This window comes from Canis lupus, chromosome 24 (assembly GCF_011100685.1).
Source record: "Canis lupus familiaris isolate Mischka breed German Shepherd chromosome 24, alternate assembly UU_Cfam_GSD_1.0, whole genome shotgun sequence".
Lineage (NCBI taxonomy): Eukaryota > Metazoa > Chordata > Mammalia > Carnivora > Canidae > Canis > Canis lupus.
The window spans coordinates 40,071,459-40,143,144 of NC_049245.1; the positions used below are offsets into that span (position 1 = coordinate 40,071,459).

General features: G+C 44.1%; 2 protein-coding genes and 1 long non-coding RNA gene across 6 annotated transcripts; 1 reads left to right on the forward strand and 2 right to left on the reverse strand.

Moving 5' to 3' along the window:
• Positions 1-4,154: 4,154 nt before the first annotated feature.
• ZNF217 (zinc finger protein 217) lies at positions 4,155-17,719 on the reverse strand. Its single transcript, XM_038572999.1, has 8 exons — positions 17,713-17,719; positions 16,036-17,517; positions 12,670-12,786; positions 11,246-11,710; positions 10,797-11,167; positions 10,239-10,758; positions 8,585-8,707; positions 4,155-6,348 (listed from the first exon to the last, which is right to left on the reverse strand). The coding sequence occupies exons 1-7, from the start codon at positions 17,717-17,719 to the stop codon at positions 8,598-8,600; spliced, it is 3,072 nt and encodes a 1,023-aa protein (XP_038428927.1). The 3' UTR covers positions 4,155-6,348; positions 8,585-8,597.
• Positions 17,377-29,039, reverse strand: LOC119877503 (C2 calcium-dependent domain-containing protein 4B-like). Its single transcript, XM_038573000.1, has 3 exons — positions 29,021-29,039; positions 28,289-28,602; positions 17,377-17,804 (listed from the first exon to the last, which is right to left on the reverse strand). The coding sequence occupies exons 1-3, from the start codon at positions 29,037-29,039 to the stop codon at positions 17,751-17,753; spliced, it is 387 nt and encodes a 128-aa protein (XP_038428928.1). The 3' UTR covers positions 17,377-17,750.
• Positions 29,040-39,427: 10,388 nt separating this feature from the next.
• On the forward strand, positions 39,428-48,205 carry LOC111092040. Of its 4 annotated transcripts, none has more exons than XR_005377992.1 (5): positions 39,548-39,761; positions 39,977-40,267; positions 41,451-41,750; positions 45,392-45,811; positions 45,933-48,205. It is a non-coding gene; the product is annotated as an uncharacterized LOC111092040 (long non-coding RNA). The 4 variants fall into 4 exon arrangements; XR_005377991.1 differs by having other exon boundaries at positions 45,392-46,208; positions 47,323-48,198; XR_005377990.1 differs by lacking the exons at positions 39,548-39,761; positions 39,977-40,267; positions 45,933-48,205 and adding an exon at positions 39,428-39,495 and having other exon boundaries at positions 45,392-45,465.
• Positions 48,206-71,686: the final 23,481 nt, after the last annotated feature.

A 71,686-nucleotide genomic window follows, 5' to 3' on the forward strand; every position in this document is an offset into this window, starting at 1 on the left:
GCCCCACCGACCAGAATTGGGGGCGGTGGGGGGTGGCAGTGGGGCTGGGAAATGTGATTCTGAGGGGTACAGCCTGCAACAGCCATAGAAATTCAGGCATTTGATGTGTGCGCAAAAGTGATGAGGAAACCTCACTAGGTGAATAGGGGTGAAGGGCAGTAAGGAAAAAAAAGTGATCTTTTTTTTCTTCTTTGATATGACTTTTTACAGACTCAGGGGTTGGGAATCTTGTCACCCTGCTTCTCTGGCCCATTTTATCCATCGTCGTCCTAAAACATAAATCTGATACCACCATCTGCCCAAATACGGTCAAAGTGCTCTGGCAGGTGCGCTCGGGCCAAGGCCCCGAATCCTTGAGATTTAAAACATCCAAGTCTGGCCTGAACTCCAAATTTGTCCCGGGAGCCATGGTTCTTCACTGGGGACATTTTGCATCCTAGGGACATTTTGGATTGCCTGAAAGCGGTTGGGGTTAGTACGAGGGGAGGGGTGCCCCTGGCATCCAGTGGGTGGAGGCCAGGGAAGTTGCTGAACCTCCTCTGCTGCACGGAATAGCCCCCGCAACAAGAAGGATCTGGTCCCCAAATGTTGATTTAAGACCTCAGGTCTGTAGCCACGCGGGTGTCCATTCAAGTCTGTAAACTCCAAGGGCTCTTCTGTTGTTAAAGCACTTTACTAGGCACGAGGCCGCGGGGACGCGATTGCACCATCACGCGCATTATGAAGGGCCGTGGCCTTTCTCCTGTCCTCGCCACTCAGCATCTTCTGTTCACTGCTGGTTTCCTCCCACTATTACACCCTGTCCTAACGGGGTCTGTTTACCAGTTTTCAGCCCATCTTTGGCACTAACACGGAAAACGTTGGCTCCTGGGACACAGATCCCCAGCACCCAGTATGAGCTCCTCATCCTCATCAACAAAGGCCAAAGGCGTGCTGGGGCAGCCGCGGGGGTGGGGGTGGGGGGTGGGGGGGTGGGGGCAGGCTCTGCGGTTTAGCGTCTCCTTCAACCCTGGGGACCCGGGATCGAATCCCACATTAGGCTCCCTGCATGGGGCCTGCTTTTCCCTCTGCTTGTGTCTCTGCGTCTCTGTGTGTCTCTCATGAATAAACAAAATCTTAAAAAAAAAAACAAAAGGTGTGCTGAAGGAAAAGAAACAGGCAGGGAGAGGCCACCAACTTTCACCTCTCCAGATTTGATTCTTTTTCCTTCGAATCATTTGGTTTTCAGGAGAAAAGTGGGCTCGCTTTCTTAAGAAAAAATTCAATAAAACAGCTCCCATCAGCCTGCACTAGTGTGGATTACATGCTCCTTTTTATATACGGGCATACAAACACCAGCTTGTGCACGTATCTTACAGACAGAAACAATGCAAGGATACATCAAAACCTATTTTGGGGGGATGCCTGGGTGGCTCAGCGGTTGAGTGTCTGCCTCTGGCTCAGGTCGTGATCCTGGATTCCTGGGATCGAGTCCCATTGAGTCCTGAGTCCCATTGAGTCCCGAATCATCCTCCCCGCAGGGAGCCTGCTTCTCCCTCTGCCTGTGTCTCTGCCTCTCTCTGCGCCTCTCATCAATAAATAAAATCTTAAAAAAAAAAAACTTTTACATAACACAATTATATTAAGGGAGGAAAAAAGGCAAAGCAGTATTTAAAAATGGAAAACAATGAACCTAATGGGATCTGGAGTTGTTGGCGAACGTACAGATAAGGAATTTCAGGCTTCTAACCCATGCTGTATCCTTGAGTGGAATTTATTCAGTAGAGAGTCTCCAGTAAGGACTGCTAGACACCCCCACTCCCAAAGTTTCCAATTCAGCAGGTCTAAGGTGTATTTCTGACAATGTGTAAAATTTCTAAGATGCCTTTGAAACATGCATTTCCCAGTGATGATGATTTTGCTAGTCCGGGGCCACAAGTTGAAAACCAGTTATTTAAAAAAAAAAGAAAGAAAGAAAACCAGTTATAAACAAGTGAAACTTAAAAGCACTTGAAATCTTCACTTAGAATGTTGGCATTGTGACTTACTTGCTACACGTAGTAGGATAAATCAAGTTATGTTGGTATCAGAAAGCCAAGTTTTCAGAAAATCAAATATAAGATCAAAGAAATAACCTTATTTTAAATTAGTTAGAAACTGAGTGCCCTGAGTTAGGGCACTCAGGTGGCTCAGCAGTAGAGCGTCTGCCTCTGGCTCAGGGCGTGATCCTGGGGTCCCGGGATCGAGTCCCACATCAGGCACCCCACAGGGAGCCTGCTTCTCCCTCTGCCTATGTCTCTGCCTCAGTCTCTCATGAATAAATAAAATCTTAAAAAAAAAAAAAAAAAAAAAAACAGTAATATAGAAGTGCCTGGCTGGTTCAGTCAATGGAGCATGTGACTCTTGAGGTCAGGGTTAGGTTCAAGCCCCCACGTTAGGCATGGATTACTTAAAAATGTTAAAATAAACCAGAGGCACCTGGGTGGCCCAGTCGGTTAAGAGTCTGCCTTTGGTTCAGGTCATGATCTCAGGGTCCTGGGATGGAGCCCCAAGTCAGGATCACCACTCAGGGGAGAGTCTGCTTCTCTGTCTCCTCTCTGCTCTTCCCCAGCTCATACTCTCAAATAAATAAAATCTTTAAAAACAAAACCCCATAGCAATAGAATTCATTGAAGTCCCCCCCCCCCCCTTAAAAAAGGCGTATATATCCTCATTCTCTAGGTTAAGAAGTCCTGGGGGTTGAAGCAATCCAGGAGTAATGAGCATCCTTATCGCCAAATCACCATTTCTAATTATCATTTCCCACAAAAGGAGCCCAGGATCTTCTGAGAAGTTAACTCTCCAGGTCTTGGTCAGGAAATGGTCAAGATGAGCTCAGAAGCTAATAAGCCTTCAGGCTGTTGTTCAAAACACACTAAGCCAACTTAAAGGAGCCCCTGTTGGCCAGACAGGAGACTCTGAGCATCAGAGTGATGCCTGCAATTGCTTAAAACTCATGGAATGTATACGCAGTTCCTCAGAAAAAATTCAGAAGTTCATACATTCACCAGTCACGTCTAGGACCAGACTTTATTCTCAAAGCTGATTAATCAAGGGGCAGAATCAAGTTTTATCGTTCAAGCTGTATTTCAGGGTAATCGAATCACAAGTGAGGTCTTCTGTCCAATAATAATAATGCAGAAGAAATTATGGAATTTTTAAATCACCCTTTGCAATATTCTTAATGTTTATCCAGTGGCTGCTAAAACCCAGAGGAGAAAAGTTGATGGAGAACTTTATTACGGCTGGATAGTCTGACATCTGAACCCATGATCAAATTTAACATGCATACAGTTGGAAAACCAAACTATGTGTCCAGAGGGGATGTGATTGGGAGCATATAGATTCCTCCTCTCCAAAACTGAGCTCAAATCTACTTTAAACCTCTCGATTGAATTTATCAGTTCAAAGGACATCAGAGAGACTGGAGAAAGTTAGATGAAGCCACAAATACACAATAAACCCATCGAATGTGTGAATTTCTACAGGACCAAAGACCCACCCTCTTCAATAAATAAAATGTTGTAAGGTTGTAAGGTGTGTGTGGAAAGGGTAAGTAGATTAAAATACTTAAAAAACCAATCTAGGGGCTCCTGGGTGGCCCAGTCGGTTAAGTGTCCGTGTCTTGGTTTCAGCTCAGGTCCTGATCTCAGGGTCCTCGGATTGAGCCCTGAGTCAGGTTCTGTGCTCAGTATGGAGTCTGCTTAAAATTCTCTCTCCCTCTGCTCTTTCTAAAATAAATCAATCTTAAATTTAAAAAAATTTTTAAAAAAAGGATCTTCTAAAACCAATTTAAGGGCATCTTGTTTAGGTCCTGAGGAGAAGCCACCTCTGAGACAACCAGGGAACATTGTCATGGAGGTTGGTTATAAGGAATCATTGTCCATTTAGCTGTGTGTGATCATGAAAGCTCTTATCCATTAGGGATACATACTGAAGTGTAAAATGAAACTGTATCACGTCTGAGATTTGCTTTAAAATACTCAGGGGAGAAGAGTTGAGGTGATGCAAAATACTGCTGGGGAGCACAAGGATTCATTACACTAACCTTTAAGTAGGCTTAAAATTGTACTTATAAAAAGTCAAATAAAACAAAACCAGAAACCAGGGACACAATAAAGACCAAAACCCAAGACTGCAAAACACCAAATCTATATTTACATCCACATATAATAACATAACTTTAAGCTGAAATATATCATAAATAAAACAAGTAATGTCTACTGTTTGACAAGTATCAACAATTAAAATAAATCAAACTGGAATGAAATAAATACATAAACAAAAATCCAATGGATTGTACCTCTATTATATGTACTGTTGTCTCAAAAGGAAAAAAAACATACAAAACCAGTAGTATCCCAATAGTTAATACTGATGGACCAAAAACAAAAACAAACAAAAATTTTGGAGTACAAGGGCTGTGAAAAAAAAAAATGGACATTTTTATGCATTCAGAAATTCAGAAATGTGGTTAAGAAAGGAGAAATCTGAAAGCCCCCAAAATTTCAGTATGACATGAATTGACTTGTTTTCAGATAGATTTGGTGATTTTTTTTAAATACAGGTTTAAATTTCAGCCCTCTATTATCTCGTATCCCCTTTTAAGATTTACATTTATAGTCACAGCAAGCTTTCTGCAACACTCATTGGATTAGGCAAAGATCAAGTCAATCATCTTGCAAATGTGTTAATCTTCAAAAATAGGCTATAAAAGTGCAAAACTATGAAAACAAAAATCTAGATTATGTACATATGGCTCAGCTTGTGAACAGGAAAAAAGGTAAATAGTGTACACTTTCCTGATACAAAGCACTTCATTGCAATGACAGCAGACTGATCTCTAATCAGGTCTCCCTTTAACGTGGGAGTTTAAGACTTCTCTGTCAAGTATGCTTCATGTTACATAATGAAAACAAAAACAAGAACAAAGAAATAAATCAGGATTCTTTTAGGACTTCACTCTTGCTCTAACGCAAAAGGACAGGGCAAGAAAACTTAACAGTGCAAATTTATTTTTGAAAACGGTTTTCTTAATAAAATATTTTGTGGTTGCTAAACCAATGTACTGCTGAATAAACTCAGCCGCAGACAGCGTATTAAGGGAACAAAAGTTTAAAACACCTAGCAAGCCAGCTGGTGGCTAACCTCTCTTTAAAAACCCAAACTACACATGCACTGAGAAAAACGTTGCTGCTCCAAACAACCAAAAACGGGAAGACAACGGAGGTCAAGAAACAGATCACATCTTCCCCATTACCAGAAGGCTCAGCCGGCAGTTCCTTATTCAGAATCAACGTGTCTATCATTAACTCGAATATGTCCACAGTTAACCCAAATGCCGGGCACACCAAGACTCCTAGATACAAACCTAAAATTTACCCGAAAACTTTCATGTCCTTTAAAATTGCTTCCAATATGTGTAATTCACATGTATAATTTAACGTTTATGTTTTTTTTTTACATACTAATTTAAGGAAAAGCCAAGAAAACCTGAATTTTCCAACAAAAATGATTAATGTGATAAAAAATAACTTTTAGGAACTCCACATACAATTTGGTATGTTTACTGCGTATGTGGCTGCTCTGCGGAGGACATGCTTCTCTGTAAACACACACACTTAAAAACCCCACAAATCACACCACTTTTTCAGAAAAGGATCGTGGATCTGGACTCTCCCTCTGTTGACAAAATGAAAATTACAATAAAAGGGCACCGAATTCAAAATGACTGACCACAGTATATGCAGCACATATTCATAGAGGGTCAATACTTGTGTTAACAATTTTGTTAAGACAATAGACTGGGGAAGATTTAACATAATACAAATCATTGAGAATTTTTTTTAAAAACATACATTTTCAACGAAAGAGTACAAATAGGAACTGCTCAAAGTGATGAGCTACATTAGAGAAAAGAGTATGCACAGTATTTGAACAAGCAGGTTTAGAACTTACATATGTACATATTACCTGAGGTGCAAGCGTCATATACTTTCTCCCCACCCACCCCCCAACCCAGATGGTTTCTTTCCAGCAGCGCTCAAGTATGCAAAAGACTCCTCTTCTTATTTGGTCGATTCTAAAAAAAATATTATTCAGGGACAAAATAGAGATTTCCAGTCTCCATTTGTGTACAACCCAACTGTTCCAACTATAGTTTTTATTGCTATTTGGTACAAAAGTTAACAGAACAACTTTACAAAACCGTAGTGTTCCTGGCATGTTACACGCATGGTACGGTCACAGCTTATTTCACAGGCTCCCACCATCTGCTTTTGCCAAAGGATGGACGAACTCAATTTGTGGACAGTACACATCCATCAAGACCTGTGGAAACAAAGGTTCAAGAAGCGATTAAGATAAAACTGAATACGGCCCAGAAAATCTTTAATAGCAAAGTACAATCAACAGAAATAAGGAGATCTAGAAACACAGTGAGTTCCACGTAAGCTCAAATGTTGCAACAAAGGGGCGCCTGCCCTGCTCAGTGCATGGAGCATGTGACTCGATCTCTGGCTTGTGAGTTCAAGCCCCACAGCAGGTGTAGAGATTACTTAAAAATACAATCTTTACAAAAAAGTAATGTTGCAACGAAAATATCAGGACTCTGCATAATGCTGTGCCGCTTCAGAGATACTACTACATACTGAACAGTGATTTAATGAAGAGGATTTTACCAAGAATCAGAATTCATATAAGTTACACTAAGTCTGGCAAAAGCAACTGTCACCGATGAGAAACTGAAAGCTTATATAACATTTGTTCAGCCAACATCTAACAAGTTTTACCAGTGATATTCCCCGCAGTAGACTAGGCAATGAACACGAGTCTCCTCTCCACCCGAGCTAGCAGTGAAGGTGGACACACAGGTGGGGGCCAGTGGGGAGGAATGGAAGGGAACCACTTGTAGGGGGAGCATAATGGTGCAGGGGGCCAGCCCTAGCCTACAGAAAGAGGCTAGGGCTGGACCAACAGGACAGTTAGCATTTACTATTAAGGACCTGCTGTGCCATATGGCACAAGAAATCTGTTACAAATTATCTGTTCCCATAAATTTTCGTTTTTGTTTTAATGGAGAGTGGACTTAACCCCGTTCCTGTCCAACACTTTACTCTCATTCTACTTTCACTACCTGAGGGGAAAAAAGGAGCGTAGGCCTGTGTAAGGCTAATAGGTCCGTCCCTACCTGTCCCACTGGAAACAAGACAGAGAACTCGCACCCTAGACTGGGAGTATAAACGGTGGTCACATGACAGGACAAGGATTTCCATGAGAACTCAAACTGTCCATCAGCCCCCATCTCTTCATGCAATTCATTGGTAAATTAGGCCTAGAATAACTCTTCACCTGGACATCAGGCCCGCTGGCCAAACCTGGGATTAACTAAACTAATAATCACACAACTCTGACCATACTACTTGAGTCTTCTCGATATCTACAGTTATATACACTTGCCATGTGAGGCACAAAGTCAAAATGCACCTACTTGTCCCTGTCCCATTCCCCTCCCCCAACAGATAAGGATGCACAGAGGCTTTCAACAAAGATTAAACAGGAGAGTTGGGGGGTGCGGGGGAAGGGGCACAGGCTTTGGTTCATGCAGACCTAGGACAGAACCAAAAACAGAGTATACACTGGGCAAGTTCAATACTCCAAGTCTTGGTACCCTCCTCTGTAAAGTGTGCACAGGGCCTCCTAACCCAGAGGTCAGCAAACATTTTCTCCAAGGGGCCAGAGTGTAAATATTTTCAGCTTTGCAGGCCGTGTGCTCCCTGTCACAACTACCCAGAGCTCTGCTAATGTGGCACAGAAGCAGCCATCAACAATACATAAAGGAATGGACATGGCTGACAGCCAGTTAAAACTTTATAGACAGAAACAGGTGGAGGGCAGTTTGCTAATCCCTGGCCTGATGCCCCCTGCCGTGGAAAGGATTAAGTGAGGTCATGATTATAAAATACTTCAAGACTGAGCATAAAATAAATGCTTAGTAAATTCCAGTCTCTATTACTATTATTAATATAATCATCATCACTGATACAGACCCTGAGCACTCAAAGTTTTAAAACACTTCAAACCTGGGGTGCCTGGGTGGCTCAGTGGGTTAAGTGTCTGCTTTCAGCTCAGGTCACGATCTCAGGGTCCCAGGATCGAGCCCCACATTGGGCTCCCTGGTCAGCGGGGAGTCTGCTTCTCCCTCTCCTGCTGCCCCTACTCTTGCTGTCTCTCTCTCTCCCTCTCTCAAATAAATAAAATGTTTTAAAAAATAAAAAATTTTAAATAAAACACTTTAAAATTAAAATTAGGTGCACCTGGGTGGCACCATTAAGCATTCCAACTCCTGGATTTGGCTCAGGTCATATCTCAGGGCTCTGCCGAGAGTCTTTCTCCCTCTCCCTCTGCCCCTCCCCCCACTGCGCTCTCACTCTCCAAAATAATTAAACAAATCTTGAAAATAAATAAAATTAAAAGTAATTTTACTTTATATCCTACTGGATAAGCCAGATGGTTTGTTTTCAATCAGATAAAATCAATACATCATATATGCGTTCACCTTTCTTACCCGAAATAGTAAATCAAGTTTTTTTGTCATTTGGCCGATAATGTGCATTCCCAATAAAATTCTCATAGTTTCTCTTTTGTAGCATGCTGCTAGACAAGTGTTGATACGACACAGGCCTTTTTCCTGTTGGGGAAAAAAATGTGGAAAGGTCTTTAGAATTAAGTCCAACAACTGGGAAGATGTATATGGGTTGTCAGAGGTTCAATTTTCACAATTCCTGACTGGTAATGTGATCAGAACACACCAGTTGCATTCATGTTGCAAAGTTACAAGTAAAATGTTTTTAAGTGCCCTGAGGACATGTGCTAGCACAAAATTGTAAGTCACTAAAGCTAAAACAGATCTAAGTACTATGCTGTCACTAATAAGAACTATAAAGTTAAGATCCAGGGTTTAGGCACAGAAAAAAAAAAAGCCCCAAAAAATGGTAGCATAAAATATTTTAAACTTATATACACCATAAACCAAAACTGTGGGGAAGAGGAGAAAAAATACTTTTCTCAGAAAAGGATTTTTATGGGGCACCTGGCTGGCTCATTTGGTGGAATGAGCAATTCTCAAACTCAGGGCTGTGAGTTCAAGCCCCATGTTGGGTGTAGATTACTTAAAAATAAATCTTTAAAAAGTAAAAAAGGATTTTGCTTCTAACACAGAGCCCAGACTCTTCAATTAAAGGCAAAGTTTTGACGCCTATCCGTTTTAAGAGCTGGTAGGGAGAAAAATAGGCTGCTTTAATCAAAAGGCTGCAAAAATTAATATTTCATCACAATTTTTATGAAATTCACTGGAGTGTGTGAAAGCAATTGTTTTTTAATTTGCTATCCCTACCCGATCAAATGGCATCAAGCTATCCTTGATAAGAGTATTGTCACCACACAGAACCCTTAATTTGAAATTAATACAAACTGAGAGGCTTAAAATGGATTTCTCCTTGGGGCTGCACAAACCAGCAAGACTTATATCTGACAAAGGAAGTGGTTTAATCAAGTTTGCCAAGTGGGCCAGGTCCCCAGGACACTCTGATCTACCTCTTTATGTGCACAGGTACGCACCATGCACCCCTAAGGGACCGCGGCCAGGAGGAAGCTGGGGTTTTGAAAACATTTCCATGGGGAGAACTCCAAAGTAAATCCACGACTTAAACAATCTATCCATTTAGGGGAAAGGAGTGCCTTTTACGATGCACTTGGCGTTTAACAAATGCTAAATAAGGCAGCAAGAGCCGAAAATCCTAGTTATCAAAACCATTCAGAAGCCATGCACTGGGGTTCGTAGGCTTTCTGTCCCTGGTGTGCGGAGAGCGCCTGCCCCTGGGAGCTCACTGGGTGGCGCACCTGCCCATGGGGGCTCACCGGGTGGCGCACCTGCCCCTGGTGGTTCACCGGGTGGCGCACCTGCTCCTGGGGGCTCACCGGGTGGTGCACTGGCTCGTGGGGGCTCACTGGCTTGTGCACCTGCTCCTGGGGGCTCACCGGGTGGCGCACCTGCCCCTGGTGGTTCACCGGGTGGCGCACCTGCTCCTGGGGGCTCACGGGTGATACACCTGCCCGCGAGGACCCGATCGCCCCAAACTTGGAGGAGGACCAGAAGCCGAGGTCCGGCTCGGGGAGCAGGGAACCCGCACAGCACGCCCCCGCCCCGGCCCCGGGCTCACCTTCCGCCGCGGGCCCGCAGAAGAGCGGCGCGGGTGTGGCGCGGGCCTTGGGCGGCAGTGCGGCGGGCGGCGGGCACACGCACTCGGCGGGCAGCAGCGCGGGCAGGCCGCGCACCACCTGGTACTTGGGCAGCTCCAGCGCGCGGCGGAAGGCGGGCGCGGGCGGCTCGGCGTCGGGCCGCGGCCGCTTGGCCAGGGGCTCCCCGGGCTCGGCGGGGCGGCCGCTCGGGGGGTCGCGGCCCCGCGGGGCCCAGGGGCGCTCGGCGCAGCCGTTGGCGGCGGCGCTGGCGGGGGGCGCCCGGGGCCTGGCGTCGGGCCTGCGGCCGCGCTCCACGTGCACGGGCTCTGCAGGCCGGGCGGCCCCCGGCGCCCCCCCGGGCCGCGGCGCCTTCAGGTTGCTGGGCGCTAAAGTGCTGGGGTCGAGGCCCGGCGGCGGGGGCCTGGCGGGCGCGGCGGGGCCCGGCTTCCCGCGGTCGCGGTCGCGGTCACGGTCGCGGTCGGCGGGCGCGGCCTTGGCGGGCTGCGCGGGGCGGGCGCGGGCGCGGGGGCGGGCCGGGCCCGGGGCCGGGGGCAGTGCGCCAGCGGGGCCACGTCCTTGCCCAGCAGCGCGGGCGGGCAGCCGGTGCGCCGACTGCGCAGCGCCGACTTGCTCCGGCAGTTTTTGTGGATGTCGGGGTTGTACTTATGCTCCAGTCTCTGGTGCATCATCAGAACCTCCGGATAAAAGGTCTTGAAGGTACAAAACGGGCAGGTGATCCCTGGGATTAAACTCTTGCTCAGAGAGATGGCCGGGCAGCCGTGAAGAGCCCCGAGGGACAGGTTCAGGGGCTTCTCCTGACAGTCCGCGCCGGGCAGGTGCCTGCCGTCGGCCGCCGTCCCCGCCGGCTGCTCCCGGGCGCCCGGATCCGCGCCGAGGACCGCGCCGTGGGCTGCACCGAGGGCCGCGCCGTGGGCCGCACCGAGGGCCGCGCCGTGGGCCGCACCGAGGGCCGCGCCGCCGTCCGCACGCGCAGGGACCCCCGCCTCTGTTCTACCCGCGGGCTCCGCGGCCTGGGGGTCGCCCGGCGGTCTCTTCTGTAACGCGTCCAAATACGCAGGGGCAGGAGTTTTGCCTATTTTATCAGTACTGTCATCAGTTGCATGTTTGTTGAAATCCTGAGTATCTTTGTGTACTGGCGAGAGGACAGTGCTGCCCAGAACATTCGGAAACGTAGAGGCCATCCCCTTAAACTGCTTCGAAGGTGGGCTGCCTTTAACATCTTTGGCACCATCAAAAAATCTTTTCAAATTTTTGGTTTGCGCACTGTCGGCGGCTAGTAGTGCATCTTCCATCTCCTGGTTTTTCCCATCGTTCTTGACTTCCGAGGCAAGATCGATCTGTTTGTCCTTATGATGTCTCTCCAAGTGATACCGCAGAGAGGTCTTCTGGGCTGCAGCATAGTCACAGAATTCACATTTGTACGGTTTTTCACCTAAAACGAGAAACGTCACCGTGTCACACAAGTTCTTGAGCAACATCGAAATAGACCTTTGGAAACCAGAATCATCTGCCAAGAGAGAATATAGGGTCTTTCCTTTTCCTGTCTCTCTCTGTAATCTTCATATTCAGGATCTTTCACCAGTTGCTGCTCGCTTTTTATCAAGAAATGTGACAAGTCTTTAATTAAAAAAAAAAAAAAAAAATAGGACAGCCCAGATGGCTCAGCAGTTTAGCATCATCACCTTCAGCCCAGGGGGTGATCCTGGAGACTCGGGATTGAGTCCTGGGTCAGGCTCTCTGCATGGAGCTTGCTTCGCCCTCTGCCTGTGTCTCTGCCTCTCTCTGTGTATCTCTCATAAATAAATAAAATATTTTTAAAAAATAAAAAATAAGATAAATTTTAAAAATGAAAAATAAAAAAATAGCACATTTTAAACTTATTTGACCTTCATAATAGCTCTATGAAACAGAATATCATTATCCTACTTTTACAGCTAGGAACACAGAGGCACAGAAAGGTGAAGTAACTTCCCTGAAGGTACACAGCTGGGAAGTGGATGAGATGCAGTTCAAGCCCACCCAGCTTCCTGAACCACTACATTACAGCCACTTCGGCCATCTAAATACTAAATATATGCTTGTTGCATTCTAGATCGTAACAATAAAACAATAACACACACACACACACACACACACAAGCTGTGGCATTAAAAAAATATTGAAGAGGTTTTAATAAGATGAGACAGTAGTCAGAAACCAAACAAGAAACTATCTTTCAAACAGAAGAGTTCAAGTACAAGGACACTAACAGACTTAAAAGGACAGCTGCCCTCAACATACTACACACTTTTAAAACTATTCCAAGGGTCTAACAAGATAAAAAGTCAAGGCACAAAACTCCACATCAGAATTCTTTGAATACGAATTAAGAAAATCTAGGAAGTTCCTTACCTGTATGCGTTCTGAGATGAATATTGAGGTAATAATTTGAACGGAAAAACTTCCCACAATAACTACATTCTCTTGAGGATGTAAGATGCTTTATTTTTCCTCCATCATCATTTTTATCTTAAAGTAGAAACAAAAATATTTACGTAAGAAGACAGCTCAAGGACACCAGGAAGACAAGCTTACTTGGGGGACCCTGGATGGGAAGATTTTTAGGAAGGCATAAAACTTTTTGTATTAGTGTTGGGGTACATCAGAAAGGACAGGAACACACCAAATGCTGTTTTGGGGGTTGCTTGATGTTTTCTGAAGCTTTTTATGACACATGCGCCCTGTTTTTTGGGTTTTGTTTTTGTTTTCTGAGTACAGAAGAATTTGGTGTCACCAATTCGGTTCCTCCTTTGTTGCCTCCATCACAGGGAAGATCATTTCACAGCCTGACATGCTTGGGCAACTTTCTGATCTCCCGACATGTCTGCAGCAGGCAGGATCTGGCACAGTGAGGCTGGACCTACAGACACTGGCTGGAATAACCAGCTTCTTCTGAGTAAGTGATTTAGAAAACAGAGCCAGTATAAATTGCCAGTTTTCCCAACCACTAGGGAAAAGAAGTGCATCTTGAGATCAGGCCAGCTACCACTAGAGGGTAGCAAGCACAACTTAATCTTTAAAAGAAAAAAAAGGTTTGGCGTTGGGTCAAAAAAAAAAAAAAAAGTAAGTTTGTGGAAATTTAGCACATTTCAGAAAACAAATTTCATCATTCGTGAGCATTCACGTGGGCAAAACTGTATCTGCGATCAGTCAAGATCTGTCCCCAAATGACAATGGGCTACACTTTATACTTCAATCTCTGCAATGGCCAGGACGCCGTATCTCTGCTGCAACAGCGTCAAGGTCTACTGGGAACACTCATTAAAAGATGATTATACCTCAATACCAGCCCTCCAAAAGACAGTTATGTTCACTGCAGGTAAGCTACTCGCTCCCATAAAAAAGAACGTTAAAGCTCTAGAGAAACCTCCTCTTACTCAGGATTGAATTACGTGCACTACCATGAGGGCAAGAGAAGTGAGATCATCTCTCAGAAACTGGCCCTAACTAAACTGGCTTTTTTGTCTTGAAAACTAACTCCACTAAAAAAGCCTCTTTTCCCTGCTCCTTGCTCATTCTGCATTTCAAGATTACATATACCTGGTTTACAGATTCTAAAAAACAGCCTATAAGCCACCCATGGGCAGCCTCCTGTTCAACAGACAGAGGACTGTATGATCCCCTCACCCTCAACTCCCCTGAGGAAAACCTCTAGATACCTCCAAACATACTAAAACAGCAGAGACAACCAGTGATTACCAAGACTTAAAAGATAATCACATGCAACAACCACTATTAAACTTACCATAAAGTTGAACAAACATAAATACAAAATAAAATATACCTAGTTTGCCTTTTGTCTTCTTTAAAGTAAATCTAATAGAAAGCCCGGTTGATAGAAAGTAACAGCAAGATAAATCTAGACCTCCACACCATAAAATAAATTTGGGAAAACCAATTCTCTAAACACAGAAGGCCCAGCTTTGTCTTACAATCACACCCAACTAGCTGAGTTTGAACCTTACTGCAATTTCCTACTCCCAAGTATGTGTCAGGATTTATGGTAGGTTACATCACATCCAAAAAAGTTAGGAAATCCATCTATTTTAACAGAAAGGACACAAAATGACCACATACACCTGGTTCCTCCTCCTTTAGCATCACCTCTGATTTTTACAGTGCTAGTTCTTCAAGGACTGCAAACTTTTTACCAGTAGGCTGTTGAAATTCACCTTGCAAGGTAGAAATCAGGGGTCGATGAACCAACTTTGCAAACAGGGAAATCAGGGCGAAGAAAGGTGAAGCAACATGTAATGGGGCCACAAAACAACACAGTGGTAGAACCAGACTGCAGGCAAGTCGTGGCGCTCCCAGCTATTACCAGGCGTTCTAGCCGCCTGCGACCGAGATTTCCACCAGAAGCTTCTGCCCACACCACCTACTGGCAGAACAAGACCCATCATTTCACTTCTTTCAGGGCGCCGGGGCAGCGCCGGGACCAGTCATCCCCCCGTTACCACATGCCCCCGAACAGGACGCACACTACCAGGACCCCCTGTGAAGACGAAGCCTGTGCTCAAGGCCTTTCTATGACGTCATGAAGACATCATAATGTCATTTTCTAGATCTCTGAAGACTGTAATATTCTAAGTGCTAGGTTCCCTGTGTCCCCTGAAACTCAAACCATTCTAAATACTCAATGTGCACATCGTGTGCTTGGAAAAAGAACCGGGCGCGGGCTTGGAGGATGAAGAGGCCAGCGTATCATCTGGTCCGATTCATCCTGGGGCTCGCTCACAGGTTCTCACAAGCCAGCCGCACACCAGCAGGTTACAGGGAAAGAAGACAGCAGCGTGTGCTTAAACCAAAGACCACGTTTGTGAATGGCAACGTCCCTGCAAGACTAACTCATGTTCCCATCATTCGGTTGTTGAAGATGCAGGGGCTCTTTTAACAGTCTTCGAGTAGCAGAGTCCTTTACTTAAACAAATTATAATTAAATGGATTGAAGCAGCACCAGGTTAAGTGCTGCTGGGCGAGGCGTGAAGCACAGGTGAGCTCCTCCGCCTTGGATAAGAAGAGGTCAGTGAGCCTCCAGCAATGGCTTCTGTTTCCTCCAAGAGCCATTAGTACCTGAGAAATCTGAGCAAGTGACATTTCTTTTAAACCATCTTTGGGGTGTTCACATTCCCTTTACACACAAATGGTCTTAGTTCCTGAACTGCTAACAATCACTAGCACACCAGACAGAGGAGGACAGGGTACCTAGGTAGCACCGCACAGTTTCTCTAAAGGTGCTGGTAATTATTCCAGCACCTTCTGCGGCCACTAGAACATCGTCTGGAATAAGTGTATGAGAGCTGGGTCTTGGAGGACAGGGAATTTGGTTGCACGAAAGGAGAACCTGTTTTTATAGATAAGATCTGGTGTGCCACGAAACTTCAGCGAAGCCCAGGGTCTCCCAACCTTGAGGCCATGGACGCCAGTGTGGGGTCGCCCCGTGCACAGTAGGATGTTGAGCAGCACCCTGGCCTCCACCCCCTGGCCTCCAGCAGCCTGCGTACTAACACAGCTATGACAACCAAAGATCTCTCTAGATGCTACCAGATTCCACAGGGGGCCACACTGCCCCAGGTCGGAAGCCCTGTGTAAGGGAAGACGCCTGTCCTCTGTTGGCAAAACATAAAACACCACGGGTTTTCAGAGGCAGAAGAAACCCTGAGGACAGTCGAGGCCCTGAGAGGTGAAGGGACCTGTTACACAACAGAGCACACTTACCCAAATGGAGCCCTTCCGGAAGTCCATCCTCAGATCCATCTTCAGAACCACCTTCTCGGTCGACGGCTCCATGCTCATCCAGCGTGGTGGGGAGGTCCGGAGAACACGTCCGAGGCTGCCTCCCATCGACGGACATGGTGGGCGACCCGGCGTCGGCCCTCCGGTCCTTCTTGTGCACTCGCGAGTGCAGCACCAGCTGGTGGTAGGTGCGGAAGGCTTTGCCGCATTCCGAGCAGTGGGTCGGCTTCTCTTTGTGACCCGACAGCTTCGGGTCCGCTTCCGCAGAAGGCACTTCACCATTGGAGGGTCTGGGCTTCTCTTTATCTTGGGAGAAGCCCGCACAACCGCTCTTACTGGTCTTGGACTTGCCAGAACCTTCGGAATGGTTTTTACTCGCGTTCCAAATTTCTACGAGCTCCTCTTTTTCCGAACACGAGTCATCGTTGTCAGTACTTCCTTCTTGCCCTGGCTGCTCCTTCACTTCCCGGCACACGGCCACTTTTCCTTTGGTGGCCAACTGCCAGGCCTGGTAGGTGGTGAACGGATCGAGCTGAGGTATCCATTTTGTGGGCTTCTTGACGGTTTCGGGGTGAGATGTGGGTCTCAAGTTTAAAAACTGCAGGAGCTCTTGCCCCGGGGCTGGCATGCCCCCCTGCTGACAGTCTGTTTGTGTACTGCTGGCACCGGAAGCCGTCTCTTTGCTGTGCATCTTCCTGTGATCGATTAGACTTTCCTTATTTGGAAAGAGGAAGCCACAAACCATGCAGATTTTGTAAGGAGAGGAGATGCTCTCGGCCGCGTGCTCCTGCACCACCTCGTTGATGGTTACCGGGCTCTCCGAGCCTTGCTGCAGTTTGCTCTTGGCTCCAGATTTGCCAGTGTGTGTCCGCATATGATTTTTAAGAAACCACGGCTCCTTGAATCTTCTTCCGCACACATTACACCCGTAGGTGAAGGAGTCCTTATGCTTCTTCATGTGGATCTCGACGTCGAAAGCAACTCTGAATGTCTGCCCACATACTTCACAGCTGAATTCTTCATTTTCTTTGCAATTCTTGTCCTTGGGAGGTTCTGTTCTTACTTGACTTTTATCAAGAGGACTAAGATACTCTGCTTCAACGCGCAGAACTGCTGGCTCACAGAGGATAGGCCGATGTTGCATTAAGACGTGTTTATTAAGGTCTTCTGAATGTGTGAAGGTCTGATTGCAAAACATACAGTCCAAGGGCATATATCCTTCTATCTGGATGATACTTTTCTCCTGCGTAGCTCTGAAAGGAACAGCGGTGGTCCCTTTTATTGACACGGCATCATCTAGCTCCATCTGGTTGCCCAGGGAATTGCCAATAACTTCTGGTCCATCCATATACACTAACAGGGATTGAGTGGGCATGTTTCCTGGCACTTTAGGATTGTATATAAAATAAGAATCCGGTGGAGGAATTTCTGGAATTGGAATAAGGCCACTTGTAAGACTTGTCACTCACACCCCCAGCAGCCCTGGGACTTAAAACTAGAACAAATATTTGTTATAAAAGTTCAAAAGAAAGTATATATTCCTGTAGCTTCTTATCTTCAGAAGTCTTAGGAAGCTCGGTGACAGAGCCTCTCACTGGTTCTTTCCACAAACAAGGCAGACAGACTCCCCAATGCTTTGATTCAAATATGAGTCAGCACAAAGCATTAATTCTCTTTGTCTCCACTGAGTGAGTGATTCAATTGAGCAAGAAGTCAATCCCAGCAACCTGGAGACAAGGGATTTCCAAAACCTAGAGGGGGAAAGAAAAACAGAAATAGTTAGCTGCAGCCAGAGAAAAGAGAAGCCTGGTGTGGACAAATCACAGCTGGCCTGCTCGTAGCAGAGGAGGCGCCTAGGTCATCTGCTCCACTGTTAACTAACACAGTGCATCCTGTTAAACATGCTCGTTAATTAAATCATTAGCATTTTATCCAATCAGTATACTTATCAAATCGCTAGATTTTCATCCAGTTAAGAAACTTAGCCCGTGGTCCTTTAATGATTTAAATCTAAAATGTAAAGATTCAGGACAGAAACTGTTAAATTCAGCCAAATACATTCTGAATGCCACTACAATGCACACGTGTAGCCTTATAAACAGGCTCCACTAATCTAGAGAGTATGCCAACTGTGAAAAATGACAATTACAGCACTTTAAGTAAAAATATAAAAGCCAGAACTTCACACTGTCTTATATACAGTCGAGAAACACAAATGCCTAAATGCACCCTCGAAGCTTACACAGGCACTGGGGCCAACAACATACACACACATGAAGCTTTCCTAAAATCCACATACAAAAACTACAGAACACCTTAGAATGATGCTCATCTTGGTCAAGAGAAACCCCCATCATTGTGGTTCACAGAATATTCTATTCCTCAACCCACTGCCCAAAGCCCGAGTTGCTTTTAACAACTTTTCTGCCTTCTGCAGGCGTTAGGGTAGGGCTTCCTTGTCTACACAATAAATAAGGAAATACATACACAAAGCTACTTTGTGAATATACACTTGAAAATAAAACCCTCCACACGGCCAGTTCAACGTGGTCCTCCCATTTTTAACCCACCTTTCACATTCTGCACTGGCCAGGTGAAAAAAAAAAAAAAAAATGGATTCGTTGAATAAATTCAGCTCTGCAGGCTCAGGTTTAGAAGCTAATTGTCATTCTTGAAGAAGAATTAATCTCCAAAACCCCATACCACCCACCCCCCACCTTTCTGGCAGGCACAGAATTGGTTTTAAATAGTCTCAACTACTTTAGCTGAGGTCTGTTAATTCTACCCAACAAAAAGAGTTGCAAACTACTCCCACCACCTTCAACTTTACTTTCTTCTCTCCACTTCCTCAAAGAGCAAGGGCCTGCAGGCTCACAGAAGACAAGGAAACATTTCTTCCCCCTTCTTTACATTCGTAATAAAAGAAAACTCTCAGGCCCCTTGCTATCTTTAGTTTTGAATAAACCAGATCTTTAAGATGAAGCTTTTCTAAATAAGACTGCAGAACAAAGATTAGAGTCAAGAAAGAACATACAGAAGTGTTTTATCTTAATTTCTTAGTTATAATCACAATGGAGGATAAAACACAGGGGGTGGCTACCAGAGTGTTATTAACAGAACACTCCAGAGACCTGAGTTCTAGTTCTGGCTAAGTCCCAGCGTTCAGGCTATCACCACCACATACCCCATTTTTATCTACTTGATGTAGACGGTTAAATGACAGGATCATCCTCAAGAGTTCTAAATTTCTATGGTTAGGGGGATAGATCTTCATTTATGGATAGACCTACTCAAAAGAATACTTAATGCTATCCTAAATCAAGATATTAAATGATATTTGAAAATGTAACTGATAATTTAGGGTCCTATGCAGTCATTTATTCATTCAGCAAATATTTACTGATTGCGAGCATACCGGGTAATATTTTTAATTGAAGAAATTATCAGTACATATTCTAGAAAAGCAGCTCTCAAACTCAGACAACATTGTTTTCACCAGCCAACAGATATATGAAAAACCAACAACTCAATGAATTCTACACCAACTAGAATAGATTAATTTCAATTTGAATAAAGGCTGTCCTCTATGAGGTCCTATTTTTTTGGTTGCAAAACAGCTTTTTAAAAAATGAAAAGAGTGGCAACAGCAAGCAGTAAAGTCTTTTTAATCCCCTAATTTACCAAAACCAAAGTCAGTCCTCCATGTCAGACCTCAACATGAACTGGCTGGTTTTTTAAAGAAATGTTACTACTCTGTGATATTTTAAACTGGGAGGAACTCCAGTTTTCTACAGGTAATCTTTCCCAAAAAGACACCAATCCTAAACTCACTCCTTGAATGAGGAACATGATGTGGGTACATCCTTATTATTTCTCACCCAGGGTAATGGCAAATAACTGGAAATGCCTGTCTTCGAAAAATAGTTTAGCTTCAATTTTTATCTGAGATGTTCAAATGTCTGGGTTAAGGAAGTCATCATCAGCTTCTAATACAAGACCTGAAGGATTAGTAAGGAGGCACAGTGCAAAATAAATAAATAAATAAAATCTTAGCAGAAAGAAGAGCTTCAGTTTTGCTGGGGGTGGGGGGAAGGACAGAGGTCCAGAGAGGAGGGGAAGGATGTCCTCACCCCGAGTCTCCTAGTATGGTCAGATGGAGAAGACCACTCTCCCAGGCAAAAAACCCAAGTACTTCTTCCTCCAGGGAAGCTTCTGGCACAGATTCTGATAATCATTAACTGTACCCAACTGTCCTAAGCACTGGACTATCTTGGGTCATAGCCATCCTTACTACTCACCCAGGATATGAAAACCCTGGGCCATTTCTTTGAAGATCCTAGGAAGAGAGAGACCCTGTCCAGCTTGTTCCCTGCTGTCCCCCCATGCCTAAAAGGAGTCTCTGGCCCAGGGTCAGGCCCTCAACCAACACCTAGTGAATAAATGAACAAACACTACATCGTCAGTCCAGGTGTGGAATCAGTACTGCACATCTCTAGCCATGGTCACCAACCATAACTGATCTGGTATTAAAATTAACTCGAAGGCTCGTCAGAACATCGACAAGGCTGGCTCTCTGTGGCTGCCATCTAATATATACCATTCTCTGCCATTTCCAGTGTGTAATTAAAAAAAAAAAAAAAAAGAATCTATTTAATCATACCATGAAGGTGACCAGCACAGAGCAAAACTGTGTCATCTGGTCTGAAAACTACTCTCCCTTTACTGACCCACCAGAACAGAAATGCAGGACAAGCTGGGGAAATCTCTGATAGCAAATGCCTTCAACTCTTGACTTAGAAACTGAATGCAGACTAAGCACTTCCTTAACCTATAAACCAATTATCTACAGCACTTAAAACCAATCTGCTAACAAAATCTAAAATCTTTAGTGACTGCAATAATAAAGACTTTCATACTAACAAAACTCACCAAAAAATAGACATTCTAATCTAATTACTGTTCATAACAGCCATTCCGGTGGAGTGAAGTGAGCACCCCCAAGGCCTTCCCTGAACCGGCGGCGCTCCAGGTGGGGCACACAGAAGCCAAGGACACACCAAGGCCCTGCTGGCAGAGGAAGTTGTCTGTCTTCACAAAGAACTGGAGGAAGGAGGAGGAGATCATAATGCAACCCTACAATCTGAATGCTTTTAGTCGGCAGAAAGTGAGCATTCAGGACATACTAGGCTAACTGCAAGCAGTTGGCAAAAATGTTTTTCAACGTTGAAAAAAATGCTCTTAAACAAAATGCTCTTAAACCTTTAGTCGGGTAAATGACAGCCCTTAACCTTCAACCATTCGCCCCAAGGCACCTGAGGCAAGAGGTTATCGGGTATCACCTCATTTTCTGAGACAATACTAGGGCTCACTTTCGTATTATGATTACTTAAAGACTTCAAAAAAATTTACAACAACATAATCTTTGGGGGAAAAAGTAGGAACCATATTGCTGTAACCACCTGGAATAGAAGTCTAATGCTCTTTAGGCCAGGTCTCCTGTCGGTTTTTTTTTGTTTGTTTTCCTTTTCAAAGCAGATCCGCATTTGAGAGTAAAGCTCCCATGAATTCGGCCACTACCTCTAGATTTTGAAATTCGCAAATATTACACAGTATACGACGCTTCATGAAAAACACAGCAATTTGTGCTTCAGCACAACACATTAGAAGTAAACGCCACCTTGGTGACAACTGTTGCAACTCAGGAGTAGTTCCTTATAGCCAAGTGTGCTCACACTGTTAACCTTTAGTGACCGCACAGCCTCTACTTCAGTGGAACAGGTTATCTTACATTTTTTTATATGGAATATTTATTACCCTATTATGGAGCAACAGGAACTCAAAGTCCTCAAAAACTGTCAAAACATATAAATATTCTATTTATAGCCAAGTAATTTGCAGTATTCCTGCAAACCTACTTTTTCCCTCCGAGTCACTTAAGTGTCCAAATAAATGATCATTAAAATATTTAGCCCAAACAAACTGCTGGTCTCCGGCCAATTCATTTGTACCCTTTAAACAGCAAAATTATCTCCAAGATCTGGTCAGGAAACTTACAGTTTTTTCTATAAATGTTCCTTCTGTAGGTCACACATACTGTTTCTTGTCTTAATCCGACCAGTGAAGAGAACTGCACATAGGAAGCCACAGTGGCAATCCAAACCTGTAACTTTAAATCCTTTAACACTATTTCAAGGAAATCACCAAGGTCACACCCATGAGCTAAATGGTCAACCCAACTTTCCTAACATAGCCGTGGAAAGATGTTGAAAAGTGAAAGAAAAAGATTAAAATATTCAGAAGTTTACGTTCAACATCACAATCTAAACTATTCAAAAGCAAATGACTCTTCAAAGGCAAAGCCCGGGGACAGATCCAGATCCTGAACACTGTTAAGTGTTCAGTCCCAAATACGATTAGAGACCAAAGTACCATAGAAAAATATAACCGTATTAGTATATTTGAGCCTCAACACTAACAACTCTGATTCATTCCAAAGCAATTAAGGTCAGTTAAAGGATCCTAATGTGAACACGAAGCACCACATATTAGTTTTAGTTTCAGTATTATCGATATTCACAGATACTGTGGTCTGTGAACCGGCTCTTAAAAATTCCAGCCTGACCGGAAAAAGAGAACTCTAAGGGAAATGAATAAAAAAATAATTTTCTTTAAAAGCAAGATTAAGCACTGTTATGGGTCAGGTTCCACTATTGCTACTTAACCAGTACTACCTTCAATACTTTGAAAAGATTTTAGACAGGACTGACACCAGAAAGAAGATTTCGACAAACTAAAACAGTAAACTCTTCTATCTTTACCTGTATTCTTTCGCTCCCCACAAGGAAAACACCCTGTGTATGCACACACACGCAGCTAACTGGAGATACAGATAAAATAACTATAGCCATCATACTACACCAATACCCTACACACCTACACTTCTTTTTCAACAAGGCCAAATGGTGAGTGTTCTTAATTATACCCAATTTAACTAACCAGATTAAATATAAACATGGGCACTGCCTTTTAAGGCATGAGCTCTTTCTTTAGCAACATTTAAATAATCCCCTCCCTATCTCTGTTGAGTAAATACTAAAGTTGTATGTCTGGCTCTTCTAAGTCACCTGTTTGCTTTCAAAATTAAGGGGGGGAAAAAAAACTCCTCTTTCAATTAATACATATAATCACTGTTGAGTCGATTTATATATTTATATACTGAACTAAAAACAAAGCTTATCCGCAGAGTTAAAAAAAAAAAAAAAAACGCAAACACACTTCTTCTGGCATAACTGAACTGTTCTGAAAAGTTACCTTGATTTTGACACAGGTAGGAAAAATAACAACACGTAGTTCTCCTAATGCTGATGCAAGAACAAGATGGATCTGGACTCTCAATCACCAGTCCATAGAACTGTATTTTAAAATTCAAGAGGTTTCCTGACACACTAGAAACTAATGAACAGCAATACACAAACCACTGCGGAACCCATTACAAAACGGGCATCTGGCTCCAGGGTGGGTAGAGGCTCTTCTGTACCAAGTGAAGGAATGTGGAGGTCAAAGAGAACTTAGGTGAAGCCTTCAAGAACAAAAGCTAAGGAATTTGAGCGAATTCTTCTCATTTAACTTACCCAGCTGTCTTCTCAGGTTTAGTAATTTTATTTCTCAACTTTATCATAAAATTACCAAACTGGCCCCTAATTTCCAGTAACTCAGTTATGTAGTTACCCGGGGCAGGAAGTAATGGGGATGTTAAGAACAGTCAGTCAACAAATGTTCAAATGTAAAGTCGTTAATGAGCATTCCAATGTTCAGCATAAAAGGGTAGCTTGTGGTGGCAGCTGGATGACAGGGGCTGCCCCACTGTTTATTTGGAAGATAGCTTTATACAGGAATTGAGCTTGCTCATCACAAACGGCAGATTTTAGGAAAGGATGGTCCCTGTCCCACTTCCTCAAAATCAGATTTCTATCTGCTCTCATGGTCTCAATTCAAAATCCTGTGCCCCACACACCACTGGCAAATTTGCCTAACTAGATGATCGGCTAGAGAAAAATAATCCAGATCACCGTCTTCCTTAAAAAGCCAACAAACTTAGTAAGTTTTTTTACACTGCCCTCCAAGGGAGGCCATTTGGTTATAACGATCAAGCTTCCCTCTCCCAAATTTCAGAAATTTCCTGCTGTCTTTGTGTCAATCCTTCTTTCTTCCACGTGCATCTACACCGGTTAACACCCCTCCCCCTACAAAATCTGGAAATGAGGTGTACAGATCGACATCCCACCACAGACTCAGGCGTAGTCTACATGCTGTAACTAAACCTTTCACTATTTAAAGCGTTTCATGTGATTGGGACGAGATTTCTTTAGTTTCTGCTGGGTAGCTGTCCTGTAAACAAACACCTTCCAGGTTTTTCTTTCTAACACCTCAGTTAACGTGGAAACTGTTCTGTATGTTCCAGAGGTAGTCGTTTAAATTAAAATCTCATTACACTTTTTTTTATTCTAGTGGAATAGTCCTCAGCTTATACAATGCTCTCAGATTTCTCGTTCCTACTGTACAACTCTAAAGCCTGAAAATATATAGCCATTGTTCAGGACTTTGGCTTCAACTTTCCAATTCATTTACTAAACATACTGCTACGGGGTTAAACTCAAATAGGAAATTAGCAATGAACCATTTAAAATAAGTCATCCCCAACAACCTCAAAAACCCTTACACACAGGCCACACTGGCATATGTGAGATGGAACACTCTCAACTGAAATTGTCTTTGAGCAAATGGAAACAAAGCTTCACGTGAAACATAAAAAAGGTCCAATCATTTACAATCCTACAAGCGTCAGAAAGAAGTATCTTTTTTTTTTTCCCTTCAAGTAGAGATAGTAGACAGTCAAGAGTCATTAAAACTACTCCAAAGTTCTTATCCACCAAGATCATGTTTGTGACAACTGTGAGAAAAGAATGTGATTTTATAAAGTGGGAAAACAGCACATCTTTTGGGACCCCTGAGGCTCTAATCAAGCGTCTCAGAATTAAGAGTGCTCCAGGGTTGGGAAAAGGCAGCCCTGCTGTGGCAAAAACATGCCATTTCATCATAAATGTTGTTAAAAGAGAGAAAAGTGATTATCTGAGATGAGGAGAGAGGGACTCCGTCGTTGCCAGGCCATTATATTCTTTAATGATTTCATCAGTTTGTAAGTGACTTGATGATGAAGTCTTATTTTCTGATTTCCTCTTTAAAGGTCCACTGGAAGGGAACCAGGGGCTGCTATTCCTCCCAGAAGTTCCTCTGCCAAAAATGGAGGCTTACAAAGAGAATGCAAATCTACCTCCACCTTAAAAGTAAAGGCAAAGTCAAACCCTCCTCCTTCCTCCCTCCTCTTCCCCTCAACTACCTGGGAAAAAAAAAAAAAACAAAAAACGGCAAGCTTTATCTAAATAGATTCTTCAAGGTGAGGGGGAGCAGTATTTTCTACAAATTTTATCAAAGTGGTGTATTAGTTCCTTTTTTTGATTAGGAAGTGAAAGGGAATAATATGAACCCAAGACAACTGCTAAACTTCGATCTTACAAGTTATTAAAAACAGCAAAGGTCAAACTGCAAAGTGTTAGACGGTGCTGTGAAGATAAAAGGACTGAATGAAGTTGGACACTAAAGAAAAGTATGTGTCCTTCACCTGGAAAAGTCATAATCCTCCCCCACTTCCTCCTCCAGCGTGCAAACCTGTGTGGAGTCTAAAGGAGCAGCTTTCCTCTTCATACCAAATAATTAAGATTCCAAACAATCAGATTATTAGCCCTATTCCAACAAACAAGCCAAATAAATTGTAAACTTGTGCTGTAGCTACTGACAACAGGGTTTTTAAATAAGTCTCTCTGCCTCTTGAATTTAATACTTATATAACTGATGAAAAAAAATGGCAGCAATTTGGGGTGGGAGGGGTTTGACTTCACTAAAACACCAGGATTAAACACACACACACACACACACACACACACAACACACACTCTACTATAGTCTTTGGGATACTGAACAAAAAACAGTATCTAAAATAAACATGACTTCTCAGAAAAAGTCATCTACCATTAAGGACACACCTTAAAAGTTCTTAGCACACATTAACTAAGCAAGCACAAGCTAGTGGTCGGACTGCTGTATTTTTCAGACAAAAAGCAATTAGATTATTACTCTGCACTTGTCACTGCAGACACCACAGGCTTTTTAGGAAACTCTACGGATTATTCATTCCCAAAGTATTATAAAACTTAGTATTTTAAGTCTTATTTGATATCAATCAAGGCATCCATCCATGGGGGAGGGGGCGGGGAAGAGTACAGTAAAAAGAACATTTTTAAATGTACTCCTTAACACATACAAAAGAGAAGGTGCAAGGCCTCCCAAGACCCCTACCTAGTCGCCAGGCCTGGCCGGCAGCTGTTGTTACCCTGCCTTTTCTTTTGTTGAGCTTAATCTCATGTCAACTCATTCAACCAACTCAAAAGCGATGAAGACATAATTGAATCAACCTGAACTAAATCAGACCTAGGCTTCTTAAAACATACAGCTTAATGGTTCCAAACGATCCAGAAAGCTGGGAAACCAGCTAGCATGTAGCATGTAGTGGTCACTACTACGGGACCCCCAAACTGGCCAGAGGACCACTGCAACAGCCCTTTGCGTGTGATACACATTTAGGAATGTTTGTGCCAATGCTTCGAGCCCTATAGGCTGATTCAGAAAGATAAATTGAGGCTCAAGGAATTTCAAAGAGGAACACACCAAAGGCCTTAAACTCTAAAGTGACTATTCTCTTCCTGGGAGGTGGGTGTGGGGGGGGGGGGGTGGAGGAGAGAGACAAAAATAAAATAAAACTTTCTACTAGTCCCAAGTGTGAGCAGACTACTGGGGTCCCAGAAGTGGCCACTGGTGGCTCTTTCCTGTTCCTGTAACTAAACCTTTAGGAGAAGTCCCCGCCTGCCCACCCCTCCCCACCCCCATCCCACCCGCCCAAGAATGCGGCTTCCCGTCCTCGGTGGCCCTTCCCTGAATCCCAAAAATGTGGGTTCTAGCCCGGGAGCTGGACGTGTGGGTCCCGATCCCCGCGCGCAGGTACGGGCCGGAGCCACCCCCCGGGCCAGGCCAGGCCCCCACCGGGCAGCACCGCCCAGGCCGCCCCCAGCCCGGCCTCGGGGGGCCCCCGGCAGCGCCCTCCTCCCCCCTCCCCGGCCCGTGCCGCTCGCATTTTGGGGCCAAAGCAAGAGAAGAGGGCTCTACATCTGAAACTGCGCGGTTTCGCCACTCAGCGCCTCCTGGCAGAAACTTCCCTTTTAAAAAAAAAAAAAAGAGAGAGAGAGAGAAAAAAAGAAAAGAAAGAAAGAAACACTTATAGGGAACAGTTCAATCCTGCCTGCCCTTTAGAGTTACGAGTTCTGCCTCCAGCTGGCTCTGGGACTCCGACTGGAAGCGAGGTGTAAAGATATTCTTCTAAGCGTTTAAGGGCCATTTAAAAAGTTTCAAAAAATCTTTAAAATTAAAGGGGGGGGGGTAGGGAGGGAGGAGAAAAAAAAAAAAAGGGAAGAAAAGAAAGCACCTTGTCCACACACACACACACACACACACACACACACACACCTCCAGGGAACGCAGCCCGTGCGCCGCCGGCTCGGGGATGGGCAGGACCCGGGGAGCCGGGCCGGGCGCGGGGGCGCGGGGGGCGCGGGGGGCGCGGGGGCGCGGGGGGGGCCGCGGCGGCGCCAGGCCCCTCCCCCGGCCCCGTAGACGCGCCCTCCGCCCGGCCCGTGGGGACGGTCCCGGCCATTGTTTGCGGGGGACGCCTGTTAGGGCGCATTGTTTTGGCTGCTCCCAAGTTGCCCCGGCCCCTCCCGGGCGCTCGCGGGGGGCCCGGCCGGCACACCCCGGGAGCCGCCCAACTTTCCCGGGGCAGCGCCCGCCCGCCCGCGCCCCGCAGCCCCGCGCCCCGCAGCCCGCGCAGAGCGGCCGCCCCCGCCCCCGCCCCCGCCCCCGGGCCCGGGATGCGAGCGCCGCTCGGACGCCCGCCCGGGGCTCGGCCGGCGGCGGAGGGGGCGCCCGAGAGGAGCCGCGCCGGCGGGCGGCGGGCGGCGGGCGGCGGGCGGCGGGCGGCGGGCGGGGGTCCCCGGGGCGGGGGCGGGGGCGGGGGGGGGCGGGCTCCCGGGGCCCCGGGGGGCGAGGCGCGGCGCGGCGCCCCCTTTACCTGCGGCTCCGGCTCCTCGGCCATTTCCTCGCTCGGCGGCGGCCGGGACTGAACTGACACCACACGAGCGAGCCGAGGTTTGAATGAGGAGGGGAGGGGGCGGGGAAGGCAGGAGGGAGGGGAGGCGACGGGGAGTTTCTCTCGGCCTTTTGTGCGGACACCTCCCGGCTTCCGCGCCCGCACCGGCCCCCCGAAAGCGGCGGGGGTCGCCGGGCGCGGGGCGAGGCCATCCCCCGGGCCCCGCGCCGCCGAGACCGCCCCCCGCACGGCGCCCCCCGCCCCCACCCGCCCCGCCCGGGGATTTGGGGGCCGGGCTCACCTCGGGCGCGGGGCTAAGGTGAGCGGGGCGGGGGTGCGCACGGGGCAGAGGCGCGGGCGCCCCCTACGCGTCCGCGCGCGGACAGTGCAGGCGCGGGGGGTCCCTAGGGCCGCCGGGGCGCGGCGCGTCCGGCGCAGGGGGACTGTTGGGTCAGAAAGTGCTCAGGGAGCAGCTGTTGCGCCCTCCCCCGGCCCCGCCGCTCCGCGACGCCCCGCCTCCTGCCTCCGCCGGCCGCGCGGCCCCGCCCCTCGGCCCCGCCCCCGGGCCACGTGGTCCGCGCAGGCGCGCCCCTGCCCCGCCCACCGCCGCGGACTCCGCCTCCGGGACGCCAGCGCGCGCCCCCGCGTTCCGGCCCGCGATGCCCGCGCACGCGCACGCGCGCGCCTCCCCCCCCCTCCCCCGCCCCGCCCCGCCCCGCCCCGCCCCCCCCATCCGGCTAAACGTGGCCCGCGCGCGCTCCGGCCGTTCCACGGACAGGTACGCGGGGAGGGGGCCCGGGGGCGGCGCGCAGGCGCAGGCGCAGACGCACGCCCCGGCCCCGGCCCCGCCGCCTCCCGCCTCCCGCGCAAGGTGTGCCCGGGCGAGGGAGGGGGTCCCCCCGCGTGCCCGCCCCGCGCCTCTGCACCCGGTTGGGGGCAGGTGAGAGGGCGGCCGGGCGCAGACGGTTTTTCGGATTTTCGCCGAGGGCGGGGGTGAGCGAGGTCGAGGAGCTGGACGCGATTAAAATGGCTCAATTACTACCTTCCTAAAGCTGTCCCGTAATTGTCGTGGTTTTTTTTTTTGTTTTGTTTTTTTTTGTTTTTTCCCTAAAAGCGCCCGACTTGCGCCGCTATTATAACTTGAGATTTCTGAACTTGGCCCGGGTTCCGAGCATCCACTTTGGCTTTGCTAGAAACCCACGTGGATGAAACCAGGCTTCCCAAATCCCCGGGGGAGGGGGGGGCCTGTGTCCCCCCATCTCGGCCCCCCCCCCAGGAGGAACCCTGGAAGCAACAATCACAACCACCAAGTTTTTGGCCCCAAAATGCAAACGAATGCAAATGTAAACAGAGCTCTGCAACTCAACACACAAAAACAGCCAAGTGGTGGAGGGTTTTTTTTGTTTTTTTGGGTTGGTTTTTTTTTTTTTTTTTTTTTTTATGGGATATGGGTGTATCCCAAATGGAAAAACTTAAAAACCTATCAAGAAAGGCCCTTAAAGTATATATTTAATAAATGGGGTGGGGGGTGGGTAGGGCGATATACATGCTCTGCCGGTGAGCAATCGAAAATGGAATTTGAGAGACAGCTTCTTAGCAGAGGGGAAGAATTTGCCAAGTGTGATGCTTTGCTGTCATTTTATATATAACTACTAACCCCACATATGGTCTGGTTAGTCTTTTTTTTTTAAAGGAAGTGAACCAATTACTTACAATTAATTAGCAGTGCCAGAAGTAAATTCTTTGGCCAGAACTCTCTTTTTTTTTTTTTCCCCCCCAACCACTCAAAATACACCGATGTTGATCATTTCTATTTCCAGCACCAGGGTTCCTTTTCTCAGGGAAGATAAATATCTTTCTTTAAAATATTTTTTAAGCCCCTATAGTCACATCCTAAAACGCAATCCCAGAGACGCTCTTCAACAAACAAGAAACTTCATTTAACTTAACCAAAACAAATGACTTGGAGCATTGCTACAAAACAAACTATGAGCAAGTGGAACCAGGTTGAGCCTCCACATTCGGTGTAGCCTCGCTCTACATGTTAATGGATAACCTTTGAACTCTGAAACCTTGAATGCTGTAAACACAATGGCACTGATAGCTAAAAATTCTAGTGTCAAAATTGGGCAAAAAGAAAAAAAAAATCCAAACTTTGCAGGAGGGGGATAGGCAAACAATCAAATGTTTTGACAAATAATCGCTCACTAAGAACAATGAGGCTTCTGGCTCTCAGACCTTGTTGCTACTGAATTATTTTCTGAGCAAAAACGGTTGTGCTTTCTCTCTCTCTCTCTCTGCTCTTACAAAGCTACCACTTTGTTAGCATAATAGCATCCTATGGTTTGTTAGTTACTGTTTCTCTCTCCTCACCCTAACCCCACCCCACCCCCAAAAGAAGAACCTTATTATGTTGTAGCTCTTAAAATTGAAAGATAATTGTATGAGCTGATCTATCTGCTAAGAGTTTTATATGTGATCCTTATGTTTGAGCAAAGAATTACAAAGAACCTTATTCCTGGAGACGTGCCAATAAAACTGGGAAATCGTTGCAAAAAATTCTGCCCGTGACTGAGTGCTGGGTTACAAACACATACTGTGTTTTTAAATGGACACACAGTGATATGAATTTGCTAAGGGCGTCCGTGGGACACACACTCTCCCCTTAGAATGTGACGACTCATACTTTTAAGATTTACTTGGGAAGCATGCCCAGTTAAAACCCTGAAAAATGGAAACTCCAAAAGTAAAGAACACTAGGAACGTTTAGTTTTGTAGTAAAAAGCTCAGAACTCCTTATTATTCCATGAAATGAAAATTGAAAGCCCAGCGTTAGTCAGTCTACGGATACTTAGCTCCACCCACGAGTAATCCTGTTTTGCCATCACCCCCAGCTAGACTATCTCTAAAGGAGTCAGGTGCTGCAGAGACGCTGGCAACAAACAAAGGATAGAACCAGAAATGTCCCTTCGAATGGAAGCTGATGCTCTGCACATGTTAACCAGAGAAAGGGCGGAAAGAAGCCCCACTTCGCCTCCCCTTAATGCGACAAACATCAGCTACACCTCGTTTTTCACAATTATCCAAACAGACCAGCCCTCCTTAAGATATATTTCCCAGGGTACGCTTAGAAAATCGCACTATTATCTCTGATTTAATCCTCGTGATAGGAGACCTCTTCCTCTGCTAACTTCTGATTTTCTCTCCAGATGCTGCCTGCCACACACAGCCTTCTCAGATCTCATAACAAAACAAAACAAAACAAAAAGCCCTCCTAATTTGCTACATTTAACATTTATTGGGATCATCTTTGGAGACTTAGCCTTCATTAGAAGAACAATGCGATATGATCCTCCTATTTCACAAGTTATTTTATGTTACTGTGGAACTCTTACAAGAAAGACAGTTTGGAAACTGCACGTAAATCCCTGGAGCTGAAATGGAGCCAACATAGATACTCGACTTAAAAAGAATTCAGTGTTCAGGGCAGGAAAACCCGAAAACTGCAAGTGAGGAGTCAGCAGGAAAAGAAAATGAAAAAGTTAGGCAAACCTGCCAGCTCTTGCTAACTACAAAGGACATTTGAGAAGGAAACGGGGACAGCCCTTTTAACACGACTGAATGCATTAAATTAAGTGGGGATCACCAACAAGTCCAGGGAATGCTACACTCCTCTCTTCTCTATCAGGTTTCTTGATCCCACTCCGAGTCATCTCGAAATTTGAAGCCCTCCATAAAACATCATCGTGTAATATATGATAAAAATAAATTGCAGAAGTCACCTTTCAGAAGTGGAGGCAGTGCCCAGGGGCCTGGAGACTCTCTCCCTCGGAGTTGCCAGTCCACTTGGCTCAGAACAATACTGTAAGAGATGAGACTGCTGGTTTTTACAAGCAAACTGGAAAGGGAGGGGCCAAGCATAAGGCTCAATTTAAATCGAGGATTAGACACAATTGCGACTTGATTAAGTTAATCAATTAACCTTGATAAGGTGCAAAGAGCGTAGTTTGTTTTTAACTGTATTTGTCCCGTCGGCAAGTTCGACAAGGTCCTTCCCCCATCGGGGAGCACGACTTTTTGTGTTCTGCCAATCTTGGGGCTGGTTTTCCAAGGTTGACTTCACTCAACGTTGCAAATGTAAACTTTTCTTTAAAAAGTACACGTGTCACGTAACTTTCGGGGCACCTCTTGAAAACTTTCTGCACTCCTCCGATATTCCAGACGGAAGGGGAGGTGGCCAAAGGGGAAGGTAGCTAATGTCTGTTGAAACCTGATGCCCCGTCTCATCTCAATAAATGGATCCATCTACCATCCGCCCACTTCCTCAAGCCAAAACCCAGAAGTCAAACCATATTTCAGCTCCATCCCCCCACATACACCTTTAATCCATCAAGTCCTTTCATTTCTATCTCAGTATATCTCAACTCTGTCTACTTACCTCCATCTCTAATACAGCACCATGACCTCTCTCACTGTCTCCTCCAATTAAAAGGAGTATGTAAGGGTTCTTCAAGCTTCTTCCTTCCTAGCCCTGCCTTAATACAAGCTCCACCCGGAGTCCAGGAGATCTTTCACTGTATAAATCAGGTTCTGTCCCCACCCAGCTTAATGGCTTCCTATGGCCTCGGGGGGGAAAAAAATAACAAACTCCAGAGCTTGCCTCCCCAGCTCTGTAGATCTGGCCCCTGCCTAACTCGGCGGCCTCAAGTTTTGGCAAGCCCTTTCCTGGGATTCTAAGCTTCAGCCACTAGGCCTTCCCTCTGACCTAGAGCCTTTAGACCTGTGGCTCCCTTTGCCTGGCTCCCCCTTCCCATTCTTTCAAGAAGTCAACTTTTGTTCCTCCTGAAAGTGATTTAAACTCTGTGCCTTTGAGGGGGAAAGAGGGTGGGTTCCCTCTGACATCGTCCTGGAAGTCTTCTCTCCAACTGAGGTTGCTCAACTACTCCAGTTCCACTATCTGAAAGCTGCATTGGCCTTAGAATATTTATTTAATCTCTCTGGATTTCAGTTTTCTCATCCACAAAATGGGGTGATGATGATGAGATGAGAAGGAAGACTTTGAAAGTGCTCATCAGGGATCCCTGGGTGGCGCAGCGGTTCGGCGCCTGCCTTTGGCCCAGGGCACGATCCTGGAGCCCCGGGATCGAATCCCATGTCGGGCTCCCGGTGCATGGAGCCTGCTTCTCCCTCTGCCTGTGTCTCTGCCTCTCTCTCTCTCTCTCTCTCTCTCTGTGTGTGTGACTATCATAAATAAATAAAAATTAAAAAAAAAAAAAGAAAGTGCTCATCAAAAAAAACAAAAAAGAAAAAAGAAAGTTCTCATCACAGGGAAAAAAATTCTAACTATACAGGGTGATGGATGTCAACTAAACCTGTCAATCATTTGGCAACATACACATATATCAAATCATTATGTTATATGCCTTATGCTTGTATGGTATCATGTCAATTATATCTCAATAAAACTGGAAAAAGTATAATTAAGATTTTTTTTTTTTTAAAAAAAAAAAAAAAAAGATTTTTTTTAAGATTTCATTTATTCGACAGAGAGAGAAAGCAAGCACAAGCAAGGGGGTAGTGGCAGACAGAGGGAGAGGCAGAAACAGGCTCCTGGTGATGTGTGGCTCCATCCCAGGACCCTGGGATCATGACCTGAGCCAAAGGCAGATGCTTAACTGACTGAGCCACCCAAGGACCCCAGGAAGTGTCTATAATTATTATTTATATAAATAATAAATATTTTTTCTGTAAGACTCTGGACAATTAAATGAGACACACTGAGGAGCTGTAAACGCAGTTGTTTACGAGGGGAGCCTACTGGGGGAGCCGTGAGGCCTGGCACCGTCCTAGGCACAGGAGACAGAACTTGCAGTAAGCAAAACAAACGAGGCCTTTGCTCCTTTAGAGGGAGACAGACCACACAGAGAGTATATCTGCAACATAAGGGTCCCTGGAGAGGGCAAGAGGCGTGCTGTTGTAGATCGGGTCCCCCTGAGGAGCAGAGAGGCCCGGGACATTGGGCGGCAAAGCATTAGTGACACAGAGAGCAGGAGGTGAGAGGCTCAGAGCAGAAGAAAGGCAAGCTTGGGGAAGAACTGCAAGGAGGCCCGTGCGCCTGGGGTCCAGTGAGTGCACACGGGGAAGGAAGATGGAGCCTGGTAAAGACACTGGCAGGGGCTGGCGTTGGCTCCAGTTGTGCCATGTCAAACAGTCAGTTCTATGTCCCCATGCTCTTCACCGCATCTGCAGCGCTTCATAGAGCTGGCCACTGCCTCGTCCGTGAAACACTATTTCCCTTGCTCCGGACTCCACTTTCTACTGATTTCCACCATCAGCACCATCCCGCACCCCATCAACCCCACCCCTCCCCTGTCCTCACTGGACACTCCTTCTCAGTCCCCTCGTGGTTCTTTCTATGCTCCCTGATTTCCAGATGTTGAAGCCCAAGGCCCAGTGCTGGTACTCTACCTTCTTTTTCCCATTCATTCCCTAGATGAGTTCATCCAGCCCAATGGCTCAAAGTGCCATCTAGAGGTTTAGGCCTCCTAAATATCTATTTTCCACCCAGGCCTCTCAACTCTTTTTTTTTTTTTTTAAGATTTTATTTATTCATGAGAGACACAGGCAGAGGGAGAAGCAAGCTCCCTATGGGGAGCCCAAGGCGAGACTCAATCTCAGGTCCCCAGGATCACAACCTGAGCCAAAGGCAGATAGATACTCAACCACTGGGCCACCCAGGTGCCCCTCGCCTCAACTCTTAAAACATATTTCCCACTGCCTCCTCCATCTCTTAGATGGCTGCCCACAGCAGAGCTCACAACAGATGCATACAGAGGGAGAATAGTCAAACACGGAGCCCAGCGGCAGACAGGTCCAGTGGGAAGAGAACTGAGATTTGAGTCTTGAGGCCAGCCAGTGGGATCTTGGCTGTTTCCTCCTCTGTAAAATAGAGATTATAACCCCTACTAGGCCTGCCCCATTGGATGGCTGGGTTGCCCTTGTCAAACCACAGGGGAGCTCTGTGTTGTTTAACAGCAAAGGGTGGTTTCCCTGATGACTCTTCTCATGGATCCTGAGTAATCAACTCCACCAAGGGCTCTCCTTTTGCGTAGGACTGTCTTTGAGGAGACCAGGTACTCTAGCCTCAGCCTCAGCTCCCCTAATGACATTTACGTGAGTCCTAAAACCCAAGGTTCTGCATTTTGCTGGGAAGAGTGCACAGAGTCCTTGTCCTCACTTCCTTCCATCTCTCCTTTCTGGATGAGACAAATGTTCCAGTGAATTGTCTGTGTAGTTAGTTGAAAATTTATTTTTCTTTTTCTTTTTTGGTCTGAATCAGACTGTTCGATCCATTAAGAGCAGGGACCTGTCCAAATACACACTCAGGGATGCCTCCCACATTTCTCTGCCTCGGGATGGGTCATGTGGACTCGAGCACCAATATTTCAGAAAGATCTCATGGCAAAAGCAGGACCAGTGTGCCGAGAGGCTAGCTGATGCACGCTAACATTTATTGAGTTCCCAATGTGTGCTTTTCACTTTGTAGCTCGTTTAATCCCCTTAATGACCCTGTGAGGTAGGGTTTATATTTTGCTATTTGTTAGAGGAAGAGCCTGGGCAGAGATTAAGTAGCTCTCCCCAGGCCCACAGGCAATGAGCAGCAGCTACCTTTACTGTGTAGACCTGGCCATGCCTCACCCTCATACCTCACCGGTGTACCCCCAGGACCTTGAACCATGCCTGGCATATAGTAGATGCTCATTAAATACTGGATGAGAAATGAGTAAATAGATACTATGGGCCAGGCACTTTACATCCATTATCTCATTATATCTTCCTAGTAACACAATGGCTATTTTTAGACTTGCTGTAAATGCAGAGAGGTCACATATGCATCCCAACCAATAGCATGTGTCTGGCATTGTTTGCCACAGGCCGGGGACACCACTGGAAGGAAAGCAGACTCTATTTACAGAGCTACCATTGCAGCAGAAATGCAGACAATCACATCTCTGTCACATCGATCTTTTCAAAAGTCACATTGATCTTTTCAAAAGTCAAACCTGATTACATCAGGGCCCTGCCTAAAACTCCCCATGTCTCTTAGAATAAAAACCAAAATCCCTGATAATGTGGCAGGCAGCATTTGGGCAGGGGGTGCTCAACGACTTTGGGTTTTATCCCACGAACACTGGGATGCCACTGGAAAGAAATGCAAGTGAAACCAACCCACCGAACTTCAAGTGAGTGTTTCTTCCTTGAGAAACTATCTCCTGCGAGATCGCATCCTGGTTAAACAAAGAAGATCTGGCAAATGGGAGGACACGACCATTCCTCTACTTCCTCTCCTGCGTGGAGGGCATGATCGAATCCAAGATACAGAGTGTCCCTGAGAAGCAGGACTGGCATGGGACTACCCATAATCTTCCCAGTCTTCACCCCTGTAGTTATTACTGCCTTTTCTTTAAAAAGAGTCAACTAAAAAAATAAAAAATAAAAATAAAAAGAGTCAACTGAGGCTCAGGATGGTGAAGCAGCCTGCCTGAGATCACACAGCTAACAGTTGGTTTCCCCACCTTCCACACTACACCTGAAGCCTATGTCAAAGCCCAGCTCTGTCAGCGATCTAAATTTCCTTACTTCTAAAAAAAATCTATACCGGTGCACATTTCTCGCACATCCTATTTCCTGAATGTTCACCAGTCAGCCCTGTGTGACTCTGGGGCAGGGTTGAAACATCCTCACCCAGCATTCTCCTCCCCGCCCCCTCCCCATTCTGGAACAACAATATTTCACTTGCCTGCCCTGGGGCTAGCCCCTCCCACCCTAGTCACTCCCTGGCATTCTTGGTGTACCTGCTTAGTCGCCCTCCATCATCCCCAGTGGACTCCAAATCTTCTTTGAAGGTAGGGAAGAAAGATCCTGCAAATTTACATCCCAACAGCAATCAGCAGAGTGCTTTTTGCACAGAGCTGGGAGGTAATAAACGTTTGTGAAATGAATATGTCCTAGACTCAGTCTCCAATTTCCATATGCTTTTCTTTACACAGCCCCTCAGAGCTAATCAGTTAATCAATCTCGCAGATCCTATCATCCAGTAGCTCCCAAACGCACCTTCCCCTTTCTATTCCTACCATCCTGTTTTGGGTTTCCTTCTGATCTGTGTCATAATCTCATAACCGGGCCCCAGTATCTGTCTTCTTCCTAGCCTAAAATACTTTTTCCCCAACCCCAACAAATAATCATCGCCCTGCAACTACCGCCCTGTATGAAAACCTCCAATGGGGATCCCTGGGTGGCGCAGCGGTTTGGCGCCTGCCTTTGGCCCGGGGCACGATCCTGGAGACCCAGGATCGAATCCCACGTCGGGCTCCCAGTGCATGGAGCCTGCTTCTCCCTCTGCCTGTGTCTCTGCCTCTCTCTCTCTCTCTGTGACTATCATAAATAAATAAAAGTTAAAAAAAAAATTAAAAAAAAAAAAAAAGAAAACCTCCAATGTACCAAAATAAATCATAGTTTCCTCTCTTAGGATGCAAAACGACACCAAGGGCCCCAGCCAACCTTTCAGCCAGATTCATTCCGTAAATATTTATTGACCACTCCCTTGTCTCAGGCACTGGCTAGGTAGTAATTAAAGAGTGAGGTACAAAACAAATGGGATTCCTGCCCTCATAGAGTTTATATTTTCAATGGAGAAATAGACATTAAACAAATTAAAACATGAGAAAAAATAGATAGGCCTATAATTATCGTAACTACCCTAAAGAAATAATCACTTAGGGACTCAAAGAAGCGTACACAAGGATATTCATTGCAGCATTGTGTATAATAGTGAAAAGTAAAAAAAAAAAAAAAAAATAGTGAAAAGTAAGCCATGAGCTACCTGTTCATCAAGAGGAAACTGGCCACATAAACCATGATATTGAAATAGAAGAATATAGAAAGCGGGTGGAAAGAATGAAGTGGTGTCACATGTGCTCACATGGCTAGATCATCAAGACAAGACATTGTGGAGTAAATAAATACATAAAGCCACACAAGGTATGCCATTTTTGCTGAAACACACTTACGCAATAATATACTTTATAAAGAAAATATACGTATAGGTACATAATACATATATGTATATAATATATAATACACACATACACGTTTATACTACACACAGACCATAAGGCATATATAGGCCGATCATTTAACAATATATACAAATATTGAATGATTATATTGTACAACTGAAACTAATACGTTACATGTCAATCGTATCTCAATAAATAAATAAGAAAAACATATGCAAAGGCATGAATAAAAGTTGGTTAATTCTCAAATATGGGCAAGGATGCAGGACCCTTTACTGGTAGCTAAATTTTTTTTAAGATTGTATGTATGTATGTGTTTATTTATTTATTTATTTTTAAAGATTTTATTTATTTAATTTAGAGAGAGAGCACACAGAGGGAGAGGGAGAAGCAGGCTCCCCGCTGAACAGAGAGCCCCAGCTCGGGGCTCGATCCCAGGACCCTGAGACCATGACCTGAGCGGCAGGCAGAGGCTTAACCAGCTGAGCCACCCAAATGTCCCGGCAGCTAAATATTTTATTTTTTAACATGAAAACATATGCAAATTTGACCTGTATAACTAAAAATTAGCTGCCTATTCACATAGAATTCCAAACTATATTAAAGATCCTGCGAGGGATCCCTGGGTGGCTCAGTGGTTGAGCGCCTGCCTTAGGCCCAAGGCGTTTAATCGGGGGTCCTGGGATCGAGTCCTCATCGGGCTCCCTGCATGGAGCCTGCTTCTCTCTCTGCCTGTGTCTCTGCCACTCTCTCATGAATAAATAAATAAAATCTTTAATAAATAAATAAATAAATACCCTGAGATACAAAAAAAAAATGTAATAAAATACTTAGTATTTTTATATACTGCTTTTTAACGAACTATTCTCTACTTACCCATCTCCTTGCTCTGTGCCCACTGCCTGTCCCACCTTCATTTTGAACCTCCCCAAACCCACATGCCACATATGTCCGAAAATCAATCTGTAGCCATCCTACCCATCCCCCATGGTCCACTCCAAATGCCACCAAGCTCTTTATTCAGTCACTCTCTTTGTTCAACATCTCCTTTATGACATTTGCTGGGCTATGCCTAGCCCTGGCTGTGCGTGTTTGTCTGAAACCTCAGAGGTAAGGTCCGTTTCCTCCATATCACGGCACATTGGCTGGCACCCAGGAAAGTATCCCAATATTCAGCTGTTTTATTGAATTAAGTAAATATGCTCCCTGGATTCTTCCATTCACTCATTCATTTACTTTCTCACTCAACAAATATTTATTAAGCACTTACTGTGTACCAGGCACTGTTCTGGGTGCTAGGAATGCAGCAGGAAACCAAACCCATCCAGATGCCTATCCTGGTGGAGTTAACACTTACTATTGTACTATATTAAATGGTAAGTGCTCTGGGGCACCTGGCTGGCTCAGCAAGTGGAGCATGCAACTCTTGATCTAAGGGTTGTAGGTTCGAACCCCACCTTGGGTGTAGAGATTACTTAAATAAAATATTTGGGGGAAAAAAAATTAAATGTTAAATGCTATGGAGAAGAAAAGAGGGGTGGAGCAAAGGGGCCGGGGATTAGAGGGAGTTGCCAGAGGTAATGTTCAACAGGCTAGTCCGGGAAGACTTCCCAGGTCGAGTCTCCCAAGTAAAGATCTGAAGGCGTGAGAGTGGGAGCCATGTGAAGTTCTGGGGAGAGAGCATTCCTGGCTGAGGGACTGCCATGCTAAGACCTCGAAGCCATGTGCCCCATGGTTCAAGGAACAGCAAGGAAGCCAGCCCAGTGCTGTGGCTGGTGGGGATGAATAAGAGGACACAAGTCAGAAAATTAGGATGGAGGAGGTACACATCATTTTGAGCACTATAAAGACCAGATGTTACTCTGAATGAACCTGAGACTTGGTGAGTAGTACAAGCAGACTAATAATGACCTGACTGAGATATTCAAGAGTCTTGATAACAAACTGATAAACCGATAAAACCAAGAGTCCCCCTAAAATGACAACCCAGATAGTCTCCCTTGCTGAAATCACTCAGATCTTTAAGAGTGTTCATATTTTCAGCACAACAACAACACAACCACAGCCACAATGGTAACAGTGAGAAGATGAGACAAAGAGTAACAAAAAGGGAAAAAGAAAACAATTTGTTGAGCCCCTGCTACTTGCCTGAGTCCTAACTCCACACCTGATCTATCCAATCATTGTGTTACCGTGTCCTGGTAACCCGTATAGTTAAATTCCTGTGGCAGGTTGAGGACACTGTAGCCGCTGTAGCCACCAGAAGTTAATTCACTCCCTGACTTACTAACTTCTTTAACTTACTCAGGATTCTACAACAAGAATGAAGTGGAATTCTAGCCCAAACAAATTCCAAAGCCCATGCTGACTCATGCCATTCTTTTTTTTTTTTTTTTTGGTACATTTTCTTTTTTTGTACTATGTGGTTGACTTTGGCCTCAGGAGAATAGAGAATAATAATAGCGATCATTGATTAAGAACTTATCATGGGCCGAGCACATTATTCGCACCCTTTCTGGATGCCAGGCAGAATGGATACCCCAGCCCCCACCCCGATTGCCCAGATTAGAAGCTGTACCTCCCAGTGTTGACACGGTAGTGAGTGAAGGCCCGAGCTCTTAAAAAAAGGTTTCCAGGTTAAAAACAAGATCCTAGGCTGCTCAGCTGTTGCCCTTGCCACCTCACTGGAGCTCTCTCCACCCCCACCCTCACCCCCATAGATGGAGGTAAGAGCACTCACTGACAGGTATATTTGGAGGAATAAATAAATCCTCACTAGTAAAATGCTTTGGGGAGAATTTGGCACATAGTGAGCATTCAATCAGGACACACTAGTATCATTGGGGCACCTGAGTGGCTCGCTGGTTGAGCGTCTGCCTTTGGCTCAGGTCGTGATCCTGAAGTCCCAAGATCGAGTCCCACATTGGGCTCCCCGCAGGTAGCCTGCTTCTCCCTCTGCCTGTGTCTCTGCCTCTCTCTGTGCCTCTCTCTCATGAATAAATAAATAAAATAAAATCTTAAAAGCAAAAAACACTATTGCCACGGTCTCTTCTCCACCACTGCAGGACTCTTATTCTGGGTTGCCAGGGTCCTAATCTGGGTTGGAGAAAAGAAGCTTACATGAAGTGAGAGACTGTGAGAGCTGGGCCCAAGTCTGTCCACTCCAGAACCTGAGCAGCTCTCGATCATCAATGCGAGACCACCCAACGTAGACAAAGCAAATGGAACTCTTTGAAGAAAGATACCTCGATCCAAGCGATCCTCACGGAAGCTGGGAGATACCTGCCTTGCGGGGCTCCTTGGGCATCTTCCCCAAACAGGAGGTCAAGCGAGACTGGAGAGGTGCCTGCAGGAGAAAGTCAGAGGTGAGTGGCCACAGGGAAGGATGTGGGCAGATGAGCCCCTGTCTCCCTGACCATAGGTGTGCCCCCTCCAGCCACACCCTCAAACAGGATGCTGGGATTTGAGGGAAATACTGGAGAGGAGATCTAAGGTCACACTCCTGATAGGTGTGTAGAGTGATCAAGAACTCCTGGGTCTAGCACTGAGGGGGGCACTTGATGGGATGAGCACTGGGTGTTATTCTGTATGTTGGCAAATTGAACACCAATGAAAAATAAATTTATTATTAAAAAAAAGAAAAGAACTCCTGGATCTAGACTGAAGATCGGAAACGGCTGCCCCGGGGCTCGGTGGCATAGAGGATCCAAAGCCAGCTCCCTCACCACTTCACCTTCAGCTGATGGGCTGGGGCTCAGCAGCTCCCAAAACGAACCTGCAGGCTTTCTCAGAAACCAGACCTGAGTCAAACATGGTCTTTAGAGCCTGCCTGGACCCAAACCCCTGCCTCCCCCGCTCAGCTGCTGGCAAACTCAGCCTCCCGACTTGACCTGTCTGCCTCACCTGTCCAATGACAGTAACACTGCCACCCTCTCCATGGGGACTCTGGAGGGCTGCAGGAGCTAATCACAACCAAACCTCAAAACAGGGCCTGGCACCCTGCGATCACTCAGTAAACATCAGCCCAAATGACCTGAGTCATTATTCTCTCCAAACGTCCCCTTGTTCTAAAACAGCCCTCTGCAGCTTAACTTAATCACTTTGGCTTCTTTGACAACTTTAAAAAACAACAACAACAACAACAAAAAAATGTGGTTAGCACATTTTGTTGACATATTTTTACAAACACCAAGCCTGCATGTCCTCTTAAAAATGTTTTAAGAGATTATAGTTTGTTCCCACTTGCTCAGAGGAAGTATTTCAGCGTCATTGTGTGGGATGAAGACAGTGAGGAGTACACGAGGATCAGTAAAACCTCTTTCCTGAACTTTTTTCCAAAAAAAAAAAAAAAAAAGAGAGAGAGAGAGAGTTAAAGATTCAGATTCTGGGCTTTTTTAAGGACCCTCTTGCTAAGTATTTTCTGATCAAGTTACCTTCTTGGTTTCTTCTCTCCCCCATAAACACAACACGAGAGGAATGAGATAGTTTTTCTTTCTCCCTGCCTCAAAAAAAAAAAAAAAAAAAAAAAAACACCCAAAACTGTCACATAAATTTCTCCAAACCAATACAATCGAATTTTCTACAAGGATTTGTCACTGACATGCTCTATTATTCTTTAAAGAAAATGAGAAGGCTAGGCACAGGCATGAGCCCTTTCTGAGGCGCTTTTTATTGGAAGTCAACAAATCAGAACAACGTGTCCCCAAGGAAACAAAGTAGAATTTGGACCAAGCTAAAATGGCTCTGCCCCTAATCCCCGGTCCCCCAGTGCTGTGGGGCTGCACTGACAGGAAGCGCCTGCCACCAGAAGTTTCTGCTAGTTTTCACCAGTATTTCAGCCTCATCTACCCAGCCGTAGAGACACAGATAAGATACTCAGCTTTAAAAAAAAAAAAAAAAAAAAATTTAAATGAAGAAGAAGGAGGAGGAGGAGGAAGAGGAGGAGGGGGAGGAGGGGGAGGAGGAGGGGGGAGGAGGGAAAGTAAAGGCCGAGCTGCTGACCTGATCCTACCTTCCTGGTGGGCAGAGGGAGCAGAAGAAATGCAGGCGCCCCTCCCCCGCCAGAACTGGGCTTCCCGTCTGGGTGGAAACTATCTCATTACCACATTTTCAACAAGTAGACCGGTTTCCTCGTTTAATCAAAGTTAGTCTGTGGTTGTTTGGCAGTGTGCGCAGGCCGTGTTTTTACAGCTATAGAAAATGGGTATTTATTTATTTTGTGACGGCTGTGACCATATGACAAACATAAGCCAGCCTCAGCCAGTGATTTATAAGAGCTCGCAGAAGCACTGCCTTTAAGCATTTTAATAGAGGCTCTCTCATCCTTTGTAAGTGGAAGTGTAAATTGGTACAGTCCTTTTGTAAACAGCTCAGCGAGGCGAGTCAAGGGCCTTACAAATGTTCATACATTTGGGTGCAGCCGGACCCCTCCTGGAACCTGTCCTAAGGAAATAGCCCTAATAAAGGAAAAGGTCTTGAGAGCAAAGATCTTCGTGGCAGCGGGCTTTACACTAACACTCGCTCCGTGTGTGCAGGGGAGCGCACAAATAAAGACGTGGTTCATCTTCCAAAGTGATCTCCTGCTCTTGCGCACAAGGCCGTTTCGAAATTTCCAAGTTTTGAAAATATGCCATTGGGAAATAGCTTTAATGGGCAAATGGAAAAATCAAGACACAAAAATCACGTTGTTAAGAAGCCAGAAATCTTCGTATTCGTAAGCAAAAAGGGGAGATATAGGTATACGTAGAATTGTTTACCTTGGTTTTCTTATCAAGGGACATTTTAGTAGGGACTGGGTGTTGTGTGATAGCAGGAACTTACTCTTAATTCAACTGCTGTGATAAAGGCACTGAGGGATGTTTGGGGGGGTAAAGGATATATATATATATTTGATATATATATTATATATTATATTTAATATATTTAATTTTTAATTAAATTTTATTTCATTAAAATTTAATGTATTATATTTAATATATTAAATCTATATAAATATACTTATAAGAGCTATAAAGATATATATCTTATATATATAAATATATATATTTATAAGAGCTATATCCTGAAACATATAGGAGGAGAATGACATGTTAGAGTTTATAATACTTGAGCAGATTTTAAAAACGGGAGAATTGAAGCAATGTGGTTAACTTGAAATTGCAAAACTGGGTGTTGGGTATGGGGGTGGTTCGTTTTACTATCCTCTCCACCTTTACATCATTGCAAAATGCTTATTAAAAAGTTTTAAGTCGTAGTTTTCTGATAATGGGATACGTATGACCTTTGTTTACCTCCCGTGTTTCTCGGATTATTTTCTACGATATGCCTTCTTTTAGGAAAAAGGCATTAAAAATCCGAAGAGCTGACAGTCCGCAGAGATGTTTTTATTGCTGTGTAATAGTAGTGAATCCCCAGAATGCTGTGATAAGCCTGTGTACCTTAACGTGAGCTCATAAATGGTCCAAATCCTCTCTCTGGGATAGCACCCTGCCATCTGAGACTATGCTGTAAATATGATCGGCTGATAAAAAGCCCAGCTGCCACGGACCATTTTAAAGATTAGGAACCATTTAAACACACACACACACACACACACACACCCCACCTCTAGCCTCTTAAATGTTAAGTGGCAAGATACTCTGGTTTTACTTCCAAAGTTTCATGCAATAATCATGTAAGCAGCAAGCAGCACAGAGCTCCACATACCACCAAGCTGACTCAGAAGGAAGGGTTCCACATTCCTTAATTAGCAGCATCAGAAAAGCAGCTCTTCCTGCAGTGGAGTTTCCCATTTCAGCCAGCTACTCATTGGCTCAACACACCCCACAGGTTCTCACAGGGGAGTTCCAGAAAGTCTGGAACCCGAGACAATGTTATTGAATTTACATTAACCATTTCCTTTGTTCTGCTTTCATTCTAGTTTATTTTATCATACCCTATTGTATTCTGATTTTTGCAGATTGAAGATGTCCACAATAGCATTATGCATATTCTTTTTTGTCTCCAGGCTTCCCAGACACCCTGTCTATACAGAGATCACAGCCGGGAGCAGAATAAATGAGCACTTCACCAACTTGAAAATACAATTCTCTTGGTTATTAATAGTCAAAAGACTCCCAGTACTGGGCCAGAAGTTTCTTTTTTAGTAGCAATTACTTAAATTAAGTTTCTGATTTGTATTAAAGTTTTCTGGCAGAACTCAACACAGGATGCAAGAGCATGAGGAAGATTTCCAAACAAGATTACACGGTTTTCCGATGTGATACATTTGATCATCTCTGAAAAGGCAGGGGCGACATTGCAATCTTAATTGAAATGTCAAATTCTTGGGAAACGTTCTCCTTGTTAACATTGGACTTAAGGATTGTAATGATTATTTACTTTGAGCTCCAGAGGTTTTGAAGAAATGTAAAAGAATCCTAAGCAGGTGAATGAGAGATTTGACAGATACTTAAAAAACACCATTTGGGGAAAACCTGGTTTTTGTCCCTTGAGGGATCCTCAAAATCTGTTCAATGAGGCATTGTTCCATTTTTTTTCTCTTTCAGTCTTCTCTTCCTTGAACTAGGCCTTTTCAAAGAATGCTTCTGCTCATTGACCAGCAGGTTGAGAGATTTATATTTGGTTTCTAATTAAGTACCCTAACTGTAAGTGAGAGAATGGAGAAGAAAAGCCCATAGTCTTATATCCCAAGAAGAAAGCAAGTGTTTGCTTCAGTGGCAAACCTGCCTTCTCAGGAGTCTAAGGGGGAGCAAAGAAGGCCCATTTTATTTCTTCTGAAGACATCCTCTGGCGCTTGAGAACGTCTGATGTTGTTTAGCAGGGTAAGCCAACCGCTGATGGGTTCTGTTAAGAACAAAAGCCTTGGCTTCTGGTCCCAGAGAGTAATGAATTTCTAGTAACACTTAACATGGTAATTACGATGAAAAATGTATTTTAAAATTAATGTACTTTAACAGATATGTCAAGTTGAATCCAGAGCCAAGGACACTGGCTTAAACTAAATTGACTTATGGCCTTTTGGGATTCTTGGGTCATGTAAGAGCTCAGTTTGACTTTATCCCTAACTCAGTTTCTCTATTCCCTCTTCATATCACAACTATTAGAGACATAAAAAGTGCCCTGTGACTATGATATAGTCTTTTGGGAGACCTGGAAGATGTCATATCTTTTTTTTCTTGAAAATAAAGTTTATAGGGGTCCCTGGGTAGCTCAGTCAATTGAGCCTCCTACTCTTGATTTCAGCTGAGGTTGTGATATCTGGGTCATGGGGTCAGGCCTGGCCTCAGGCTTCATGCTCAGCGTGGAGTCTGCTTGTCTCTCTCCTTCCCCCTGATTGTATACTCTCTCTCTCTAAAATAATAAAATCCTTTTTAAAAAATTAAAAATTAAAAAAAAAGGAAAGTTTATCGGGGCACCTGACTGACTCAGCCAAGGGGGCACATGAATCTTGACCTTGGAGTTGTGAGTTCAAGCCCCATATTGGATATAGAGATTACTTAAAAATAAAATCTTTTTTATTTTTAAAGAAAGTGTATAAAAACAACACATTGTAAAAATATTATCCCAAACCCAAAAAGCTGATTCTTCTGTCCGTTTCAAAGAAATCAAGATAGAAATAAAATTGTTTTTATTAATATTTGGAGGACGGCATTCATATCTAAGTAAGAATTATGCTTGTGAAAAAAAGAGATCTGAACTCACTCTAAAAAATTTTGCCCCCTTCCATTTCTGTACATTAGAAAACCGTTCCTGCCTTCCTCTTTACTTTTCCAAGTTATTAAAGATTTTGTGTCTTTCTTAGTTTCCCGGTATGAAGCAAAACACTGTAAATACATCAGAGAAATGCTAGAATTTTAGCCAGTAATAATTCAAAGCTTTGACTCTGAATACAGGCACCCACTATTCACAGTATTTCCCATTGTATCCTGTTTACAGAGAACCCAGATGAATGGTGCCCACCTGGAGGTGTCCCATGGACCGAAATAATCTTAGCAAATGTGCGATGGTCTGGGTACAGCCGCTGCTACCTCCTCATCTAGCTGAGCCCACTGCTTGGTGCCACCAGTCTGTTAGATAGTAACCTTCAAGCCCTCCTGGCCTTGTTGATATTTCGTTGCCTATCAGTGGATCATTAGTTGGAGTATTTCCTTAGTCATAGAGACTAGCCGTTTGTTGGGACGTTCTCAGTAGGAACTACAGTTGAAGATAACAGAAGGGTTATTTAAACATGAATGTGAAAACACAAAACAAAACACTTCTTTCTTCTTGGGGCCTAAGACTGTTTTGTTATTTTCTGATTCTTAAACTTGTTCAGGCTTCTTAAGTGCAGAGATCTGATTGTCTTTTTAATCTTTCCTGTGACATTTGAATGTTTAAGTCTTTTGAGAATATATATATTTACATTTTCCAACCAGCCAACGGCACTTAATATCTTCTATAGTTCCAAAGATTAGGAAAAGAAGAGAAAGCTAGAGAGTTGGCAAGCAAGTGTGTAATAATCTGGCAAGGAAATTCTTGAGCAAGAATATATGGGTTTGAGTTTATTGGAACATTTGAAAGCAATTAAATTGTTTTTTTCCCCTCAAACTTATTTTTGTCCTTTTTACTTTAAGCACACAGAGGCATACAGCTGAAAAATAACATTGCAAGTATAAATGAATCATTAAGCTGATCAAGCCAAGAAGCTACTACCAGGAGTCTTTATAGAATACTAGGTAAGGGGGATCCCTGGGTGGCGCAGCAGGTTTGGCGCCTGCCTTTGGCCCAGGGCGCGATCCTGGAGACCCGGGATCGAATCCCACATCAGGCTCCCGGTGCATGGAGCCTGCTTCTCCCTCTGCCTGTGTCTCTGTCTCTCTCTCTCTCTCTCTGTGTGACTATCATAAATAAATAAAAATTAAAAATAAATAAAAAATAGAATACTAGGTAAAATGTCTGTCATCTATGCTCAGGCTTATTGGAGGGGTCGGGACCAGCCCTTTAAAAAAAAAAACTGATCAGCTCCTGAATATTCAAATTTATATTTATTGACCTGATACAGAGTGTCCTGCATAGTGTTAAAAACAGCGTCTTCCAAACTGTGGGGATAGACACGAAAATGAGATCTATGATTAATCTATATGTAAATGTGTGTTGAACACATGTAAATAGAATATAGTAGAAGCCCCAGTAGATGAATCAGAGTTATTCAGGATAACTCCACAATGAGCTAAGAGAATATCATTAGGTCTGTGTACCTGCCTTATTTTAAATACAAGCGCTCCGAAACTTTGCAGTAGCACTTAGGAAAGACTACAGGGTACACTCTAGTATGCAGTGGACAATCCTTTAAAAATACTTCTTTATTTTTATGATTAGAAGCCTTACTGTTCATTGTAGAATTTTTTTTTTTTTTTTAAGAGAGAGAGCACAAGCTGAGGGGGGAGGGGCAGAAGGAGAGAGAGAGAAAGAGAATCTTCAGCATCTCTGTGCTGAGTGTGGAATCTGACTTGGGGCTCAATCTCACGACCTTGAGATCATGACCTGAGCCGAGATCATGACCTGAGCCAAGATCAAGAGTTGGAAGCCCAACCGACTGAGCCACCCAGGCGCCCCTGTTCTTTGTAGAAAATTTTAAAAACGTCAGAAAAGCACCCTTCAAGTTAACACCTAAACATTCAGCAACAGCCCCGGTTCCTACGTTGGTGTGTTTCCTTGCAGTTTTTATTTTTATTTATATTTATTTATTTGGGATCCCTGGGTGGCGCAGCGGTTTGGCGCCTGCCTTTGGCCCAGGGCGCGATCCTGGAGACCCGGGATCGAATCCCACGTCAGGCTCCCGGTGCATGGAGTCTGCCTGTGACTCTGCCTCTCTCTCTCTCTCTCTCTCTCTCTCTGTGATTATCATAAATAAATAAAAATTAAAAAAAAATAAAATAAAATAGTTATTTTTCCTTGCAGTTTTTAAAAAATGGCCGAGTACTTGGCTGTATCCTGCTTTTCTTCATTTGATTGTTCAACGTGCTGATGTTTCTCAGGTGTTAAAAATAATGTCAGATTGTTAAATCATCTCTTGTTTCCTTTCTCTTTTAAAATTTGCAAAATACCAACGGTATAGGCTATACAGACCCCCTTCCTGCTCACCCACTCACCGCCCCATCCTCCTCCCCACACAGCTCCTTCTGGTTCAGCAGAATGGTAAAGAATATCTCTGAAAACTGAGAAAAAAAAAAAGTTTCACTGACAGTTGAATTAAAACCCTAACAGGTAAAGACTCATACCAGGAAACTTTTTATTTTAAGATTTTATTTATATACTTGAAAGAGAGAGAGAGAGCACAGAGGGGAAGGGAGAAGTAGACCCCCACTGAGCAGGGAGCCTGACCTGGGACTTGATCCCAGGACTCTGGGATCATGACCTAGGCCAAAGGTAGATGCTTAACCTACTGAGGGGCCCCAAGAAACTCTTTTTCCCCTCTGTATCTTAAGATATTTTAGGACATATTATCCAGGAATAAAGACCACAAAAGGGATATTCACATTGTAAAGGAAAACCAAATTGAGAGGGTCCTTATCTCCTTAAAAAAAAAAAATCTTAGCTCTGGGCCTCATGGTGACTTGGAGGGAGGGCCCTGGGAGGCTGGATAACCACAGCGGGAGGGAAACTGGTATTTCTCTGTGTGCTTTTTGTGCTTCCTGAATTCGATATCAGAAGAGGATATTCACTTCTTTAAAAAACACACATGGACATGTTTTAAGTACAGAAGTACATATGTCTGAATCCCAGTCTTAAGGGATCAAGCTCTCATTAAATAAGACACCTACCCCCTCTGTCTCCAGTACCTGAGTTTCCTGACCTCCTCCTCTTGCTTTCCACTTCAGAATCAAACTTCACTAAGAATAGGACACCTGCTCCATTCTGACCATGAGTACATTGTTGGAGAAGCCTTGACAGTGCTCCGCCCCAAAAGTTGATTATCAAACTTTATAAAATAGAGACACCCAAAGCTATGAGATGGATCTTCACAGCACTTGTACTTTGTCTATTCTCAGCCCAATTCAGCTTTCTCTCAACACATCCGACCTCAAAGTCGGCAAATGGGCCACTAGAAGTGGACCTCATGTCACATTTGCTATGATCCAGAGTGAGATGCTCTGGTGAACACCTGCTTGAGGCTTCTTCGGGGGCACCTGCCTGCTAATGTGCTTCCTCCACCCCTTCCTACTCTCCCTCATGGGATTAATTTAGACATTTTCTGAAGTATTTATTTAAAACCATTCTCCTCCTGAGTCAGGATGGACTTTGCTCATCCTATTTCCTTGAAATAAATATTTCCACCTTGCATGGGTGAGCAATTGCACGAGAGCGTGATTTCTTTCAGAGCACACCATGGATGATAGTATGTGTTTATAGAGATGTAAAAAAAAAAAAAAAAAAAAGTGTGCAATTTGAACTTCCCTTCCAAAATGACGACAGGTGCCTCTGGCTTGTAGAAAACGTTGCAAGGTTTGTAATTTGATATATAGGGAGAGAATCCACTGTGGGGCGACTCTCTCTCTCTCTCTCTCTCTCTCTTTTTTTTTTTTTTTCTTTTGTCTTTCTGTCTTCTAATGGGACTGGCTGGCTGGGGACCTCGCCTCGCCTGGGACCCAGGTAGGGATGAGCCCAACCACCCAGGCAGGGCCAACTCCTGAAACCCGAGTTGTAACAGAATCAGTCCTGACCCAACACAGCCGACTGGAGCGACAAAAAGTTTGATTGTGCAATTTTCTCAGTAAGATGACCTGAGGCTAGTCCCCTGTTTGCTTTCTACATTCTAGAAAACGTTTTTAATGGGTTGGGGAGTCTTTCACACTAAGCACTCTCTGCTCGTTAACGTGGCTCAGAGTGTTGTGCCTTGTTATGAAGTTGTATTTTCAGAGCATGTGGTGAAAGTCAGGATTTTTCCCTTCCTCCTCCTCTTCTTTTTTTTTTTTCCCCTCTTGCTTTAAAAACAAGATAAGCCTGTATGCAAATAGAGTCCACAGTGACCAGTCCCCTTCTCAGCGTTATTTATCATATCACAGAGCCTTCCTTCACCCATTATGCTCTATTTGCATACCTTTAACATTAGAAACATTTATTCCAGTAATGAGTCATCTGAAACATCTTCTGGGTTTAGAGCTAGGAAGCTGGAGTCAAGAGCACCAATGCCGGAAGAATGGATGTCTTCTGTGTTAAAAAACCTCAGGATTGTTTATGTGGAGAGAGAGACAGAAAGGAAGAGAGTTTTGGTTTTGTTTGGGGTTTTGTTGCTGTTGGGTTGTTGTGTTTTTTTTTGTTTTTCTTTTTCTTTTTTTTTTTTTTTGGTTCCTCCGTTTGTTTAATTCCAAGATTGAAATGTGCTGGAATGGATTAAAGATAATATCTGAAATATATTTAGCTGCCTACTTCGTACGTTGAGAAATATTCTGTGCGAATGAGAATCTCATTTTAGGAAGAGAAAGGGCCGACTGCTTGAGCTGAATGTAGCTAGTCTGTCAAAGGAGAGGAAGAGCTTTATACATTAAATTTTTTTTTTTTCCCAGCTCTAAGGAGACATAATTGACACACAACATTGTGTCAGTTTCAGGTGTACAACCTGTTGATTTGATACATTATGTTTTGAAATATTTCTCAAATGGAAAAAAAAAAAAAAGGAAAGAAAGAGAGTGAGAGAGACAACCCCAATGCTTTTCTCAGAAAGAACAGGAAGCCTGAAGGAGGAAGTATGTGACAGTTTATTTTTCAACGAGCCCACATTATCAAGTGAATGAAATCCCTCTGGAAGCTATAAAAATGAAAATCCGGAAGGTGGCTGTGTTCAGGTAGCACAAAAGGCTCCTCAATATTTAGAACTTTTTCTCAAAGCTAAGTTATTAATGAAAGCCAATTATTGCACTTTTCCAAAAGGAAACACTGAGTCATTCATGAAATGATCTAAGATTTCGAAACTTGCTTACACCATTTTTTTTTTCCTCCTCCTTTCCTACCTGTGCCAAAAGCCGGCTCAGAAAAAGCCAACCAGTAACCGTGGCCTAAATCCAGGGAGCCGGCCAAATTAGCCGAAGAATGGAGTAATTTAACAAAGACTCCTGATGCCCCAAAGGGTGACTTGTCTCACCAGACAGGCAGGCGAGAGAAAGTGCCTGCACGCCTGCCTGGAGCTCAGAGCCCGGGAGGGGCCCCTGTCCCTGACCCCCACCCCCACTGCCCACCCCCCTGCCCCTGGGGGTGCGATCTGGGGGTGGGGAGTGGGGGTGGAGGTGGGGGGCTGTGATTAACCAGTTCTGGCATCGCAGTTATTTGGCCAGAGCCCTGGCCTGGCTCCAAGTTTCCTGTGGAACAACAAGTGGGCGTGGGCCCTCGGATAGGCCTGAACCCTGTTCCAAGGAGGCATCACGTATTCGTGGCCAGAGACCTACGGAATGGGGTCAGGGCTGGGGTACTAGATGAGGATGTGTTCAACTTCTTGATCCGTTTATCAAGCGTGTTTAGTGTAGGCCATTAAATTGCACCCAGGGAACAGGCAACACGTGGGTGGGTCAGGGGTAAACTGTGAGTGAGGTGGTTCAAACCCCAGGGCAGCTCCGGCCCCCCTCTTTCTGGCTGTGGAAGAGGGTTCCAGGTGCTCATTTTTAAAAACACGACTTTAGATGAGAGAGCCCTTTAACAAAGTGTTAAGCCACCGAACTTTCTGGGTAGGCACCATGGAAGCAGCCTATTTCATCTTCGCAAACAACTATAAGGCCATGTAGATAAATAATGTAGACAAGGAAACAATGTTTTGGTCCAAACAGTACAGGAAAGGCTTGGAATTGTGCCTCCTGAGCACAACACCTTATGTTTGCCTTGTTCAAACTGTTCAAAGGATTTTATGGATACATTGTCTTAGAAGGCTCTGCGAGTCGGAGAGGGGAAGCACACTAGCCCATTTTACAGATTAGGAAACCAGGGCTCAGGGAGACCGTGACCTTTCTAAGGTCACAAAGGTAGTTTGCAGAGGCCAAACTTCAGGCCAAGGACTCCTGGCAAAGGGTACCAAACCTCCCTGGGTGTGGCCTGTCCCTTATGACCAGGGTCTGAATGTCCCTTATAAGCAGGGTCTGAATGTCCCCTTCTGTATGTCCAGACCCAGTGAGCTGCTGTGTCTGTTGCCTTTACAGTCAACCTGAACTTTCCAATTCTTGAGGAATATTCACTTCTTGCTTCTACTCCCTACCTTAAAAATTCTGGTCCTTTTTCACAATGTGGGATGCACCTGTCTGAAAAGGAAGCGGTCTAGATTCTGGTATTGGCATAGAACAACTTCCTCTTTTTCTCCTTGTATTTCTTGTGGTACCAGTTTTATCCCAACGCCTAAAAAAAAAATCTCAGATTCCACACCACGCAGGAGGGGCTTAAAACAAAAAAACAAAAAAACAAAACAAAACAAAAAAAACACTTTCTCATCCACTAAGATGTTACTAATAGTCACCAGTGATTCTAAAATTTCCTCTGTGTGTGTGTGTGCGCGTGTGTGTGTGTTTCTTTTTTCACATTTTTTTTCACCATGATTTTTCTTTTTCTGGTCATTTAGGAGGAAAGATATTTTTAAAAACGATCATCACTTTTTGTGTAACTCGCATGGTGTAATCCACACACTGGGGGGTTATTACTAACACCAGGAGAAAAAATACTGCAGTTTCAGGACTAACCCCTTAGACACTTCTTCCATAGGCCTCGTTTATTTAGAATATGCCCAGTAAGCACTGGTTAAAAATTGATGATTCCAGAGCAGTCTTCCTCAAGTGATTTTTGTAAAATCCCTAGGAGACCTTGAACATTCTGTTACAGTTTTACAATCACAGAGAGGAGGACGGAAGGTAGTGTTCACGAGGAATATTGCTTTATTACTCAGCTAAAAGTCCCTTTGGCTCTAAAAGCCCCTCCTCCCAGGCGCTGCCGGCTGGGAGAAGTCAGCATTTTCTCTCCCTTCCTGTGAACGATTCCATTTTCAAAATATGTAAAAGAAACCTCTGTTCTTGCAGTAAATGATTTTCCCCCCCAGTGGCCAGAGACCACCCCCTTCTTATTTGCAGAGCAGTAGCCATGGGGTGAGAGGCAGTTGTCATCAACTCACCTTGCAATGATGGCAAGCCTCTTGACACGCTGTTAACCACGTCTCCGACGCTGTTGCGTGCTTTTTCTGTGTATTAGCTCACAGTCTCCTCACTACAGCTCTACAGGGCAGATGCTGTTTTGCAGAGGAGTAATCCAGAGCACAGAAAGGTTGACCAACCTATCCAGGATCACACAGCTCAGCACCGTGCTCCAACCCATTATTCTTTGCTGCCTCCAGGCATCCATGCAGCCCGCAAAGCTTCAACCAAGTGGGTTAGCTCACTGACCTCTGTCCCAGAGGCAGAACTTTTTTCTGATGTCACCAGAGTGTGGGTGAAAATCGGGGAGTCTCTTGTGCAGAATGGTGACTTGGAGCTCACTGAGAATGAGGAGGTGGGTGACCTTGATTGTAGGACAACGCTTTAGGTCTAACCCCGAATATTTCCTTTAAATCTCTGAGCCAAGTCAGTGTATGTGTGTGTGTAACACAAACACATAGTGCTTCCCCAGTTAGGCAAACATGGCTTATGTAAAAAACTAAAGTCCTTGATGGTTTAGCTTTGGACAAGCAGATTCATTTCAATTCATTTTAAATACTTGTAAAACTTGAATCGTAAAATGTTAACACTTGGTGGATTTTATCCGCTAGCTGAAGTTACTATCTTGGAAAACAGCAATCAATAAGCAAACTACAAACGAACAAAATAAATGCACAAGCAAGCAAGCAAACAACGAATTAGATCTAGCCATAACGCTTAAGAGAATATATATTTCGCTTAATTATATTTTCTAGTTACTCAGGTGTTCACAAGTAAAAGTTCTGTTTCATCTTTTATATATTTTAATTATATATTTTAAAATATATTTATATGGGGGCGGCCTGGGTGGCTCAGTGGTTGAGCATCTGCCTTTGGCTGAGGTCGTGATCCCGGGGTCCTGGGATCGAGTCCCACATTGAGGTCCCCGCAGGGAGCCTGCTTCTCCCTCTGCCTATGTCTCTGTGTCTCATATGAATACACAAATAAAAAATCTTTTTAAAAAGATAAAATAAGGGATCCCTGGGTGGCTCAGTGGTTTAGAACCTGCCTTTGGCCCAGGGCGCGGTCCTGGAGTCCCGGGATCAGGTCCTGCTTGGGGTCCCAGCATGGAGCCTGCTTCTCCCTCTGTCTGTGTCTCTCTCTCTATGTCTATCACGAATAAATAAATAAATAAAATCTTTTAAAATTTTTTTTAAAAAGATAAAATAAAATCTATTTATACGTATACGTGAATCTTTCTTGTACATTTTTAAATATACAAAAATACTCTTTTTTAATTTTTTTTATTTATTTATGATAGTCACACAGAGAGAGAGAGAGAGGCAGAGACACAGGCAGAGGGAGAAGCAGGCTCCATGCACCGGGAGCCTAATGTGGGATTCGATCCCGGGTTTCCAGGATCGCGCTCTGGGCCAAAGGCAGGCGCCAAACCGCTGCGCCACCCAGGGATCCCCAAAAATACTTTTTATATATTTATTTTTAAGATGTTATTGTTAGGTAACCTCTCGGCCCAATATGGGGCTCGAACCCACAACCTTGAGATGAAGAGTCGCATGCTCCACCGACTGAGCCAGCCAGGTGCCCCAGAAATACTCTTTAATCTTTAAATGTGTAATGTATTAAATACATCATCTTTTATAAAACCGGTTTGGGGGATCCCTGGGTGGCGCAGCGGTTTAGTGCCTGCCTTTGGCCCAGGGCGCGATCCTGGGAACCCAGGATCGAATCCCACGTCGGGCTCCCGGTGCATGAAGCCTGCTTCTCCCTCTGCCTGTGTCTCTGCCTCTCTCTCTCTCTGTGTGACTATCATAAATAAATAAAAATTAAAAAAAAAAAAACGGTTTGGATGTCAATAAACTAAACCACAAGTAGAAAAAAATACCATTTTTCTTGAATAATTCAGTCTTTCAGTGCCCTCATGCTGTACTAAATAACCATCCATGATGAAATAGAAAGAACATGAAGTCAAACTCTACCTACATGGACATCATGACTGTCCCTGGAAACTTCTTTTCTTGGACCAAATTCCGAATATCAAGTTCTGTTCTCATGATCTATCTGTCTTCCTCCTAAAGAGAAAGTGAGAAAAGGAGTCAATTCTCAAATATGTACCCATACATTTTTATTTATTTATTTATTTATTTATTTATTTATTTATTTTTAAGATATTATTTGTTTGAGAGAGGTGAGAGCATAAGCTGTGGGATGTATCCATACATTTTTAGTTATTTATTTATTTTTAAGATATTTGTTTGAGAGAGAGAGGTGAGAGCATAAGCTGTGGGAGGGGCAGAGGGAGAGAGAGGAACAGGCTCCCCGTGAGCAGGGAGCCCAACTCGGGACTCGATCCCAGGACCCCAGGGTCATGGCTTGAGTCAAAGGCAGATGTTTAACCAACTGAGCCACCCAGGTGCCCCCCTCCCACAAACACATTTTTAAATGCAGCACATACTCTATGAATATTGCAGTGCAGCTTTAATAAGAGAAAGAAAAGCTATCTCTGGAACACAAGTGAAATATGCAGAACCTACATGGGTCATTAAAACTTATCTTTATCATCAAGTTGCTAAACACTAAGGAACACATACATATGCTATGACAAGTGCAATTTAATTAAGCTTTGCATTCTGTTTGATGAAAAGACCTGAAGGCTCTCATCTTAGAATAAATTCAGTGTAAATCCCGCAAGAAAAAGTGGAAATGATTTCATTGAATGAAAGAGCTCAGTGAACTTTTTAATTCTTATTGAGCAGAATGGATTTATGCCCATAAGCCATGAATGCAAAATGCTGTGCCAGTCCCTTCACAGAGAAATAGCGTCCTCCTCACCACATACAGGATGTTTTCTTATCACCCAGACCTTAACTAAAGGAAAATATAGTAAGCAAATGCCACCAAAGAAATCATCTATGTAAAATCCCACAGATTTCTTATGTCCTTGACATTATAGATCTTGAATTCAAATAAATCTAAAAATATTTATGAACCAATGAATCTGTAATCTGAGTAAAATCATGATAGTGTACAATGTATGAAAATCTTACACCCATGGACAGCCATTCAACAACATTTCTGTTGCAGACCTACTCTGGGCAATATTTTAGGGGGCAGAGCTACATTGACTCCTTTAAGACTCTCAGGTCCTAAGTGCATCTGGGGGGCTCAGTGGTTGAGTGTCTGCCTTTGGCTCAGGTCATGATCCTGAGGTCCTGGGATTGAGTCACCCATCGGGCTCCCCGCAGAGAGTTTGCTTCTCCCTCTACCTCTCTCTGTGTGCCTCTCATGAATGAAAACATAAAATCTTAAAAAAAAAAAAAAAAAAAAAAAAAAGACTCACAGATCCTTGAAAATATAGTTACTTTTCTATAGCCATGACACCATGGGAGTCTTGCAAAATATGGCCTGGGGCTTTCCTTTTATTTTCCTTATTTATTGAAAATTTATTGAGTACCTACTATGTACCAGAATCTGTGTTGGTGCAGAAATGCAGAATTACACACAAAAATATAGTCCTAGCCAGAGGCAAAGTTTTAGCCAGGTAAACAGACATTATAAAACAGCTAATTCTAATGGAACTCAACCATTCGTAATCATTAGAATTGCTAACAGCTTGATTAAAAATGCAGATTGGGGCAGCCCGGGTAGCTCAGCGGTTAAGTGCCGCCTTAGACCCAGGGCCTGATCCCGGAGACCCCGGATCGAGTCCCATGTCGGGCTCCCTTCATGGAGCCTGCTTCTCCCTCTGCCCGTGTCTCTGCTTCTCTCTCTGTGTCTCTCATAAATAAACAAAATCTTTTAAAAAAATAAAATAAAATAAAAATACAGATTGGTCAGGCCTTCCCTTGGAGACCAGTGGTCACTCACACTCTGTCACCCCAGGGGAGTTAGATTCAAGTGTTCTTAGCCTCACCATGCAGGAAGTATTTAGCCGCAGTTGGAATAAATGCTCAGTAGAAAAATTACACAGGATTGTGAGGGCCGGCTTCTCCAATGATGACTAAGGGTTGGTACTTGGGCCCCATGATACTTTTCAGGGCCCACAAAAATGTTTTTTTGTCTTAATTTCTCCCAAGCAAGAAGAGAATTAAATGTAACAATAATGGATATATAATAATCATCATCATCATCATCATCATCATCCAGCTGGGATTATATTCATCTTTATGCCAATGTAGTAGCAAAACATAATTTTTAATACCCTTTTTGGAGGAAGGGACTCACAGAGGCTAAAATACTTTGAGTCCCAGCTCTTTCTCTCCTTCTGAAACCTTCCTGATCGATAACATCCGTCTGTCCTACATTCACAGTTTTAAGCTGTGTGATCTTGGACAAGTTACTTAACCTCTCTGTGCTTCTGTTTACTCACTGGTAAATAACCCTCAATCTTTTTTTTTTTTTTTTAAGATTTTACTTATTTATTTATTTGAGAGACAGAGAGATAGAGAGAGCACAAACTCAGGCCCCCGCCTGAGCAGGGAGCCCAATGCAGGGCTGGATCCCAGGCCCCCCGAGATCATGACCTAGGCTGAAGGCAGATGCTTAACCAACTTAGCCACCCAGGTGCCCCAATAACCCTCAATCTTGCTGTGAGGGTGAAATAGGTTACTATGTATAAAGTACTTAGAAAAATGTCTGGCACATAATAGGTACTTAATACATACTAGCTAGGTTTATTATTTAATCACATCTTAATTATATTTTATGTATCTTTCAGTGAAACTGAAAATTTCTTTGTGTTGATTCTACAACTTTTTTTTTAAGACTTTATTTATTTATTCATGACAGAGACAGAGAGAGAGAGAGTCAGAGACACAGGCAGGGGAGAAGCAGGCTCCATGCAGGGAGCCCGACATGGGACTTGACCCCGGGACTCCAGGATCACACCCTGGGCCGAAGGCAGGCGCTAAACCACGGAGCCATCCAGGGATCCCTGATTCTACAACTTTTATTTTGCTTCTCTCCAAGCAGTTATCATGATACAACCTAAGAGTAAATATTCAATAAATATTAGGGAATTGATAAAAATAAAATTTAGGAACTATATTAATTAGGATCAGAACCAATTATAAATAATAGAAAACCATAAAGTAAAAGTTTACTTCTCCTTCATGAAAAATAGACTTGGGTCTGTTTAGGGCTGTGTGGCCCTCCACCATGTCAGCAACTTTCTATTTCACTGCTTAGCCCGCCTTTCATGTGGCTTTGGCCTCAGGATCCAGCCTTGCTGCTCAAGCTCCAGCCATCAGACCACATTCCAGGAAGCAGAAAGAATGTGGGAAGGTCAGAAAAGGAAACATCCTCCTTAAGGACAATTCCAGGAAGTCATCTATATCACTCCTCCTTACAGACCCTTAGTTAGAATACAGTCATATGGCTACCCTTTCAAGAGCAAAGGAAGCTCTTTTATCTGGGTGGCCATGTGCCAGCTAAAAGCTGGGATTTTATTGCTGATAGAGAAGGGAAGACATATATTAAGGCAACTAGTAGCCTCTATCCTGGCAGTTGAGTTTGATACGTGAATCCCACAGAGAAAGGGAATGATCTCAGCCCTCTTATAGGAAGCTGGCAACATGAGGCCTGCTTGTGATTTTTTTTTTTTTTTTGTAAAAGCACTGTTTTATCTTGTTTAAAACTAATAATACTTTTAGAATGGATGGCTTTCCATCTATAAATGTCAGTGTTCACTTTCGATGGAACTCCCTAAGGAAGAAAGACAAATACACCAAGCCGGATGATTATAGAATTTTTCTTATAGATGGACAATCTCAAGCAAAATAGAGAGAAGGGAGTAATGAACCTCCATCTGCTCATACAGCTTCAACAGCTATCAACTCATGGACCTCTTCCGTCATCCCTACTTCACTTCTTCCACTATGTTATTTTGATGCAAATTATAGATACTGTATAATTTCATCTGTTGATACTTTAGGATCTCTTAAAGATATGGACTTTTAAAAATGTGCCTTTATTTTAATTTATTTTTATTATTTTTATTTTTTATTTTTTTTAGATCCGCACATCTTAAACACTGCTGATGGCAACCCTCCCATGTCAGCTCCTACGTTTCTCTGTTCTCTGGATTCCCCATAAACCGGCAGTTAGACGGGCTACCTTGATCCAGTTCAGGGTCGATTCCTTGGGGTGGTTTAAGATGACAAGCAACCCCGTACTGGTAGTGTGTTAAAAAGCACCCAGAGATGGGATGCCTGGGTGGCTCAGTGGTTTGGTGTCTGCCTTTGGCCCAGGGCATGATCTCAGAGTCCTGAGATCGAGTCCCACATCAAGCTCCCTGCATGGAGGTGCTTCTCCCTCTGCCTGTATCTCTGCCTCTCTCTCTCTCTCTCTCTGTGTGTGTCTCTCATAAATAAATAAATAAAATCTTAAAAAAAAAAAAGGCACCCAGAGAGATCACAACCTGGAAAGATGCTCATCAGAACTTTATCAGTTATTGGGGAACCAGAATGACCTTGGGGCTTTTTTTGCCTGCCTTTTGTGGATCTATACTTCACGATTTATTCCACAGTGAGCATGCCTTTCTCAGGAAAAGTAAGCAAAAGCTATTATTTATTGCACGCGATGTGCCAAGCACTGTGCTGAGCGATTCGCTTACATCAGCTCATGGAATCCTCGTGACAATTCTATGAGGTAATGACTCTCTCCATTTTGCAGTAAACAGTCAGGAAGGTTAAGTAACTTGTCCAAGGTCAGCTGGTCAGTATTTGGTGGAGTCTGGATGTGATCTCTGCCTCTCAAGGGGTTCTGATGGTGGGAAGTGTGGTGTGCAGCCCCAGAGGTTAAACTTCTGGAAGGTTCTTCTGAGGCAGGCCCAGGTCTGGGAACCCAAGCGCATCCCTGCCAACCATGCTGCATCATCATCCACAAGCCTGTTGTTTCCCCATGTTAACCCCTGCTCTCAGCTGAAAGCTATTCTGCATCTGGCACGTACAGAGCAGGCCTGATGCCTGCACAGAGCGTGTGCTCAACAAATGTACCTCCTCTCTTTCCCAGCTCCGCTGGGACAATGCCTGAGAGCTGACACCACCCCACGTCCTGGGGTCCTGAGATCGAGTCCCACCTCCGGCTCCCTACATGGAGCCTGCTTCTCCCTCTCCCTGTGTCTCTGCCTCTCTCTGTGTCTTTCATGAATAAATACATAAAATCTTTAAAAAAAAAGTTCCTGCCCTCATGGAGCTTACAGTTGGAGGTTTGGGAGGAGAGATAAAAGTGAAGATAGTAAGTTAAATATAGAGAAAGGGGAGCCTGGGTGGCTCAGTTAGGTAAACGATTCTTGGTCTCAGCTCAGGTCTCCAACTCAGGGTCTTGAGTTCAAGGTCCATGTTGGGCTCCATGCTGGGTGTGGAGCCTACTTAAAGAAGAAGAAAAAGAAAAAAAAAAGGGAAGAAGAAAAAGAATAAATATAGAGAAAGCCAGATCATGAGACACTATTAAGAAAGGATGTGAAAAATGGGGAGTGTGTGTGTATGTGTGTGTGTCCACGTATAATTTGGGGGCAGATGGCCAGGCAAGCACTCTATAAAGCAAAGGTCGACAGACAAGGGACTGAGGGCAGCCAAATCCAGCCTACTGCCTAGGAGTGGTTTCTCCATTTACAACTTGTAGGAATAAAAATTTTTTTAAACAAAGAACAACATTCTGTAACACACGAAAATTACAGGAAATTCCATTTCTGTGTCCATAAATAAAGTTTTATTAGATCACAGTCCCGCTTGTTTATTGCCTATGGTTGCTTTTGCATGATGGTGGCAGGGTTCAGGTATTGGCAAAGACATCAAGTGGCCCACAATGCCTAAAATGTTTACTCTGAATGTCTGAGCAGATGTCACAGCACATTTAGAGGCCTAAGAAAGGACCATGCCTGGTGTATTCTTGGCAAGACGAAGAAGTCATGGTGTTTGGAGCAGAGTGGATGAGGTCAGAAAGCACGGCAGACCAGATCATATGCTGTCCATCATAAAAACTTGGGATCCTGGGGTCCTTAGTGGCTCAGTGGTTGAGCATCTGCCTTTGGCTCAGGTCGTGATCCTGGGGTCCTGGGATCGAGTCCCACATTTGGCTCCCTACAGGGAGCCTGCTTCTCCCTCTGCCTGTGTCTCTGCCAATCTCTCTGTGTCTCTCATGAATAAATGAAATCTTAAAAAAAAAGAACTTGGGGTCCTAGCCTGAGCAAGATGGGGGCCATGGCCATTGTGCATGAGGCGTGATGTGGTCTGGCTTATTTTCACAGATTTCTGTACTTTAAGGACAGACCAAAAGGGGTAGGGGAGAATGGAAACAATGAAACCAGCTCTGAGGGCACCCTAATAATCTATGTAAGAGATGATGAGGGCTTGAACCAGGAAAATGATAGAATTGTTGGGATTTATCTTGTGGAATTCTTTTTTTTGTTTTTATTTTATTTTAAGATTTTATCTATTCATGAGAGCCAGAGAGAGAGAGAGAGAGAGAGAGAGAGAGAGAGTAAGAGAGAGGGAAGACAGTTGGGAAACAGTCCCTGAGTGAAAGCAGCAGTCAAGGATTACCCGAAGGGTTTTGGCCTGATCCAACCTAAAACTAGAATTTTCTTTAGCAGAGCTGGAGAGGATTGTGGAAAAAGCCAGTTGGGCGGGGGAAGATGAGGTACTCAGTCTGAGTTATACTAAGCTGAGATGGTTTTAGGCCACCAAGGGGTGAGTAAAGACAGAGAAGATGAGATAGCTCATTGGATGCTCCCCATCCCTGTCCACCCCACAGACAACCTCCCCAGGGGACTCTTGTTCATAGTAAAACCCAAGCTTCCTATCATGTCAAGGCTCTCTGACCTCTACGGTCACCACTGTCCGCTCCTCCTATCAGCTCTCAGGGCCCCACGTTCACCTTTCCTCCAACAGGTCCAGCTCACCCAGTCCTAGGCCCCTGTCCGCTCCCCGCTCTGCCTGGAACCCTCCATCAATGGACGCTTGTAGGGCTGCAGGCCCGGGTCATTCACGGCTCCATTCAAATACCTGCCCTGCAGGAACCCTTCCAGATCACCTAACCAGATAGCCCCCGGCCCATCTTGATCCCACAACCAGGTTTTATTGTCTTTCTGCCTGTAAACTTCTCCGTCCAGTATTTGCCTTCTGTGAGACTGTAGGCTCCGTAAGGGCAGAAACTGTCTTATTCTTGAGCAGAGCCTGAACACAGGGCAGAGACTCAAATATTTGTTGACTAATTTAATAAAGGAATAGATAAGGGATGGTCATTTTCTGCTTTTTACATCCTGCATTCTCTACGCCAGAATTGTCTAACCTCTCTGTCACCCGCACGCTTAGTATAGAAGTCTGGTCTTGGGGCACCTGGGGGGCTCAGTGTTGAGCATCTGTCTTCGGCTCAGGTTGTGATCCCGGGGTCTTGGGATCGAGTCCCACGTCGGGCTCCCTGCATGGTGCCTGCTTCTCCCTCTGCCTGTGTCTCTGCCTCTCTCTCTGTGTCTGTCATGAATAAATAAGTAAAAAAAAAAAAAAAAAAAAAGTCTGGGCACAATGGTAGGCAGGAGTTGGGCATCAGACACACATGCAAGAATGAAGGGGATTCTGAGCAAGACATCACATCGTCAAGACATAGCAGGAAACAATTCTGTGTCTGAGCAGCTTAATAAGATAATCAGGGGGCACCTGGCTGGCTCAGGCGGTGGAGCAAGCGACTCTTGATCTCGGGGTCATGAGTTCGAGCCCCACGTTGGGTGTAGAGACTTAAAGTAAATAAATAAACTTAAATGAAAGATAATCAGGATGTGCAACTATTGAAACAGGTGAGGGGCAGGCACTCGTTGGACACACCTCTTCTAGTTTCTAGCTTGTTTGTTCTATCATTTGGGGGAAAGAGGCTTCCTTTTGGGTGTTTGGCAAAGCAAGTTTTGGTATTTTCCTGCTTGGGCCAAAATACAGCAGGAGAGGAGATCTTTCAGGAGATATGTGAGTTGCAGGCAGACAAAGTGGCTTTCTGTGGGTCTCTGCCAAAAAGGAGAATCAGCTGTCATCTATTCCTAAAACAAAAGTACCTTGAAGAAGAGGGAAAGGGTGGGGGGAACAGAAATTATATCGAAAGTACAGAATTTAGCCTTTACCATCATGACTATTCCTCACCACGCCTTCTCACAAGACTTTCAAGATCAGGAGATTCCAGGAAACAAAAGCAGGACCGTCCCATTCCCCAGTGGATTTGGATGGAAAGTGGTAATAAAATCAGGTACAACTCAGGAGGAGGCACTGAGGAAGCTCCCAGCCACGTCTGTAAGGGATCGCACGTGCGATGGCACACGTACTGAGGCTGCGTGAAGATCACGTGCTCGCATCCTATCACCCTGTTAACATCACTACCACCCGAACAATAGACATGTTTTATCAGGAAAGTGATTTTTCTCTGTTACTACACTTCTGTACTAGTAGGTTGGTTCAGTAATAAATATGTGAGACCTTCTGTCTGGAGAAAAAAAAAAAAAAAGGAGGAAAATTTAGAAACAGCTACTTGCTAGAACAAAAAGGGGGAATTTTAAGGGCAGTGAAACTGTTCTGTATCATACGTTAACGGTAGATACGTATCATTGTGCACCTTTTCTTTTCTTTCTTTTCTTTTTTCTTTTCTTTCTTTCTTCCTTATTTCTATTTTTAATTATTTATTTTTATTTTTTTACGCATTTTTCTTTTTTTTTTTCATTATGCATTTTTCAAAATCCACAGAACTTTACAACATAAAGGATGGACCTTAATGTCATCTGTGGACATTAGCTAGTGATCATGCACTGGTACTGGTTCATCGGTTGAATCAAATGTACCGCACCAACGCAAGGGGGTAAATAATAGGGAAATTGTACGGGGCAGGGGTGGAGTGTATATGGCAACTTTCTATATCATCTGCTCTGGTTTTCCATATACCTACAATCACTCCAAATTATGAAAATAAATAAAAGTGGAAAGGGCACACTTTTTAAGGAGCTGAACTTGTGAAGATACCCCTTGGTTTCACTATCACACAAACAGTAAATAGAGACATTTAAAAGCGTCTGTATCTCTTGAGGGAAGGAGGTAGTAAACAATGCCAGCCACCATTCATTAATTTGGAATTGCTCCACTGTTCTTGAGTTTGAACTGCGTGTGGCTTTGCTTTTGTTGTTGTTGCCCTGGGTATTTGGTCATCCAAAGAAAGCCCGCAGAGGGCTGTGACTCTTAAAAGACAGTATCAGAATGTTTCAACAACTGACAAACCTCAGACTTCCTGTATTTCTGTAGCTTGCAGTTTTCCCTCCTTTCTTTTAATTTGTTAATGATCTCTCAGCCACAGGCTCCCTCTGTCACACATCCCTAACTAGATCAGTAGATCAAAGGTGAGGCTTTGCTAAGTAATCAGTGTCATTTCACCCATGTAGCCAGCTATTAAAAACAGACCTATAGGGTTTTTCAAGGACAACCAAGGTATTGATCTGGCACCAAAACAAAACAAAACAAAACAAAAAACCAACCAACCAACCAAACAAACAAAAAACCCAAAAAACCTCCTATAGTGCAAGCAGTAATATACCCGAGCTAATGTTTCCACACTGTCCCTGTTCCTTATTCCCTGGGTCCCTAGTGAAATCCTGCAAGGCTCAGAAAGGCAAACACACCCAGTCCCACCCCCACAGCCCCGCCAGCTCAGTTCCTGCCTTCAGAAAGGAATTTCACTCTTACAAATTAGACAAGGGAAGAGAAACCTCCTTGTTTCATGGGCATTTTCATAAGCTTTTTTTTTTTTTTTTTTTTTTTGAGAGTTGTTTTCCCATGCATTAATTTTCCTTCCCAGTTACTACACCTATATGTGTAATTTTTTTTTAAAGAACATATTTCTTATGTAATCTGTTTTGCATTTCTGGAATGAGGAACCTTTTTTGCTCATATTGTTAAAATCTAGACAAGGCACCCGTGTGATAGATTACCCTGAGCCTTGGAAGGAAATGATTCACCACAATACTGTAACCGAAAGTGTTCTAACGCCAGGGAAGAAGGTAGGTCATTAACCATGTCACCTGCACAAACCAGCGATGAGGCCATTTGAGTCTTACCTTAGCCTTTGCCCTCAGAGGTGCCCTGCACCCATTAGCTCTGCCTCTCTTCTCTGGTTCGTCTGCCCAAATACAAATAATTGATGCTGGGATCTCATGCTCCATTTTTAATTTTAATTTTAATTTTAATTTCTTTTTTTTTTTTTTTTAAGATTTTATTTTATTTACTCGGGAGAGACACAGAGAGAGAGGCAGAGACACAGGCAGAGGGAGAAGCAGGCTCCATGCAGGGAGGCCATGTAGGATTCCTTCCCCAGACCAGGGATCACGGCCTGAGCTGAAGGCAGATGCCCAACCACTGAGCCACCCAGGCGTCTCTATTTTTTATTTCTAAAAAAGATTTTATTTATTTAATTGAGAGAGTGTGCAGGAGCAAGGGGAGGGGCAGAGGGAGAGGGAGAAGCAGATTCCCCACTGAGCAGGAGCTTGATCCTGGGACTCTGGGATCAAGACCTGAGCCAAAGGCAGATGCCTAACTGACTGAGCCACCCAGGTGCCCCTACATTTTTAATTCTTTTTTTTTTTTTTTTTAATTTATGATAGACACAGAGAGAGAGAGAGAGGCAGAGACACAGGCAGAGGGAGAAGCAGGCTCCATGAACCAGGAGCCTGACGTGGGATTCGATCCCGGGTCTCCAGGATCGCGCCCTGGGCCAAAGGCAGGAGCCAAACCACTGCGCCACACAGAGATCCCAACATTTTTAATTCTTCAAAGAAACCTACAACTTTGTGATTTTAAATTGTCCACATCCATTCATCTGCTTCCAAAGGTCCTTCTCAGGCTACTCTTTTCTAATTTTTGTATTTAAATTTGCTATATGAGTAAAGAATAAAACCATAAATGTCCAGAATAAATCGAGATTTGTGAAAATAAATATTTTTAAAAAATAAAATAAAATTTTATTTATATATTTATTTTAAAGATTTTATTTTTATTTATTAATGAGAGGAAGAGGCAGAGACATAGGCAGAAAGAGAAGCAGGCTCCTAATAGGGAGCCTGATGCAGGACTTGATCCTGGGACTCTGGGATCATGACCTGAAACAAAGGCAGACACTTAACCACTGAGCCACCCAGGCACCCATAAAATTTTATTTAAACAAAAGATGAACTAAAGGGGGACCCCTGGGTGGCTCAGCAATTTAGCGCCTGCCTTTGACCCAGGGCATGATCCTGGAGTCCCGGGATCGAGTCCCACATCGGGCTCCTGGCATGGAGCCTGCTTCTCCCTCTGCCTGTGTCTCTGCCTCTCTCTCTCTCTCTCTATGTCTATCATGAATAAATAAATAAAATCTTAAAAAAAAAAGAAAATCTAAAAAAAATGTTTTTAAATAAAATAAAAAAATAAAGATTGCTTTAAAAAAAGATGCACTAAAGCAATGTGTGGGAGAGGTTAACACTGAATACATCTATTTCTTTTTTTTTTAATTTTAATTTTAATTTTTTTTCTTTTTTTTTTTTTAATTTTTATTTATTTATGATAGTCACACAGAGAGAGAGAGAGAGAGGCAGAGACATACGCAGAGGGATAAGCAGGCTCCATGCACCGGGAGCCCGACGTGGGATTCGATCCCGGGTCTCCAGGATCGTGCCCTGGGCCAAAGGCAGGCGCCAAACCGCTGAGCCACCCAGGGATCCCTAATACACCTATTTCTGATTAAAATTTTAAAAGGTCAAACAATAAAATCAAAACAAGGGGAAAACAAAAAATGTGTCTTTTATTTCCCTCTCAATGTGTTGAAGGTAGATCACAGCTATAGCCAGATGTTTGTCATTCTTTATGAAAAGTGACATGAATTGTTTCTCATCTTCCTTATTTAGACACACTTCAAAACTGAAAACTGGGGATCCCTGGGAGGCTCAGCAGTTTGGTGCCTGCCTTGGGCTCAGGGCACGATCCAGGGGTCCTGGGATCGAGTCCCATGTCGGGCTCCCTGCATGGAGCCTGCTTCTCCCTCTGCCTGTGTCTCTGCCTCTCTCTCTCTCTCTCTGTGTGTGTGTCTCTCATGAATAAATAAATAAAACCTTTAAAAAAGAAAACAAAAAAATTGAAAATTGATCACTATTTTTTTTTAAAGATTTTATTTATTTATTCATGAGAGACACAGAGAGAGGCAGAGACATAGGCAGAGGGAGAAGAAGGTTCCCCGTGAGGAGCCTGATGTGGGACTCAATCCCAGGACCCCAGGATCATGATCTAAGCCAGAGGCTGACCTCAACTACTGAGCCACCCAGGTGTCCTGAAAATTGATCACTATTGATGGAAAATTATGTGAATATTTTACACACTGAGATTCAAGTTGTTACTTTTATTCTACTTAGTTCACATGGAAGCAACCATGTGCTTGATTTGATCCATGTGTTTTGAGCAAACATGCTAAAACTAGGCAGGGCTGTAATATGACTTCCATGGCTCCCTTCCTTTATAAAAAAATAAAATAAATTATATTTTATTACTGTATTGGTATAAAATGAATTGAATATATTAGTATTAAATATTAAAACATTTCTTCAACCTAAAAGGTCATGCTTTTGTTCTGATTTCAAAAGACACTAAAACTGGAGCACCTGACTGGCTCAGTCAGTGGGGCATGTGACTTGATCTCAGGGCTGTGAGTTCGAGTCCCATGCTGAGTGTAGAGAATACTTAAAAAAATAAAAACACTAAAGTGGTTTTGTGGGTCTGCTGTGTCTAATGGAGAACTCTGCCCTGGAGGAAGGTCATTTTATAGAAACATGGATTAATAATCATAAAGCCAATGACAGAAGACAGATTTTTTTTAATATTCAAAAAAAGCCTATCCGTGAATTGTCACAATTATGAAAAATATTTGTGTTCATTTAAAAGATTAAAAAAAAATCTTCAGGATAAAATAAAAACTGGGTATTAGTACCGGGGAAATATAAATAAATTTGGAAATGGAAACATTATTCCATCACTAAGAAAATCAATTTTCAATAGATAAACATTTTTTAATGTAATTGAAATGCAAAAAAAAATTATTTAATGGATTTCCTCTCTGGAGTTAATGAAGGTCTGTGGAAATAAACACTTGTTCATTTAGTAGGTAAACCAGCACTGACTTTTCGGAACCTTTTGGAAAGCACATTGGTGATATCTGCTGAAATGTACACTTCAATTAGCAAATTCTACTTCTAGACATTTATTCTATAAGTGGATTTCTACAGGTGTGCAAATATATAAAGTCATATATGTGACTAACTAAGACAGCAGAGAATGGGAAAGAAAATTAGTGCCCGTCATTAGTGAACTGGTTATATAAATGATGGTCTATTTTCACTATGGAATACTATATAGTCATTAAGAAGAGTAACACAGGCATTTCGTAACATGGCTCACCGGCCAGCATTCTCTCACCTGCTTATTCATAAGTTAGTGGTTCTCAAGCAGGTGTATTTTTGCTCTCCAGGGGACATTTGGCAATGTCTAGACACATTTTGGTTTGGTTGTTACAATTAGGGAGATGTCACTACTGACATCTCAGGGTAGAGGCCAGGGACTCTATCATACATCCTACAAGCACAGGACAGCCCCACAACAGAATGATCCAGCCTCACGTGTCCAAAGTTCTGAGGTTGAGAAATGTTGTTCTAAACTGATCACTGGGGATCCCTGGGTGGCGCAGCGGTTTGGCGCCTGCCTTTGGCTCAGGGCGTGATCCTGGAGACCCGGGATCGAATCCCACATCGGGCTCCTGGTGTATGGAGCCTGCTTCTCCCTCTGCCTGTGTCTCTGCCTCTCTCTCTCTCTCTGTGACTATCATAAGTAAATAAAAATTAAAAAAAAAAAAAAGGGTCATGTCCCCATAAAAAAAAAAATAAATAAAATAAACTGATCACTGGCAAGAATAATGGGACACCCAGATTTGTGTGCCAGATTAACCAGATTTTACTTTCTGGGACAAGGGTGGGTCCAGCCTTCACTCTGAAGTTAAATACCTGACAAAAGTCAGGGTTCTGTGAATAAGAAAGGATAGCATAGTTGCTGTGTTGTGTAAGCAGTCAACAGTGTCTGCCACAAACACGAAATAGAGAACAATATAAAACAAAGAACATTTTCATATGTATGTAAAATACTGAAAGAGGATGCACCCAAACTATTCAGGTCCTTAGCTGGGCAAGAGTAGAGTTGTGGGTGATGTTTATTTTCTGTTTTTGCACTGCTTCAAATTTTTTTTAATGATTTATTTATTTATGAGAGACAATAGAGAGGCAGAGACATAGGCAGAGGGAGAGGCAGGCTCCCCATAGGGAGCCAGATGCGGGACTTGATCCCAGGACCCCAGGATCACCGCCTGAGCCAAAGGCAGACACTCAGCCACTGAGCTACCCAGGCACCCCTCATATTTTCAACATTTTCTGTAATGATCATGTCTAACTTTTACTATCAGAAATAAATGCAAAAATTGTTTAGTTACATTTAGGTAAAAATCTGGCAACAATATCGTTTTTGAGATGTTTTTAAATTTTTTTTCTACGATGCTGCTATCTTCTAAAGTTGATGAAATTTAAAATTGAGTGAGTGGGTCTAGGAAACCTGAATACATCTGACAAAATCTTGATTTCCCAGATTACAGCTGAAACTGAGTTAAGCGATACAAATATTCAGCTTTTTTTTTTTTTTTTTTTTTTTTTTGCTTTGGGTGATCTTCATTTCCATAGATCTTGAATGGAAAGTGAAGGGAAATGGGAGTCAGAAAGTCTGGCTTCTAGAACGGTTTGCTAGGCATCCGAACATGGGCAAGTCGTCTGTCACAATAACAACAGCACCCAAAGGAAATGGAATCGCTATCTCGAAGAGATATCTGCTCATTGCAGCATCATTCTCAAAAGACAAGATATGCAAACAACCTAAGTGATCAACAAGGAATATATGGGTAAAGAGAAAATATATAATATATAATGGAAATATGATATTGGAATATATATAATAGAATATATCTAGATGTCTATTATATGTTATAATGGGATATTCTGGGATCTTCATGCTCTGCTCTGAAATATTATTTGGTCATAAAGAAGAAGGAAATCCTGCCATTTGCAACAGCATGGAGGTAACTGGAAG

Excerpts from the sequence above, each read along its gene's own strand:
- ZNF217 (XM_038572999.1), bottom strand. Across the intron at positions 12,787-16,035 it reads TCCGGAAGGGCTCCATTTGG|ATAAAAATGATGATGGAGGA; the intron begins GTAAGTGTGCTC and ends TTCTACTTTAAG. Across the intron at positions 10,759-10,796 it reads CGCACTGCCCCCGGCCCCGG|CCCGCCAAGGCCGCGCCCGC; the intron begins GCCCGGCCCGCC and ends CGCCCCGCGCAG.
- LOC119877503 (XM_038573000.1), bottom strand. Across the intron at positions 17,805-28,288 it reads CCGAGGAGCCGGAGCCGCAG|GTTTTGGAAATCCCTTGTCT; the intron begins GTAAAGGGGGCG and ends TTCCCCCTCTAG.